The sequence below is a fragment of the Mangifera indica genome, chromosome 8 (assembly GCF_011075055.1).
Source record: "Mangifera indica cultivar Alphonso chromosome 8, CATAS_Mindica_2.1, whole genome shotgun sequence".
Classification (NCBI taxonomy): Eukaryota; Viridiplantae; Streptophyta; class Magnoliopsida; order Sapindales; family Anacardiaceae; genus Mangifera; species Mangifera indica.
The window spans coordinates 15,181,792-15,253,880 of NC_058144.1; the positions used below are offsets into that span (position 1 = coordinate 15,181,792).

Here is a 72,089-nt window from a genome sequence, read left to right on the forward strand (position 1 = left end):
TCAACACTATGATAATATCATCATCATTACAAGTGTCCTTGTTCCTTGTAATGTCAGGATTACTAACGTGTCTAAAATGGCCTCTTAATGTGTACATAAGGTTCCAATATCAGTTGTTTGATCTCCTTATCACTATACTACTATTCTAAGGGCGTGTTATTCATACGATCATATAAATAAATAACATATAAATTGAATAACAATAAATCCTTTATTAATAATTAGTATAAGATTACAACCATAAATGTCAAATGTGATTGGCTTTAGAGCACCTACCCTAACAGTTAGCTTTTAACACAACCTACCATTCCTAGATAAATGGACACACAAAAAAAGTTAATTAGGTGAAGAAGGATATGTTGAAGGTTTGTTGCCTAGATAAGGGAGCAAGTTGTATAAACAAGTTGCCACTAATGGAGTTTGCATACAATGATAGTTACTAGACAACTATCAAGATAACTCTATATAAGGCATTAGATGGTAGAAAGTGTATATCATTATTGCATTGGGATGAGATAGACGAGAAAGATGCCCTAACTTAAGCATTGGGACCAAAGATAACTCAGACGATGATAGAAGATGTAAGACTTATAAGGGAAAGGATGAAGCAAGCTCAAGATTGTCAAAAGAGTTATTTAGACGAGAAGAGATGTAATCTTGAGTTTGAGGTAGACGATAAGGTGTTTATTAGAGTAGCCCCTTACAAGCATGTCATGAGATTTGACAAGAAAGACAAGTAACACCTAGGTTTGTGGGACCATTCAAAGTATTGAAGTGTGTAGGCAAGGTAACCTATTGACTTGCATTGTCAAGGAGCATAGATTGCATTCATAGTGTATTCTATGCGTCGTTGTTACACAAGTACATTGGTAACTTGATCTATGTACCTAAAGTTGAGGATGCCAAGCTTGAGGGTAATTTGACATATGAGAAGTGTCGAATTCAAATTTTAGATAGACGAGTTAATGAGCTTTGATGTAGACAAATTCTCTTAGTCAAGGTTTTATAGAGGATTCACAAGATTAAGGAGGCCATAAGGGAGGTCAAGAAGGACATGAGTTAGTAGTTTCCATAACGTTTTGAATGAATTTTGTGGAGACAATTCATGTAGAAGAAGAGGATTGTAACACCCATAGATAAGACCAAGGGTATTTTAGTCTTTTCCCTTATTTTTTATTAAGTTTATCAATGATTTTAAAAGGGATGCATGCCCATGTATGCTGGTATACATGGCCATGCATTGGTAGCAAAGTTTTAATTTGAGATAAGATCAAAATCATGGCAAAATCGAATGTTGCCATAGTTGAGCTACATGACACAAGCCCGGGTACAGTGTCTACACACCAATGTGTCGTGTCTTGCAAGCAAAATAAAAAAAAGTCATTTACCTTAATTGCACCATTCTTTATACACTTTAGTCATATGAACTAAAAGAATGGAAAAAAGTTGAGCCTCAAGATATCGGAAAAGAGTCATTAGTCATCAAAATTTGCAACCATGTGAAGGCTAGAGTAATCTATGGAAGACAAGTAAGTTGGTATCCTTCTCAACTACTCAAGTATATTTTTAGATGAGTTTAGGGCTTATAATTTAAAAAGCTATGTGTTCTGAGCAATTTCATGATGATATGATGATTATTTGGTGCTTGGATATGTTTACATGATATTGAATGAGTTGAAACAGCCATGAATATGTTATTGAATGGTGTTTAGAGGTTAGGGATGATTTTCGTCATGATTCATGATGTTAAGCAACTTGGGCATGTGTTTGATTAAAAAAATACATTTAGGATGTTTAGAAATGCCCTGTGAACCTTGTTATGTGTATATATTGCTAGGAGTAGATCAAAAGTACTTAGAATCAATAGGTTTGTGATCTCCAAATCATGACACATGGTCTTGTAAGGTAACCTACACGCTTGTGTATCTTTGGTACAAAATACGAAATTATGTGGTTTTGGCATGTTCATCTATAGAAAGACATACGATTATGTGTGACTTTCCAAAAATGGATGCTACATTTTGAATAGAGGAACATGGGGGTGTAACTTCAGTACATGCCTATGTAGACACTAAAAACTAAAAAAAGACCATTCTACCCCTAAGCTAAGTGTAAGGATGGGCAAGAAGGAAAAATGAGTATAAAAGACCTTAATGAAGCCAGATATAATAACTAGAGATAGAAGAGGTGCCCAAATAAAAGGAAAACGACACAGACCCTAACTAAGCTAGATCTAGGTCAAAAATCAAGAAAGTTCAAGGGTGTGGTATACACCTAGTTAGCCACCCACTAAGTGTGTAAGTGGTGAGATATGTGAAAGCAATAGGGCTTAAGAAGAAATAAGCCATTAGATGCATCATGCACTTAGTGCAAAGGCACATTAGCCACATAACTTAGATTAGCTTAGGTGTGGATGGTAAGGGATTATTGCCTTTTCGATAGTTTTTTACGTGGTCAGTGGGATGCATCACATACATACCTATGCTAAGAGGTCATCCAATGATGGTTTTCAAATAACAGTTTTGAAGTTAGTATCTGTAGTAAGAAAGGGTTGCAACCAGTTTTTCCATGTGACCAAGGTATCATAGTCAACTAGCCCAATAGGTTGTATGGCAAAGTGTGCAAGGCATGATACTTAATAAACACGTAATGTGTCATATACTTTCACTAGGACATCAAATATACCTTTTCTTTTTTTGTATTGTGTTACATCTGATTTTTGCTCAATGCAATCATCGATCATGATTCAATGGCACAACACAAGGCTGATGGTGGGTCATTTGGCACTTCACCCTTACTTGCTAAGCAAGGGACATCAGGGGTACAAGTTGAGCAAGCAGCTAGTGCATCATCAGGAGAAGATTCAGATGATGACGAGCTTGAAGGAGACACAGAGAATGCAGAGGGTACTGATCCAATGGATGACAAACATGCTAGAAGGTTATAAAATTTTCATACTTGGTCTTCATGTTTTCTTCTGGTCTGAATGGTTAGGAATATTTTCAGTGTTCTTATTGTGCTTTGATTTTATGCACATTTCTTTCTTTTTTTTTCCTTCTTTTACTGGTTTATTTGTTTATCATTTCCCATGCCTATGAGTTAGAACTTCTGAAATGTGGAACTTCAAATTGATAATCTCAAAGGAAATTTTATTGTTGATGCATTGGTGGTGGCTTAGGATGCTATCAAATCAAGGGTTAGCTAGACGCTCTAGGAAAAGAAAACAAGCCCAATTAAGTGAACCGGAAGCTTAGGTTTTGCCCCATATTTTCTTTCATCCTTGATGCACACTTCTTTTTCATTTTGACAAATCTGAAGTGATGTGTAATGTCTCGTAAAGGCTTGTCAATTGATAGTTGACAATTCTTCTTTACTGAAAGGCCTGACTGACTTGTAAGATAAATGCAAAGAAGATATTGTCGACAATAGAATCTTGAAAGCTGATATCAAGACATTGAGAGTAAAGGTAAGTTGTTGTGGTATTATAATCTTGCAAAATTTTTCATTTTATACATGATATGGTAAATTATATATGTGTGTGTGTCCGGTTGATGTTTCGTACTATTTTCTTCATTTACTTAAAACATAAAATCTATGAAAACACAACATTATGAAGCCACAAACTTTATGAAAGGGACGTCCATATCAAAGTTTTAAAGTCATGAAGTTTTGTAGGGGAACTCCATTAGTAGACTGGTGCTTTAAATGTAGCGATATCATCAAATGCTTTTTACATGTTAAAATAAAATTATTTTATGATTTTTTCAATAAATTAATCCTAGACCTACTATGATAGACTTCTTTTGAGTCCACGATGGCAAAATAGGCTCTCTTTGAATGTTCTTTAAACATAACATTGGCTGCATTTCCATAGAATGTTAAAATGTTCCTCCATAATTCGAGTTAGTGTTGTCAGTTAGCTGATTCAGGGTTAACATTAGCAATTTGTGTCATTATAAGTGAAATGTCTAGACCAACATGATGCCAGTTAGTGTTGTCATTTATCTGATTCAGAATAATAAGAGCAATTTGCGTATTTAAGTCAATTGTCAGGACCAACATTTTGGATGTGATTACAGATTAAAGTGTATGTCCTTTGGAAACTAATTTGGTTATCGGAGGCTTGTGAATTATGCTCATCCCTGTATTATGCATGTGCTCGATATTGTTGTATTGCACAATCTCCTAGCTGCATCAAGTATCAAGAAACTAGGTAACGCATAGTGTTTTATTGTGCATTTTAATCATACTTGTCATTCCTCAGCCGTGTAAGTTCACAAAATGGACGCTGGTGTTCTTTTTCTGCTTTAACAATGTATACTGATTCCACTTAGCATTGTGGTTAGCTTGTTGACTATTTTTCTTGACCCAAGAGTTCATATTTGATATAATATGGTTAAAAATGTTACCTAAATGCAAAAACATGTTTGAGTTACCACTTTATGTTGATGAAACTGCTACAAATTGGTTTTCGCAGTGTGATACTCATTTTTGTATTTTGTGCTCCAAGCTGCTGCAAATATTACTCAAGTTTTCTAATTATGTTACTCCTTGCTAGGTTCACTATACTGATGCTATCCTCTTATTGGTACAAATTCTTTTTGGTGAAAATGGCTGAAGAAACAATGAAGAGATTGACAGGGATGAGCCCAATGCCTTTAGCTAAGCATGATCCCATATTTGCATTAGTCGACAGTCTAATGGGTGCATCTACAAATGCAACCTTATCCATGCAACCGAACCCAAACCAGTTCTTTCTCCAACCAGATCCAAGTATTGCTACTAGTACACCAAATCTCCATAATTTGGATCATGGTATCCCGAATAATACCCAGGTTTCTGTTGGAAATCTGCAAATTGGCGGTGGTAGAGACAACAGGGCTGAAGCATCTTTCTCACAACCTTTGGTTAACAGAGAGCATGTGCACCAGCAGATTCATCATATAGTCAATCTTTCTGGTTCTGGGTCTCTGCCTGGCTGGGACTCTGGACTTCCTCATGCAAGTGGTGGTAAGAATATTAAGAAGCAAATTTAGATTCATCCATGACAAACTGGCATTAAAAGTTTATTTTGTGGGATGGTACCAGGCTCATATTTGTCCATGAATCTTTGAATTAGCTTTCATTCAAAAAAATTTCATTGTCCTCATTTACCTTTGTAAAGAGAACATATAGTCTTTGTCTGAGGTCATAATGTCCAACGTATTCAAAGTTTCCAATGAAACGATATAATATCCCGATCTGATACAAAGGCTAACTGGACTATTTCATTTGTTTGTTGAGAGAAGGAAAAAAAAAAAAAAAACCAACTTAAAACGGGCGACCTGTACAATAATACACAAAATATATAAAATTTTCTGAAGTTACTTTATGCGGCAGAAGCCATTTAATCCAACTCTTAGTTATTCCTCCAGCTAATTACTGCTGAATTTTGGTACCAGTTTGCAGGCCTGATTGAACTTTGCTTTGAAAGTGTGCCTCCAGCCTGCATTTTATTTTTTAAAGTTAAAATAGGTGTGGAGCAGATTAATAAACAAAATAAGCACAATATATGATGAAACGATTAATATATATCATGCCTCGTTGCACATTTATAGTAGATGGTATCGGGAGAGTTATAAGTGTGCGCATTAGCAAACATCTTCTTAACATCGGCCACAAACATCTCAAATGTGACATAATATTGTTCAGACTCTACTCTTTTTGCCATCGTCCTTAGATCTGCAGTAGTGTCAATCAAGACATTTAACTTGAGACACAGAGATTAAAAACTTCTGTTAATTGCACGGCCACACATTTCACATGTTGGTGGTGTTTATATATGCAGAGAGAATAGCCACAACTTTCAAGGACTCTACACGGAGAATATGTTTAAGGTGATGTTTTTATAATCAAACTTCTTACCCATGGGATCTTTGATGATGTCATAATAATCGGGTGCATCACGGGCATCAACTGGCTCCTTGAATGGCCAAGCATCAGAATGATCATGCATTGACTGCATAAACCAAAATCTATTTGGTAAAAGTGTAGTAAGGACAAGAGAAATCACATGCACACAGACGTACATATACTAATAAGTAATACTATATGTACAAATAAATTTTACAAACTTATTCATATAATTTAATGTAAAACTACCTGATTAAGTGATGTTGAAGTGAGAAAACTAAACAATCATATCACTCAATCACAAATTGTCATCTCAATTCATATATATAAGTTAATAAGATTTATTTGTATGCATAGTATTATACTAAGCTAATATAAAGGGACAGGTAAAAAACTGAAAAATTGTAATGATGAATCATGACAAAATAATAACTGCCAGATCTGCCAATCTTCAGAGAATCTAAAAGCAGAATAATAGTTTTACATGTAAGCCTATGTTTGCTTCATTATAAGGTTGTAGGATCAGTAATGTGTAAAGACATCATCCAAAACCCCAATAATCCTTTCAAATCAGATGTGACAATCTAATAAAAATAAGCTTTAGTTACTTGTAAGTAGAAACAGACCTGTTAAGAACATATGTATGGGAAATAACTCATGGAAGAAAGCATTTCAACTTTAATCTCATGACAAGTTGCCTAACTAGTGCAATACACCCATAAGCAATTTTTTTCCAGCATGTCAAGACCATGCTTTTCTGATCAAACATTATTATTTAGAGATAACATTGAAAAATAGAAGCTTGCCTTTAGAAGTGAGCGCATGAATGCAGTTAAAAACTTTTGATTTGATGCATTGTCGGTGGAAGCACTTAAAGTTCTAAATCGTGAATGACCCCATTGATCGGGAGTCCACCCAGCTTCTCCTGTTGTCAAAATAGCTACAAATTTCCATTAGTAACCCAATTTTTCATATTACAGAGGTCACAAAGAGAAAAAATAAACTCAAGTAGCAGCATAACTTGTAAAATTATTTAGATATTCCATAATTCTTATCTATGATTTACAACATGCTTACTGCTCTACAACATGTATACACTAAGCCTTAAGTTGGTGAATTACATAGGTAAACCTTAACTAAATTTACAAGGACGTGAATACAATGATGAAAACTATATCCTGCCTATTTGCAGGATATTGAATGACCATAATAAAGCATCCCTTTTCTAAAACTTTACATGGAAACTATAAACAGCCATTTGGATAAGTAATAACAATAAATAAAACAGCCAAATGTGGCACAACCCATAGAATACAGGAGGTTGCTTATGACCATGAGATCCATGTAGATCTCTAAATGCAAAAAGACATACAGCAGATGCAATAAAAGCTAGAGGGAGTTGCTCTTTGGTAATTCTTAAATATTATCAAATGTAGTCACATTTCATAAGTACTATATTGAATATTCTAAGATCAAACATCTGTGGGTTGTCAAAGAACTTACTCAGACCAGGAATATCCTCAACTTTGATAATCTTTTTAGGAATACCTGCTTCTTTCTGAACAAAAAAAAATTCTTAATCAGAACAAGATACTAAATATTCATTGGTACATTTTCGTATAAAACCCAAAAATCCAAAAAGAGGAGCACCAATGAACTTCTAAATAAATGCACTGTCATCCATTAAATAAATTGCAGATTCCCAAAAATGCTACATACCTTCTGAAAATCAATTCCTCGGTAAACATTATGACAATTTGAGAGCTCTCTTATCTTCTCATCAATTGCCTACCATAATAAGATGAAGAAGATAAAAGAAATGCAGATTGTAGTGAATATTCACAAAGATGTTGCCCAAAAATGTAAAGAGATTCTTTTAAATATATTGAAAAACTTCAATATGAAATCTCAACATAGAAGTGCAGCAAATGTATTGTCAAATATTCGAGGCTCATATACTTTTCCAGAAAAAAATTTAAGAATAGAACAAGTTGGAAGATACAGTGCTGTACGAATCCTGACTTCCATTGCAAGTCTTCATTTATGACAGAAAAAGTTCAAATAATTTTAATTATTTAAAAAATACAATTCAAAAATGCTTTCACCTTACCTGCCTCTGCCGGTGAATCATAGTTGATAAATCAGTGTAGGGAAGCTTTGGATCAATTTTACATTCCATGAGGATTCCACCATCATAATCCTTTATATACCTGGAAATGCCAATGAAATTCTAATGTACAGTTAGAGATAACATAAAATAAGAACAAATCACTTCACAAGGTCCATCTATGAAGGGGGAAAAAAAAACTTTGACGGACACTTATGGTAGTCCCACAAAGGGCTATTATAACTCCTGTGAAGGACCATCAGTTTAAAGCTTGAAACCTTATACTTTTAATATGCTACGTAGTGATAAAATTCAACAAGAAAAGATAAAACTATGTATAGTTCATATTGAGCATACCCTTGCCATCGCTCTTTCTCCAAGTAAATCTCTTTGGTAAAACCCTAAAATATTAACGGATCTCATAAGTAATTTAAACCACATTCATTTAGAACAGAATAATATGTGCAAGAGTACGAATGAAATGATTATAAGAATTGATGGAGGAATGACTAATTCCAGTATAACTTCACAATATCCAAACCCAAGCCTCCACCATAGCATGGTAAAATCCAACAATTATGTTCCTCAGTGGTTATATAAAATGGACTGTGCATTTGTTGTGCACATAAAAATTGTTCCTCAGTGGCTACAAAAAATTGACTCTGCATTTGTTGTTGAAATATATTTTGTAAGACATAAATGTTTTACAATGCTAACTCCCATCCAAATACGATGCATGTCAAATTAAAAGATTTTTTTTAAAGATTTGTTTTATTTGATTTAATTTGACATGCCAATTCATTGCCTCATGTTCAACCCTTAATTTATATCTTAACTCATTAGCAACAGCCTTCTACATTAGTGCACCAGAAAAAATAACCAAATGCAATTTAAAATGTTTAATTCTCTCAAAGAACCAAGAAAGATAAAAAGAGTCTATTGAAAACAAGTTTTACTTGATAATTTACACCACTACATAGATAGAACCTTTCAAAGAATAAAAAAGGTATAATTTTACACTTAATATTGGCCACCCACTAGAAATTTTCCTAGCAAAGAAACTATAATGATTTCACTACAGTTGTCTAGTGTATATATATAGAACAAATCATACTACCATCACTTTACGCTAAACCAAACAATTGAAACCCTTAAGCTTACAACTACATCAAAAGTGAATAAACGGACCTGTTTAATAAAATAACCAACAGCATTATTATCAGCATACGTTAGAAAATGTGTTAGCCCATCAACATCACGTGCATGCTGCTTTAAATGGTTCATCAGTCTGGTACCATAACCTTTTACTTGTTCATCAGCTGTGATTGCACAAAAAGCTATCTCCCCAAACCTTTGGCTGCATTTTCCACAAAAAGGTTTAGTCAGAGGGCAAAGAAAGCTCCATATGCATGAAATTGTGACCTCATAGATAAATATTAATCAATTCATACAGATCATCCTGCAGTATGAATTATGGTGAAGCACCATGCCAGAGAATATATTTGGTGCAGAAAGGTAATGGTTCATTTTATGAACCAATTATTTAAAGTTAATTAAAATTAGAAATGACCTCACCAGGACAAAATGTAACCCTACAGAATCTTATTTTGCTGCTCTTGCTAAACCAAGGCCAAATTATGAGTCATCTTAAAATACATACATAGTTCCAGAGCATAAATGATGAGGACAGAACTAGTTTTTCTCTCACTTCCGGCAGTTTGGGAAGACAAATTAATGGCACATCAAACATATTAAGTGGATCAGTTCAACAGGCTTTGAGTGAGAATACATAATGATATAACTGTTCATTCAATGATGGTTTAGAAAAAGTAACCAAAAGGATATCAAAAACATAAACCTGGAATATGGGCGATATGTGATGCCACCAACAACTTGATTATGTCTGATAACCATAACTGACTTGTGGCTTCTGTAAGTAGAATATGACAAAAACCTCTATTTAGGAAACATATAAAAGGAACAATAAAAGACAACAAGAATATTACATTGTTACCAAGACCGTAGAGGTCATATCATTTAGTCAACAATATATTGATCTTAGATTCTGCCATGTGCAAAACAAAAAGAATCTGAATCTCAAACGTAGAATACATTGATGCTTAATATCAACATATAAAGTCCTCTCATATGATGTTATGCAATCAAATTTTCATTAATAATAAGGGATGAAGTCCTCCCATTAAAGAACAAAGACTGCTGGCAGAAATACTCCAAGCTGATATGACTCCGACAAATGTCCTAAACCTCATTCAGTGCATCAGAAAGTCCATTATGACTCATTAGTGGAAATAAGTGGTCATTAGGTGCACTGATGTGGTCCCTTGTATTAACATGTACCATGGTGGGGACATTATTTTTTCTGTACCACATTTAACAATTACAATCAACAAATCATAATTTCTTAGGTAGTGTTGTCTGATAGGGTCAAAAGGTTTCCTTTCCATCTTTGAACCAAGAGCTTTCTTTGAATTTGCCTCTACTAAATAGAGATTTCTTAATTTATCAATTTTTTTATAACTAAACTGGGAACAAATGTCTTTTAAATTAGAAGTTTCCATGATTATTAGGGTCCACAACAATATTACCTATCCATCACAAGACGGACAATGTACTCCTTAGGCATGTTAGGTAATTGCCTCGCAAAGATATTCTTTAATCCTATCAACCTGAGAAATCATAAAACTAAGCCTTTCAATCACATAATCTAACATAAAATGCACAATAACAAAATTCACTTGATCATACATAGAAGAAAAATAGTCCATGAATGTTCAAGTAGAGAGAAAGCGGTACCAAACCATATGATCATTAACACCATTGTTCCCAAAGCACACAAACTTGAGCCTTCCAGCTTCTTCCTGAAAAATTCCCAACACCACAATTTAAAGTATAATCTCCAAAGTCCAGCACAATTCTAACATAATCAATATATATAAAAAAATTATAAAAATAAAATTCCAAAAATTTACCTCCCTCTTTAAGCTTTCTTCTCGAGCACTATAAGCTCCGCTAGCTTGTATATTCTCAGTAAATATCTTCACTGAATCTTCTTTAACAACAATTCCCGGCATCGAGCTACCGGGCCCACCACTGGACCCTAACACAGCACTCCCTATGGGACCAGTTTCCTTCCCATCATCCGGATTCTCAATCTTAATTGTCACGGGCTCCGTCTTCAGCTTCGTGGTCCGTACGGAGCCAGCGGAGTTAGTGTTCTCGAGCCGAGCCATGGTGAATGTTCGCATGGAGGACTCGTTGTCGTTATCGAACTCGTCTTCATCGTCGTCAACCACGGCATCCTCGGAGTCGCCAGCGTCAGAGTCGGCGCCTCGGGCGGAGATGCTCTCGAGGTCATCGTTGGACGTTAAGGCACCGTTGCGAGTGTCGGCGGAGGAGGCAGGGAATGTTGGTGGTCCGTGGTCTTCAGACGAGGCCGCCGCCGCTGTTGCTGCTAGTTTGCGCTTGTGAATCGAGGACGTGGCGGATGCAGACGCCGAGTGGGACGGGGACGGTGTTTGTGAGCTCCTCGAGCGGTTCTGCACAGTAAGGTGAGAGGAGTGTGTGTCCATTTTGACTCGGATTGAGTGGACTCGATCACATTAGGGTTTATTGTAAAAAGGATTGGTAAATTAGGGTTTTGCAGGTAGATTGGGGGTTAGTTTGGGTTCAGAGCAGGGTAGGAGAGATTGAGAACGAGAGAGGGGTGAACACAACGGTCCTTACTTTCAGAGTGAAACGACAACGTACCGGATATCTAAACAGAAAAAACTGAAAGGACACTATGAAGCCCAAACCAATCATGAGCTGGGGATAAAGGTCATTTTGGTTGGACTATAAGAAGAGTTAAAAAGCCCTGGCAAAGTGCCTGATGATTTGGATGACAACGCATTCATTATAAAATGGGAAATTTTAAAAATTAGGCAAAATTAAAGGGGTCTAAGCGAAATTGCCTAACAAATTCAGGTTTAAGCAAAAATACCCAGGTTTTGTGAAATGACGAAAATGCCCCCATATATAAACACAGCAAATTTTCACTGTACAATTCAAAGAAAATTCGAATTTTTAAAGCATTCCACGGCAATCCCACGGCGAACGTCATTTTCGCCGATTTGCTTGTTTTCCGGCAACCGAAAATGGAAAATAATGTCATCACATCTCCCGTAATCTTGTTTGGATCAAGTTATTGCTCATATTATTGAGATTTGATTGAGATTTTTCGATTTGAAATATTAGGGTTTACGTTTGAACAATGCTTAAAATGTTTTGATTCTTGATTGTTTTTGTTGAATTAATTGAGGTGTTTTATGTTATACAACGTGTAGATTCGATTTATGTGAAAATCGGTGGCTAAAACGACCAAAATGTGGCCGAAAATGACTGCTGAAGAGATCGGCAGTCCGACTGGGAACAGTGTTTCCCACGTCAAAATCAATAATCCCACGTTCAGCCTAATTTAGGGGGGTAAATTAGCTTTTTAAAACAATTGGGGTGACGTGGGAAATCCTTAGCCCACGTGGGGTTTTTTTGAAATTTATACCGTCAACGCGGGTTTTGCGCAATTACGAAAATGTCCATATATATAACACAGAAAAAAATTACTATTTCCCACGTTAATATTAGCGAATTTACTGTGCATTTCTCTCAAATTTCAAACCATTTTCACGTCACCACGTTCATCCCACGGGCGAGCTGATTTCCGTCGATTTCCGTCGATTTTCTTGATTTCCGGCACCCACAAATGGCAAAGAAGGTTAGTATATCTCCCTTAATCTTATTTGGATCAAATTATTGCTCATATTATTGAGATTTGATTGAGATTTTTCGGTTTGAAATTTTAGGGTTTACGGTTTGAATAATGCTTAAAATGTTTTGATTCTTGGTTGTTTTTGTTGAATTGATTGAGGGGTTTTGTGTTAGACAACGTGTAGATTTGATTTATGTGAAAATCGGAGGCTGAAACGACCAAAATTTGGCCGAAAATGACTGCCGAAGAGATCGGCAGTCCGACGTGGGAACAGTGTTTCCCACGTCAAAATCGTGCATCCCACGTTCAGCCAAGATTGCCTGTTTTTGGGGGGGAAAAGTAGCTTTTTTAAAATATTGGGAAGCTGGGAAGATTCCTTAGAACACAGTGGACCTTTTAGAATTTCAGTTTTCATTAGGGGGTAAATTGAGATTTTTCTTATCTAGGGTTTTTGATTGTGTACTTTTCGAATTTTATATCCGTTTTTTCTGTTCTAGGGTTTTTCAACTTTTAGAATTCGAATTTCAATTCCGTTTTTCTGAATTTCATCGTTTTACGAGATATGGACCCGTATTTTTCAGATTTCCGAAGGATATTTCAATTGTTCCCATTCTAAGGTTTTTCAACTTTTAGAATTCGAATTTCAATTCCGTTTTTCTGAATTTCATCGTTTTACGAGATATGGACCCGTATTTTTCAGATTTCCGAAGGATATTTCGATTGTTCCCATTCTAGGGTTTTTTAACTTTTAGAATTCGAATTTCAATTCCATTTTTTCGGATTTCATCGTTTTACGAGATATAGACTCGTATTTTTGAGATTTTCGAAGGATTTTTCGATTGTTCCATTCTAGGGTTTTCAACTTTTAGAATTCGAATTTTAATTCCGTTTTTTCGGATTTTATCGTTTTACGAGATATGGACTCGTATTTTTCAGATTTTTGAAGGGTTTTTCGATTGTTCCATTCTAGGGTTTTTCAATTTTTAGAATTCGAATTTTAATTCCGTTTTTTCGGATTTTATCGTTTTACGAGATATGGACTCGTATTTTTCAGATTTTCGAAGGATTTTTCGATTGTTCCCATTCTAGGGTTTTTCAACTTTTAGAATTCGAATTTTAATTCCGTTTTTTCGAATTTTATCGTTTTACGAGATATGAAATCGTATTTTTCAGATTTCTGAAGGATTTTTCGATTGTTCCCATTCTAGGGTTTTTCACTTTTTAGAATTCGAATTTCAATTCCGTTTTTTCGGATTTCATTGTTTTACGAGATATGGACTCGTATTTTTCAGATTTCTGAAGGATTTTTTGATTGTTCCCATTCTAGGGTTTTTCAACTTTTAGAATTCGAATTTCAATTCCGTTTTTTCAGATTTCACCATTTTACGAGATATGGACTCTTATCTTTCAGATTTCTAAAGGATTTTTCGATTGTTCCCATTCTAGGGTTTTTCAACTTTTAGAATTTGAATTTCAATTCCGTTTTTTCAGATTTTATCGTTTTACGAGATATGGACTCTTATCTTTCAGATTTTCGAAGGATTTTTCGATTGTTCTCATTCTAAGGTTTTTCAACTTTTAAAATTTGAATTTCAATTCCGTTTCTTCGGATTACACCGTTTTACGAGATATGGACTCTTATCTTTCAGATTTCTGAAGGATTTTTCGATTGTTGCCATTCTAGGTTATTTCAACTTTTAAAATTGGAATTTCATTTCTATTTTTTCGAATTTAACTGTTTTACGAGATATGGACTCGTATTTTCCAGATTGCTGAAGAATTTTTCGATTGTTTCCATTCTAGAGTTTTTCAACTTTAAAAATTCGAATTTCAATTTCGTTTTTTCGAATTTAACCGTTTTACGAGGTATAGACTCGTATTTTTCAGATTTTCGAAAAATCCTTCGATTGTTTCCATTCTAGGGTTTTTCAACTTTTAAAATTCGAATTTCAATTCCGTTTCTTCGGATTTCACTGTTTTACGAGATATGGACTCTTATCTTTCTGATTTCTGAAAGATTTTTCGATTGTTACCATTCTAGGTTATTTCAACTTTTAAAATTGGAATTTTATTTCTATTTTTTCGAATTTAACCGTTTTACGAGATATGAACTCTTATTTTCAGATTTCCAAAGGATTTTTCGATTGTTGTCATTCTAAGGTATTTCAACTTTTAGAATTCGAATTTCAATTTCGTTTTTTCTAATTTAACCGTTTTACGAGATATGGACTCGTATTTTCTAAATTTTTGAAAGATTTTTCGATTGTTCCCATTCTAGGGTTTTTCAACTTTTAGAATTCGAATTTCAGTTTCATTTTTTCAGATTTCACTGTTTTTAGATATATCGACTCGTATTTTTCAGATTTTCGAAAGATTTTTCGATTGTTCCCATTTTAGGGTTTTTTAATTTTCAGAATTCAAATTTCAATTCTGTTATCAGGCAGTTAAATCTTGTTTTTTAAGTTTTGTCATTTTCTTTTTGATTATTTGGTATTTTTCATCTTTTTATGTTTTTTCCACGTATACATTTGTTTACATATTTATTTTTACTCATGTCTAACGAATTTTTTACATTGTCTCAGGATATTTGTCGCAAAAGAAGACGGGTTGACAGCGAGCTGCGAATCCCCGACGAGACTAGACACTTCCGGGCAGAGGCGATATGTTGTGCACAGCGTGCCGTATTATCTCGGATTATTGCTACATTGACCCCAGATCAGCTACGACTGTTTGAGAGGACATGTTTCGGGTATCTCCTTCGTTTACCCGAAACCAAATTCTCCGGGATGTTGGTTCATGCGTTTCTACTCCGACAGTTACATCGACCCTCTGCCAGAGACGAGTTTTGGTTTAGGGTTAGTGGGGTTGATGTCAGATTTAGTCCGTTCGAGTTTGCACTAGTCACAGGTCTATCGTTTAGTTGACGGACTGATGTCTCTTCATATATGCCTCGCTCTTTCGGACATCGGATCAGAGATACTTACTTTCGAGGTTTTTCGACGGTGCATTATCACGACTTAGAGCGTATTTTCTTGTCGAGGCCATGGGGGGCTGACGATATTGACGCTGTCAAGATGGCCTTGTTGTATATTCTTCACATTGTTTTGTTGGGGAATGATTGACGAAAGAAGGTGTCCACGGATTAATTCCAGTTAGTTGATCATTTGGACGGGTTTAATTCCTATCCGTGGGGCGTTGTTGTGTGGCAGATGACATACGATTCTATGTCACAGGCGAGTGAGAGAGTCTGTTCTGGACGGATGCCAGAAATCTGTAAATACGACCTTTACGGATTTCCGTTCGTATTTCAGGTAAGTTTTATATTATCATTTATATATATTAATTGACAAAAATATAAATTGATTTATTTACATCGTAAATAATTATATTACAGTTTTGGATATACGAGACTCTAGAGACGTTACACGATTGGATTGACCTTGTCGATCTCTATTCGTCCCCCCAGATGTTGAGGTGGCGCACGCGAGACGTCCCTAGTTGGACTCATATAGGGCGTATTTTCAGTGGTGATCCGGTATGTACTAGTTAATTAATAAGTCGATTAATTCATTATATGTTACAATTATTTTGACTTATATATCTTCATCATTAGGAGGATGTTACATTCCCTCTTGAGCCATCATCGATCGAGGAGGGTTTACCGTGGTATGCTGAGATTCGTGAGTACACCGGTTTACCCGATGCTGATTCTTCCTCATCTTCTTCGATTCCGATCGCTACTACAGACGGGGCTTCTCCATCCTCAGGCCCTTCAGATGTACCCGTGGAGACTTCTGAGACACATGAGGAGCCCATTCAGCATCCTGTTATGGATCAACCGATATGTTCCCCTGTTGTGCAGACAGACCATCCTGCAGTGGAGGACCACCCTGGACTACAGGACGATTCCACCCATCATGCCACCGAGCAATGTCCCCCATTCGTATCACCCAGTTTTGCTACATTTTACGTTTTCCCCCGGGAGTCGTCTACCTCTATGCGTCGACGATTAGCGACGCAGTTGTACTTTCATTGTATCGAGTAGCTCACGGATGTATATTTATCGTTATTCCTATGTTTAGATGTATATTTTAGTGTATGTTCATATGTATATGATATACTTTATTTGTGGTTATATGTGGATGTGTATCGTATTTGAGTTCATTTTTTACTTAATCTTGTCATGAAAAAATAATAAAAACGTATAATTACTCAAACAATTACACAATTGAAACAATTAGAGAAAATAAAGTAATACTGAAATAAATTAACACTAAATTTATTACATCAAATGACAATACAATTACACAGTTGAAACATAATAAAAATACATCGGTTACATAAACCTGAAGTACAACAATGAAGAATTATATAAAAAAAAAATTAAGTAGCAGCATGTCAAGATCTCGTTCCTTTGCCTTTTGTATGTGAACGCTGGGGGGCAGAGCTCGGGACCGGTGCTGGGGATTTACATTGGGTTCGTGTATGCCCCGGTTCATGGCAACGACTACAAATCCTCTGTGTAATAATTTCTCCTTGTGATGGACGTCGATTTCTATTGGCTGGACGACCTGGACGACGACTATCGAGGACGGGGGGCAATATAACTCTGTCTTCCGATGAGTGTAACCAATCACATTGATTTCCAAGAGGATTGATTGGTTCCTGGTATATTGCACGATAAATATCGGTGCGGAAGAATGGATGAACCCATGCGTGCACATTCGTCAGTCTCATATGTCGTGCAACGGCAATGGCATGCTTGCACGGAATACGTGAAAGCTGAAACTTTCTACACGTGCATGACATGTCACCAAAATCCACAATATCCATGAATCCATCAAATCCAACAACCTGATACCGAGTAGGTGTAATCGGTCGAACATCCAGACTTGCAGATTTTTCAAGACGATTACTGATTTTATCTTCCGCCCAAGGGGTGAGAAAGTTATGACATTCACCTGTAATTCAGAAAAAATATTAAGAACACATTTGGTAATATGATTAACAAAGTGAAAAAAAGTATATGAGACAACTTTTAATTAATATCGATTTGATACTTACTTGCATGGGTTCTCCTCTCGTAAAACCATCGTTGCATTGTACCACGAATAAACTCCAAGAGCATGGTTATAGGTAGGCCCCGTGCATGCCTGACAAGGGCATTAAATGACTCAGCAATATTTGTGGTCATGATATTGTATCGATGCCTGGAAAGTACGCTCTGCTCCAACGGTGAAAGCCGACATCCCGTAGATAAGCTCCAGCTTGGGGATTCATTGAGTCAATGGATTGCATCATCTGCCCAAATTCAGACTCTGTGTATGATTTAGCGGCTTTCCAATATGCACCCGCGACCTATAAGAGGGAAAAAAATATGAAAACTCATTGTAAGCAAAATATTTGAAAATGATAAACTGTTATAAATTTAATAACTTGTTTACAATATACCTTTGAGTCCCGTTTATACTTTGCCCGCATGTTACACAGAAGGTGATGACAACAACATCCATGGTGGACATCTGGAAAGACTTCAGCCATTGCCGAGTAGATAGCATGATGTCGATCGGAGATTATTGCAAGCTCAGAGAGGTCAGGGATGCATTCTTTAATTCTCATAAGAAACCAACACCACGTGTCGTGATCTTCTTTTTTGCCGACACCGAAACCAATAGGGTATATTTGATTATTACCATCAAGAGCCACCGCAATAAATAAATGCCCCAGATATCGACCTTTAAGGAAAGCAGCGTCAATGCAAATAACGGGGCGAAGATATTGACTAAACGCACGAACGGAACATCCTAACGCCATGAAAAAATTTGTAAATCGATGCTCATCGTCTGTTTCAATAGCAGTAATGGTGCCCGGATTAGTACGTTGTAAATTGTAGCAATAATCTGGTAACAGCATAAAAGATTCCTCCGGTGAACCCCTCAATGAATTGATAGCCCAATTTCTTGCCCGCCAAGCCTGTGAGTAGGAAATATCAATTTTATATCGGTTGGCGATGTCTACAATTATTTCTTTAGGTCGATAAATTCGATCAATCATCACAAACTTTGATCTCATTAATTGACCTAAAGCTCGGGCCCCAACTTGTCTGTGATGTGGCATGATTTGATCAACTAAACATGTGTGGGTAGGATTCATAGAGTTGATCCCCCACACATCACCGACAGTGGACTTGGTTGCATGTATATACCACTTACAATTTTCAGCCTTGCATTTAATTTCCTACCGTTTCTTGTCAGACTTTTTGACACCAAATTGAAATCCTTTGAGTAAGGCGAATTGTGTCATGGCGTCAATCAATTGGACTTTACTGTGAAAAATATCACCAATCTTGACCCCATTCTCCTCTCGGATTGATCTGGAACCACTTGATGATGCGGATGGTTGTGGAGGAAAATCAGGAAGCCACCTAAATGGATCAGTGGGGACATTGTCAAAAAACGACCCAGAATAATTTCCACCACCTGAAGTAGGATCTTCAAGCCGTAAACTATCTATACCCTCGGTTACTGATGCCATATACTCAGGCTCTACATCGTCTGAAGGAATATCGGGCATATCATTTCCATCGAAGTCACCCCAATAGGGAACTATATCTTTTTCTCCATGAGCCCATGAGTTTGCAATATATAATGGGTCATTACTGAAATCAATCAACTTTTCCAAATCGTATTCTTTTTTGACCCAACTGCTTTCTTTTTCATCTTCATCCTCATCTTCATCTTCATCTTCATCTTCTTCATTCTGCCCTTCAATTGGGGTACATGTAACAAAAACAGGAATACATTCCTGAAAGTACTGAGACATCTCAAGAAGACCTTGCACATCTTCATCATTTTGGATCTGGATGGGACAGTCGAGCTCAATTTTTCTTGGCTTCATTGATACTTGAATGTAGTTTTTCATTGGATCAATACTGCAATACTCCGTCAAAAGCTCAATAAATCCCTCGAATGTTGTTCCATAAGGGATTTTAATCAATTGTTTGGCTCCTCCAATATATTTCATTGTGTTGTTGCGACCTTGAATCCATTCTCCCTCGTAACGAACCGATGCATAACCCTCCATTTTAAATATCAATCCTGCAATGACAAGTTTTTGAAGATAATTATTCAGGTATAAAAAAAAATCAATAATAACTATGTAAATCAGCCGTACAATTATTAATAATTAAAAAAAACTCCTCATATTTTTCTAATATGTTATTTATCCCCCTATAATTATTTAACAATTTATATAACGCTTTCGTATGTTATCTTATATCAAAATGCATCTATCTGTTTGTAACGTTCTATTTAAAACGTTTTTATAATATCTATACTTTGAAATAGATATTCAAATTCTATACTTTGAATTACTTTAAAATGTCAATAATAAATAATTTTTGCAGAAATCTGAAAAATACTAGTGGATATATCCTAAAACGATAAATTAAAAAAAAAAACTGAGCTTAAATTCGAATTCTAAAAATTGAAATACCCTAGAATAGTAATAATCGAACAATTTTAAAAAAATCTGAAAAATACGAGTTGATATATGCTAAAACGGTGAAATTCAAAAAAACAAAACTGAAATTTGAATCCTAAAAGTTGAAATACCATAGAATGACAACAATCGAAAAATTCTTCAGAAATAAGAAAAATGTGCATTGATATATCCTAAAGCGGTGAAACTCGAAAAAACCTATAATTTTAATTATAATGCGCCTACAATGTTTAATATGAAAATACGCCCTAATTTTAATAACATTTCATTTGACACCCTTGTATGTCGTCTTGTATCAAAGCAATCCCTATATATTTTTAACATGTTATATAAATCCTGTATATATTGTAAAATATCTAAAACCCCCATAACAATGTAAAATATCTAAAAACCTCCTATAGTTATCCTAAATTATTTTAACCCCCCATACTTGTCAAATATTACATTTAACCCCCTAATTACGACATAAAAACTTTACTTAACAAATAAAATGAAGTTTTAGGGTAAGATTGACATAAATACCTTTTTTTGATGAATAGTATTTTTCGAATCGAATTCAGAAATACGAACTTTCTTCGTCCGAACGAATCCCTACTAATTGATGTTAACAAAAAAAATGAAAGTGAGAGTGAGTGTTTGAGTGATATGAGAAGTGTGTGGAAATAAAATGAGTGAGGAGGGTTTATATAGATGAGGGGAAGGGTAATTTTGACATTTTAGAAAAAGTAATGAAATATATAAATAAATATGAAAATGTCTTTACAATATAAAATATCCAAAAACCCCACATATTTATCCTAAATTACATTTAACCCTCAATACTTGTCAAATATTCATTTAACCCCCATATTACGACATAAAACTATACTTAACAAATAAAATGAAGTTTTAGGATAAGATTGACATAAATACCTTTTTTTGATAAATAGTATTTTTTCGAATCGAATTCAAAAATACGAACTTCCTTGGTCCGAACGAATCCCTACTAATTGATGTTAACAAAAAAAATGAAAGTGAGAGTAAGTGTTTGAGTGATATGAGAAGTGTATGAAAATAAAATGAGTGAGAAGGGTTTATATAGATGAAGGGAAGGGTATTTTTGACATTTTAGAAAAAGTAATGAAATATATAAATAAATATGAAAATGCCTTTACAATGTAAAATATCTAAAAACCCCCCATATTTATCCTAAATTATATTTAACCCCCAATACTTGTCAAATATTGCATTACCCCCCATATTACGACATAAAAACTATACTTAACAAATAAAATGAAGTTTTAGGATAAGATTGACATAAATACCTTTTTTTGATGAATAGTATTTTTTCGAGTCGAATTCAAAAATACGAACTTCCTTCGTCCGAACGAATCCCTACTAATTGATGTTGAAAAAAAATGAAAATGAGAGTGAATGTTTGAGTGATATGAGAAGTGTGTGAAAATAAAATGAGTGAGGATGGTTTATATAGATGAGGGAAGGGTATTTTTGACATTTTAGAAAAAGTAATAAAATATATTAATAAATATGAAAATGCCTTTACAATGTAAAATATTCAAAAACCCCCCATATTTATCCTAAATTACATTTAACCCCCAATACTTGTCAAATATTACATTTAACCCCTATATTACGACATAAAAACTATATTTAACAAATAAAATGAAGTTTTAGGATAAGATTGACATAAATACCTTTTTTTGATGAATAGTATTTTTTCGAGTCGAATTCAAAAATACGAACTTCCTTCATCCGAACGAATCCCTACTAATTGATGTTAACAAAAAAAATGAAAGTGAGAGTGAGTGTTTGAGTGATATGAGAAGTGTGTGGAAATAAAATGAGTGAGGAGGGTTTATATAGATGAGGGGAAGGGTATTTTTGACATTTTAGAAAAAGTAATAAAATATATTAATAAATATGAAAATGCCTTTACAATGTAAAATATCCAAAAACCCCCCATATTTATCCTAAATTACATTTAACCCTATAGTGAGTGAGAAGAGTTATATAAATGAAGGGAGGGGTAATTTTGTCATTTTAAAAAAAGTTTTAAATAAATATCAAAATCTTTTATAGTGTAAAATATCTAAAAACCCCTCATATTTATCTAAAATTTCATTAAAACCCCTATAGTGAGTGGGAGAGTTATATAAATATGAGGGAAAGGGTAATTTCGGTATTTAAAAAAAGTCATAGGCATTTTTTTTTTGGAACAGTGATTTTGGGCATTTTGGCTTGAAAATAGTGATTTTGGGCATTTTGGCTTAATGGGAGGGCATTTTGGCTATATTTTAAAATTTCCCTTATAAAATTAATAAAAACTATTTATTGTAATAATATGTATTTATTTATATTTCGTATTATAACCATAACATAATTGAATAATTTTTCAGTAAAAATAAAATAACACATAATTAATTACAATTAATTTAAGTTGATAATATTTTTATCTTACAAAATCATGTTTTAATGTTTTATTTATCAACCATACATCCAAATGCTGAATTCAGAAACCCTTGAGACCTTCTTCAGGTACATTTTACATGACTTTGTTGGTTATATCCGTAATCATGTCTACAAACACGGCGAAGAGTTCTTCAAACTGAAATGCCGCTCTGTTAAGCTGAAAGATCTGCAACAGCACTTTAAACGTGCTGCTCTCAGATTTTATGAGATCACTGCACAGGACAATCCAAATGTCAAACAGACATATCTCAACTCCATGACAGAGCCACTTGGAAGAGAGGTTCTCAGGCTCCACAAGCAGAATAACCTCTAACCATGAAATGTCACTTTTGAACTCCTCAATCAATATATCCAGAAAACTCTCCAGAAGCTTTGCAGCAACTGGAAGTTCATGAAATGCTTCCACAAGACTGGCTAACAGATTGAGAAATCCTGTTACGGTATTACCGACCAGATCTCTTGATTAAATGTTCACACAGAGACAGTAATTGCAGCTGCTCAAAGAAACGACACTTCTGGTGATTCAGGCCCACTGAGTTAGTTTAAGTTAAAACTTTTTCCTCATAAAATTATGTTTTAATTTTTTATTTATCAACTACGTTTGTTATCTTGATTTACACCTAAACATTTCTTTCATCTAATATTATTTCACATTTTTGCAAAAATCTTCTTCTTGATCCAATCAAAACTAGTTTGTGTTAATCTATCTGATCGAATATAACAAAATTAAAATTTTAAAAAGAGATTTAACTTTTTTATTTCAATATGATGATCAAATAGGTATAACCTAACAGTTGAACTGCAGTTTTATACTATTTACCTGATGATGACCCTTACTGCAGTTTCCCTTATCATTTTTGTTTTTCCTCAGCAAGTAGGCATGATACTACAATGACTTTCTATTGTGTACAGAGAAATTGATCCTGTGACATTATTGAGAGGCCATTACATTGAATAATAATACAAATCTTGTAGATTCTATGGTTACAGAAACTATAAGAACCGCCATGCCAATCATAAAATCATCCTTTGCCCCACTTCAAAATTCCAGATAGATTGACATATTGAGAGAATGAAAAACATAAAAGATTTAAAAAAAAAAAAAAAAGAATCGATTGGCGGGCTTCATACCTAAAATGAGAAAAGCTCGCCTACACTGTGCCTCCCAGTCAAATTCTGTTTCCCTTTAATCTGATCTTGGCCGATTTGAGACACCTTTACTAGTGTTGTAGAGAGGCAAAAGTCCACATGAACCATGTTTCCGTTTCCCATAACACCGCCAATAAAGTAGAAGTATGGCTAACATAAAACAGATCGGAACTGCCCATCTGTTTCAAGCATATAGGAAAATAAATGAAAAAGGATAGATTTGGGAGAAATATAATGCATCTATCAGAAAATAAAATTTCTTGATGTGTTGTCATAGAAAAATACACCAATTCCAAATTATTTTGCAGTAAATAAGTGCCTGAGGCAGAATGAGCGCACTCATGTTTTAGCTGAAAACTTGATAGTAATAATAGCATGCAAGCCTCTAGCATCCTAAGATTTTAGAGAATATTGACCATTCTCACAACTTTGAAAAGAAAATGATTTGTTTTCTTTTTCATTCCAGTCAACGCAGAACTACTACACCAATAAAAATAATTGCACCCAGCCTTGCTTTTTTAGATGTCAAATTACGAGAAATGCCAACCTATCATATCATTCAAATACCAGTTAACATAAATTCAAATTTGTCAATGAGGCGTAAAAGAAGTTATTATACCTGTCCAAATCAATTAATGGGCTGTAGACAAGCGTTTCCCAAGTGGCAACGATGAAGTGCCAAACTGGGTTGTAATAAAGAGACTCCGCTGACCAAAACAACCTTGTGTATGTCTCTAAGAAGATAAATAGTATCCATGCTCCCATTTCGATCAAAATAAACTTAATAATAAACCGTCCCACCACAACCATGACAAGGGAGAAGGCCACCAGCCAGTTGAAAAGCCTCTGATTGTATTCCTTGATAAACAGAGATCGTGACTTCCCCAACATCTGCAGATATACATAGAATAATTATTAAATGTCTAGTTCAGCATAGGAGGTAAGCACAACTAAACAAATAATTATACACAGAAATAGCAAAAGAAATGAGTTTTCTATTTGGATGGTCACTTCCAAAGAATCAGGCATCGCAATATATTATAAATTTCTATTCTCAATTTAAATTATCAATCACATTAACAATGTCTGCAGATTAACTACTGATTTGATTTGATATAATTTCACCTAAAGGTCAGAGAAGTGTAAAAGTCTGTCTAAAAGCCTCAAAAAACAAACTCCAAACTCAATAACATCAAACCTTCGTCATGCGTTGCTCGTATATTGCTTTAGAAGGTCCAACACACTCTCGATCAAAACTTTGGTTGCATTGCAGGAAACCCGCATTAAATTTGGCCATGGATGGAAGTTTGAGAACTTGAAGCTGGTCCATCTTGTCCTCACATCTGGAATATAGTGCCTCGCAAAGCTTTGAGGATTGATATTCATTTGACAAAATGAAATTCTTATATGCCTGCATGTAGTTTCCAGAGAAAAGTGAGATTTTAAATGTAGTGAAATGTATGGCCCTATACATTAAAGTTCCTAGATTTTATGACAGGGATTTCTAGCTGCAAGTACAAATTAATGCATGACATATTGCATGCCACATGTTGTCCAACAGCATTATAATTAGTTAACTCCATAACACTTTGCAAGCAATTCCCAAGATGATAGACAAGATGGTCCCGGACCTGATTACCAGGTGAAACATGTATCCAATGAAAGTAACTAGAACTGAAAGTATCTACAATTCAATAGACTTGCTTAGAAGGAACCAGTCTTATAGATACAAAGGTAAAGTTCAATTTCATAACTTGTTCATCCTGAGTTCCCTATCAATTTGACAGCTTTGCAAAGCCTTTTAATCAACCGCATAAATTATAAAATTATCTATGCCTTAATCTAGATAGATAGAAGTACAGAAACCATCTTCCTCAAAACAGTTATTGTCATTAATAATGCTCAACCAATACCTCTCGTATCTCTTCATCCAATTGCATTACAGATTTCTTTGCATGATGATGACCGAAATGCTGTTCATTGAAAACTTTCATTACTTCTGTTTTAGAATTTTCATGTGCATCTTGCAAAGTTTGAGCTGATAGAGGTAAGTTTAATTTTGCCATCCTTTCATTATATAGCTTCAAACATCGCTCAAGAACACCCTTGTTGAAAACCTCCAAAAGAGAGCCTGTTGATGGAATCTCCCCTTTATTCAAGGCTTCAAGTATCTGAAGGTTGAAAATGGATATGAATATTATCTAAAAGATTGTAGAAGAACAAGGCAAAACAATGAAAGTAACTACAGATTGTTATCAACTAGAAAAACATATCAACTTACAGTATAAGATATTAACAGCAAAGCCATTAAGTCCATGATTCATTCAATTGCTATCAGAGGACAATTCATACTACAAACAAGGTTATCTGAGTAATTCACTTCTATCATCATGTTTCTTCTTTTGGCCTCAAAAAGAGTGTGAATCCGATGCTAATCTATGATAGTTTAAAACAAACTCATTTTCAAATGCTCCAACTTAGATTATCACTGAGTTTCATGTGGTGATGACAATGTCAAGAAGCTCAACAAATTAAAGATGTTTTGAAGCTACAAGCTACCTGTTCCAGGAATGCTACAAACTCCTTGCCATTCAGAAACTTGCCCTGAACAATTTTTGGACGAATAACACTAGCAACGAGCTTTTTCAATTGATCTCTCTTTCTAACATATGCTGGGTCAAGCTCATCATCATTCATATCACAGAGCTTTGTTCGCATCAGATGAGGCTGCAAGTTCAAATTCATGGGTTTATAAGATCATACAAGCCATTGAGAGCCCTTTCATAAGTGAACAAAAAACTGGATCTGCAGAAAAGCAATACACAAACAAGAAATATATGCATCCCATGAACCCAAATCCCTGTGTGTGTTCACACAACCCCATCACATCAGAAATCACAACTTTTAGGACAATTAGAACAAATTAGATAGTTTAAATTCAATTGTCCTTCGATCATCTGTTGCATGAAGTTCTCACTACAAAGACAAAGATGACTCCACCCACTTCCAAATAATCATTTAAGACAAAAGAATGTCAAGAATGCAATCTAGAAACGCAGAGCAAGCTATTTAACATTCTTCCCACCCTCTGTCAGCTGCAACTATTCCAGCTTAAATGGCATTATGCAGTTGCACAAGTCTAGAAATGTTAAGCAAGCTATTTAACGTTCTTCTCATGCTCTGTCAGCTGCAACTATTCTAGTTTAGATGGTTTTATGTAGTTGCACAAGTCATATACTAAAAGGTCCCATACATACGTTACATCAGCTAGATTACTTAATACATATCAAGTGGCTAAATTATGTCACTTGACATATACAATAAAATATTTCCGGTAGTTGAACAGAAATTTTTTAAGAGACAGGAAACAAGAAAAAAAAATTGGGAGCTGTTTAAGATGTATATTAAATTCATACTTGTGGTAAGCTAAAGGCTGTGCTGTCATCACCCATCACAGCCAAGGAGTCCCGGATCTGGTTAACCTGATACAGTAATAGAAAGAGAGAATTTGTGATCCTGGAAAGTTAAGTAACTCATGAAGAAAACAGAAAGTAGTTAGAAAAGGTACCTGATCAATATTTTTGTCCCCTGCAATTAGAAGAACTTTCCATCAAAGTTTTGCTCTAAAATGCAGAGAGGAGAATGTAATAAGGTATATATTTCATGCTTACAGGGAAAAGAAAAACTAACCATTATCATTAGGAACATGTTGAAGAGCTTCATGCACCATTTCTTGCACAGATTTCCCTTCTGTATAAGACCACAAACAATGTCAGTTAATTCAATCTGATTGCAGAAAATGCAGCACATGTACCACAACAAGATTCATGCTCAGATGAGAATAGTTCCTGAATCTGAAAAGTATAATCCTCTATTTTACATCACTCTGTGCAAGCTTGGAGAGAGGGCGAAGAGCTCAATAGGAAAGCCTAGGAGGGCATATGAATCAACAGAACATCTGGATACAGTTACTTTTTAGCAGATCTGACATAATGTTTTAAAACAGTCCTCCCCAAAATATTACCCCACAAAATACGCAGCTAGCATGCAAGTCACATTGCAACTGAGTTTAAGACAGAAATCTTAAACTGAAGTCCAAAAACTCATAGCCTTAGAAGATATCTGTACTTACGCAAAAAATCACGCTGGATAAGCCACAAAAGCTTTGCTGGCTCAAAAGCAACATCTTGTCCCTATAAAAGCATTCAGCCAGCCAAACAATTGCACATATCAATGGAAAACCAATTCAAGTAAGAGAAAATAAATAAGAAGTTTCAGACTAGTGGCTAGTATATTACCTTCACTCTACTTCCCGTAAAATATCAGTAAGGTAAACCATTAAACAAGTTAGTATGGCAATATAAGTAGGGATTTCAAAGTATATTATTGCATAACTAGATTTGAATAACATGTTATGTTCAGAAAAAATCAGAGCAGACCTTCCATAGAATTCTTCAGCAAGCTCAACAGCAAATGACAGCCTAGATATATCAGCTTCCCGGATCTAATGTATAATCAGGAAAAAAAAAAAAAAAAGAAAAAGGCCATATATTACCAGAAAATCAACTAAATTTAGAGAATCGCCAAGAAGTCTCAACAACAAACCACTCGAATAGGAGTTTAAATGCAACAAACTCTGAGGTAATGATCATATCACCAGCAGAACAGCATAGAGAACTCCACCATACATTAAGTTCAACTAAATATAAACAAATAAATATTCTCATATACAATTACTCTCCCTGGTTTACCTCCAACAAGGATTAGTCAGAATTTCAAGCATTTCTCTTTTCTTTGAGACAGAATTCCAAGTCTTCCCCCGAGTTATTAAGTAGGTTTGACATAGAGTTTGGATGTTCAAAGAATGCTTTGTTAGGTGAACACAAAGAACAAAGATGTAGAATGGCAGTTTGGAACAAAAATTACTCTGAAATTTGTGACTTTTAACGAAAACTCAGACACACAAAGTGATCTACCATCCCATTTAGCAAAAAAGGAAAAGTGTTCCATGATTTTTCCAATATTCTGATATGAGTAAAAACATACAAAATTTCTTTTTTATATTAAGCCTTTCATAGTTCATTCCAACTTACGTCAGGAATTGGTGAATAAAAGAAGAGAGAACAAATTGCAACATATATACAAAGATACGAAAAATGAAAATAAAGTTGGACCTATATTGGCCAAAGGCCTTTCAGGAGTAAATATATAAATAATTAAACATGAGCAGTTCTTAATAGTTTCAACTTGAATCCAACCTATTTATACAGAAAATTAATCCCACAATCTCTTGCACTCTATAGTGGCTCATGTAATTGAGACAAAACATCTAGTGTCCATGATTATGCAACTCATTCCATCTTTAAAAAATTTGATCAGTACAGAAAGTGCCGACCCACCCTGCACCACACTGTACATACTCCTAGAAAGGTCTAATATATACAAAAATCAATTTACATGTCTAAAAATCTAATTTTCATACCAAAGGAGCCCTGAATTCCAGCATATAGTATTCATGCTTGCCTCAGAGATATAATTTAACACTTAATACTAATGTCCTGAATTCAGCCTCAATGATTTTTTATTCTTTTAGATTTATGAAAAGAATTTATCTGTTAGGCTGCATAACATAACGATGTATCAATGAGTTAGCACTAAGAAACCAACTAAAGTTCCTGAGTTACTAACCGTCTCAGGCAGGTTATAAATTAGAACAGAACTCATTATGGTAGCCAGAGCAAAAATCCTGCAACAGTCAGCAAAATGCAAAACTATTTACAACCACTGGAGGCAAGTTCAAGATTACACAAGGACTCAGAAACTTACCGGTCATCATACACATTTGACTTCCCAATACTTTCGAATCCTTCAGTATCAAGGTAAAATACAGAAGTTTTCATGCCATCAATATCCATCTCCAGTGGAGTGCCCCAAACCCAAATTCCTATAACAAATAATGAAATATTTCACATATTAATTATGCATACAGTGACTACTATTGTGATGCCATGTCTAATCAAATCACCTTTTGTTTTTGTGTCACGCATGTGCCCAACACCAAATCCTGTGGAGAACAAGTACATTTGACTCAGAGAACATCAATTTTGGAGCTAGTTCAATCCACATGAATATTGATCAAAATACGCTCCATAAAAAATTAAAAAAAAACTTAAAAATAAAAAAACTAAAGAGTATATTCTAGTAAAGACACCTGCATTACAAGAAAGGGAAAGAAGCTGATTAAGCAGAAAAGATTTGCCAGAGCGGTACGGACCAATTACCTGGATATACATTATACAACCATCAAGACAGAGTAAGAAGGGAGAAACAGGAGAAAAAAATTTCTTCATAGCATGTTCTAATCATAAGTACTAATTTACTGACAGGATTAGAGATGATCAATAGCACCCATGGTAGCTGAGCATTTCTAGCAACAAATTACACACAAGAGCATCATACAAATTAGTAAATATTGTCTACTTATCCCAAAAAAAAATATATTGTCATCCAATGATAATATCCCTTATAAAGAAATCATTTTCATAAATTTGTGAAGGATATATTTTTCCAAATTCAATTACTAAAAAATTCCAAAACTGCATCTGCAGAAATTTCAGCCCCTACACTAGGCTCGCTTTGGAAGCAACATTAAAGCATAGGATTCAGCTACATCTAGAATCCAATCACCCTGTCCAATTGTAACTCATCTTAAATCTTTTAACAATAACATTCAGGTGCTAAAAACGAGTTTAACTCCGCAAGGAAATATCATAGTTGGTTAGAGCTCTTCTGAAGGAGCAAGAGGTCTATAAATCACATCTCCAAATAACAACCTTGAAGGGGAACAATTAACGTGTATTTTCTATGCAAGGGAGGGAGGGATGAATGGTAAGAAAAATAAATAAATAAATAAATCAAAAATAATAAGAGTAGTCTAAATATATTAAATCCTGGTTCCATTTATAATTGTACTGGCAAAAACTAACACGCTAATTAATAAAATAAGAAGCATCATAAAACAAATATTGCAAAACTGATGAATAACAAGGTCAAATCTAACCATGCATGACAAGTATCCAGTACATGGGTAAACAATTAGTGTGTTCTTATTAGCCAATAACTTCTTCAAAAAAAAAAGATAAAAGTGATCCTGGGATATTTTATTAATGAAGATTTTAATTATTATTTTATAACAAAAAATGCAAATTCTAATGATATCTTTTGATTAAAAAAAGAAAAATAAATTACTACTACTAGACACTCAAGAAGATGCATCTTTGGCTTACAGCAACGGCTGCAATCGGCGTTGTTATTCTTCTGATGGCTTCCAAGCCTTCACTTGAAAGACGAAGTTTTGTGTGACCAGGATCAGGTTCCACAATGGGAAACCTAAATGCAATAAAAAGTAAAGACAAGCCTTGGTGAGATAAACTGCAATCATAAACTTACTAAAAACATTCAAACAAAAAAAAAAAAAAACAGTCAATAATTCCCTTGAAGATGCATATTTCATTGTTTTGGTATTTATTGTCTACAATTAGAGGGAAGAGTAAAATAACATCTAAATCAAAAAGTATGCTTTAAGTTGTACACACAACCATTACATCTTTTGATTTCTTCTGTAGTCTATACTCGAAACAGTTCCAGCAAGTTTATAATGTTTAACCCCCAGATAAAAAAAACATAGAATTCTCGATACTATGACGCAACTACCAAACTTGATAAGCTAAGCCGATGGGCCAGACATTGAGCTACTTAATTTGTAATCTTTATCCAAGCACTGAAAAGGATTATAAAAATTATAATCACTGCCGCTCTCAAATAAAACCACATAGCAGGAAACCTAGAGCCGCACCATTGCCCTCCAGATTACTAAAAAAAATTAGTCCACCAAAACCACAATGTAAAACATCCTAAATATGTTGCTGGATATTTTTTAGGTCTTGAGCTAACTTTCAAATAAATTAAAAAAAAATTACTTCCAAAACAAATTAGCTCAGCTGCTTTGTAAAACAAAAAGCAACCAACTTTATGAGGAAAAAAAAACACAATGTACCAATATTATCATTGAAATATATTAAACCGGATCAAAACTTTTCACTTTAAAAATCCAAATCCATATAATCTTTACACGGATTAATAATTAACTTCAAACTACATAAAATGAATCACTATTACTCTAAATTAGGATCACAGAACTAAAATCAAACTTACGCTTGGTGAAAATCCTCGATTGAGAGCGATCCAGATGCGAAAACGCAAAGAAGAAGCGAGAAAACCCAAACGCATCTTAAATTCGCCATACTCAAAAAAGCGAAGGGAGCCCAATTGTTACCTTCCGAATGCGGTAAACCCAGGAGGTCGTATTAGAAACTGTACGGACAATAACGCAATCATGAGAAAAGAAACAAAGTGGGATTTGAAGAGAGAAGGGTAATGAAAAAGAATGAGAACTCAACAAGTGATGAAGATTGGAGATCGTTAAGAATCATGCACCCGCAAGGTTTTGATTTTTAAATCTAAAGAGAAGGAAACAGAGAATGGCCCCGAGAGGGTGCAGAGATAGCAAATTGTATGATACGGTGAGCAGCGGTGAGAACGTGGATCTGGGGTGTTACATGAATTTGTGTCCGAAGCTTGACCTTTTAAGGAGTTGAATTTTTGCAACAAAATGGAGCTCACATGGGCTGGGCTTGGTCAGAGAGATTTAAATAATGTTGGAGCCAGATTGGGGGAGAATGGGCGCCCATGATGTGCTTCCAATATGTATGGTGTTTCACAACGCCGCTACCGCTAGGGGTGGATTCGGGTCAGACTGAGTCCAAACACCCCTTGGCTTGGGTTCAAGTCGGACAAAAAATGATCCTACTCGAATTCAACTTGAGTTTGTCAAGTCAAAATTAGATTTGGCTCGAGTTTGGTTCAAATAAAAAATGGCTCAACTCAGTTTGGTTCGAGTTTGACTCGATTTCATAGCTCGAATTAATTGTTTGAATTTGTAGCTTGATTCAGCTCAAATTAATGTTCTAATTGATGATTTGAATGTATGGCTCGGATTCGTAGCTCAAATTCATAGTTTATTAACGAAATAACGTCGTTTTACCTAAATAATATTCAAAATTTTTTATTCGAGCCACGGAATAGAGTCGAACTGAGCCGTGTTTTTGAACTATCAATTCAAACTACTTGATTCAAGATAAATTGAGCCACGAATTCGAACTATTGATTTGAGCCACAAATTCAAGCTGGATTCGAGCCAAGGGGTGTTTGGCTCGAGTTCGGCTAGAATTAAAAAACGAGTCAAATCTTTCGATTTGAGTTTGGTTCTAATTTTAATTAAACGAATTTGAGCCGAATTAAATCGAATTAAATTAACTTTCGAGATCAAACCGGTTTGGATCATATCTAAGCCTACCTACGACACATGAAATGTCACAAAAATATAAGCAAGCCATTTGGTCCTTAAATAAATTGAAAACCTAAATTGTCAGTGTAGCACCCACAAGTATGTTTAAAGGTAAAATAGACTCTAATCATCAGACTCTCTATGTCATGGTAAATCCCAATCAATCAATGGAATAAATTTATCTATAGGTTTACCTAGATCATGGTACTCCCTTAATTGACTATAATCTTATTATCTATGTCTGATAGGTATCATCTTATCTCATATCTCATCGAAATACTTGAATCCCTATCAATACCTAATCACTGGAAACTCTCTTGAACTTCACTCTAGTCAAATCTTTCTCTAATTGGGTTTTCTCAGTCATATCTAAATGTCTACTTAGGTATCTATCTCTTAGACAGTTCTCAAGACCTCCACGAATCATAGATCATAATCAAAATTCATCAATATCTCTTCTATGTATGACTTGTACATAGCCAAGTCATGACCATACTTTTTCTCTTATGTACAAGTGAAACTTGGCCATGCACGAGTGTACATATGTATGAGCATATGTGGTGTTTTATGTATCATGGGTATACATCCTTAATTTCATTAGGTATAGGTGGGACTCCCTCACGTGCATAGGCATACATCTTCGTTATTCAACATGTACAACCATGCCCAATTCCACAGGCATACATGCATAAAAATGTGACGTATGGGTGTGCATGTATTGGTGCATGAGCATACATCTCCCAAGCATTACTCATTGACTTTAACCTAGAAACTCTATGATTTAATCTAATTTTCTAGCCATGCGTGATCGCACTTGTTTAGGGTTTAGGTATATATGACATTGAAAAGTTTTACTAAGCGACAGACTATCGTGCATGCTTCACCATACGTCCATTCACTGATAAAATCAAATTTTAGGGGAGGGATGCATGAGTGTGCATGTTACAATTCATGGTCATACATCCTTGCTTTTTCACTAATAATCCCGTATAATGTTGATTATATAAAACTACTAAAGTAATCATGACACGTTAATGGTTAGAAATCCTAAGTTACCCTAAATCCCCTTGCAAGGTTAACTAAGTGTGTTAATATCAAACAAGCTCTTACTTTTATGGCTACTTGGATAATATCTATCCTTTATACTCTATGACTCCAATTACTCCACAAGGTTTGACATATCTTGATCCAATTTGGATTCTGATTTGAGGGTTTTGAGTCCTCGATTGGTTTTTAGACCTGAAAATATATTCTATGATATTTAGGGACTAAAGTAAAATAATCCTAAGTGATTAAGGTTTTATATAAGAAGGTATAGGGTTGGATTGGATTTATCTAATTGGATAAATCGAAGCCCAATGCATAATTCAATATAGGCCATAACAATAACTAAAAGTTAAATAAAATAAATATAATAATATTTTTACTTAGATGAGTATGTATGTGTGTGTGTGTGTGTGTGTATATATTTATATATTTATATATGTTTGAAAATTGCTCATGGGAAATATATAAACAAAAGTGGTGCACTTCATATATTTCTCAAGCAAGTTATAAAATATAACTCACATGGTTTCCTTAGCTACCAAGGAGGAAAGAGGGTTGGCACTTTTTTCTCACAGCTTCAGGAGAGGTGTATAGTACACATATACTTCTCATGCAAGTCACAAATTGTGTGACAAAACAAAACCCTTGCCACTGCATCTTTTTATGTGATTATGGATTATTGTTGTCATGGCTTTTATAAAAAGTCACATACCATCCTCATGATTCTAGCACATCTTTAAGCTTGATTTCAACCTCTAATCATGTTTGTGGTTCGTGTGAATACCAAGGTTCAGATATACTCTTAGTTTTGAGAGCGACTTCATAATCCGTCTCAATTAACGTAAGTCAAAGAACTATCTCTATACAAATATATTCTATAAGCAACCTATGAGTGTTAATAACATGTTTGTGAATTAATTTTCCTACAAAGACGATCTAAAAAGGGTTTTTAAGGTATGTTTGTTTTTTAATTAAAATATTTTAATTGGTATTCCGCCACCAAAAGGTTGCAAATTTCCTACATCATTAAATCAAAACATCATGATACTATAAAATATAATTGATGTACTACAAAATTATGGGAATTGTCAAATTCCTTTTAGTTTATAGAATAGCAAGGTTTAGCCACTCATACTAAGAACAAACACAAGATAGCAAATATATGTAAATATTGTACTCAAAAGCAAAAAGTAAATGATTATATTTGTGCTACATATGCGTGTTTCGAGTCTTTGGCTATCACCTTCATCTGCTAATGTGCACTTGCACTTGTATTCCTAATGGCTTACGGAATGTAAACAGTAAATTACAGTATCACTAAAGCTTCTTGTGAATTGCGTCTTTGAAAGAACTCACTCTCGCTAATTTCTTTTGTGGCTTTATATAGTTTATGTCTCCATGGGGTGATGAGAATGCTAGATTCTTTCTTGTTCCCCTTTAGCACCAAATCCATTTCTTTTTAGATTTGTTCTTGACGTTGACAGTGTTAAGACAAGTGCCCTAGAGCTAAACAAATTTGACATTTATGGATGTAATTTTATATTAATAATTAATAAAAAGGTTTATTATTATTCAATTCATATGTTGACTATTTATATGATTGTACGAAAAACATGCTTTTAGAATGGTAGAACTATGATAATGATATCAGACAACTAATTATGAGAACCTTATGTATGCATTGAGTGACGATTTTAGAAACGTCCATAATCTCGATATTACAATGAATGAAGGCACAAGTAATGATAATAAGATTATCATAGTGTCAAGTGATCCCACCAAAAGTGGCGACAATTCTTATGCATTGACGTTATTATAGATAGTTTGGTGCAATACAAGGGTGCATGTTATAGATGTATTCATCGAATTGACCTGACCAAAGAATATCTATATGGATCATTGCTCTAATGTTTATGGAATAAATCCTCTAAATACCGCAGGTGCATGTGATCCTTTGACTTAAGGTCGTCTTACTGTCTCAAGTAAAGATTAGTATGGTTTGATGCTATCTAACATGTCATTGTAATTGGGGTAACTATAAAGGTAGTAATCGGTCATATCATAAGATACATGAAGGCTATTAGGGCTAGACTCGAGTCGAGTCAGCTCGAGCTCGAGCTGGCTCGATAGATTTTTTTTAAAAATTTTTTTATACAAAACGACGTCGTTTTGATCAATATATATTAAAAACGATGTCATTTTGATAAGAAAAAATGAGTCGAGCCGAGCCGAGCTGAACTCGAGCTGAATTCGAACCGAACTCAAGTCGCTCATATATGAACCGAGCCGAGCTCGGCTAGGCTCAAATCCAGCCCTAGAGGCTATGGTAGATCGATAAATGATTCATCACTCTTGAGCAGATGAAAAGATATCTCACATGAGAATATTAAATGACATCTATGACCACTTAAATCTATAGCCACAGTGGGATAAGATTATAGCCTAATCCGTGTTGATCATTTATGTGTGTCAATTTATATCGAGGAACTACTAAGATACACATATTTCTATGTCTCAACCTTAAGAGATTTTGGTTGACAAAAGATTGAATTGCATGTAACTGTGATGTTGTAAAAACTTAAGAGATGTCTGCTAACACTATCGTCTGGGTGGTCATGATGTTTTGCTAGAAGTCAATCTTAGTTTTTGCCTAAATTCAACCTGAATTTAGACACTACTAGTTCGATAAAGAGCTTATAGGTCACATACATATAAAGGTTTATTTAAACCCAAAGGTGAGGATTATTTGGTGATAACCCTAGTGTTTAGGGAAATAAAGAATCTTGTTGACAATGTTTTAACCAAGGTACACTTGGTGTGCATGGTGATGGGTGACACTATGCAAAATTATAAAAAGCATGGCATGGTTGGACAAAAGATTGTCCAATCGTGCAAGACTTAAAGCCATGTCAGGCAATACATTTATGGTGCCATCATGCATGGCTTGATGCATGTCTGGCGACACATTTGTGTGCCACTCATACAAGCCATGAGACATATCGGTTGTACATGTTTACATACTAGTCATATATGTGTGTTGAAAGTGTTAGGTTTGGATGAAATCTTTGTTATACTTGAACACCTGCACATATTTAAAAACATGTGTTAAAATTGAAAATAGATACAAAACACATACAAATCAGATACTCTAGCCACAAATTTTCTATTTTTCTCTCATTTTCTAAGGAACACCCATAATCCAGTAAAGAAGTACTAACATCCTTCTCCTTGGATTGCCTCTTATGTGTTCATGCTTAGCCTAAATACTAAGGCACTATCTCTTTAGGATTGGATAACATTCAATCTCATGTCACGTGAAGATTTGGAAGAGCCTATGAGTGTTTTTGCATTATTCATGAATTTATGTTCTAAAATGGGTATCCTAGTTAGGGATTTTAGGATTTGTTGATTTTGGAATTTTTTTCGTTGTGCTACCTGTTATTACTGCCTTGAATACCTTATAGTTATATCAGAGCCACCGTTTAGTATATTTTCATGAAAATATTTACCTGCTATTTGTTTTGATTATTTTATATATTTATTTCATGTGATCATATTAATCATACTTAAATTGGTAAAGATTATTGGCAATTGTGTTGTTGCATGATTTGTTGAGTATTATGTACAATGTAAATTGTGTTAAATTATTAAGTAATGGTATATGAATTTTTGTTTGAGTTTTTGTTGATATTTGTAAGTTAAATTTTGGTTGAAAGTCATAGGTTTCGTGTTGTTATACGAAATCGCTTTCAAATCTTAGTGACTGCATTATTTAAGGGTTACCATTAGTATAAGTACGATTTACGTCGTATTCCTCACTCCAGTGATTGGCTTGCTGAGAACAAGAGTTTTCTAGATTTTTCGTCACTAGAGAACCTAAAAAACTAGGTATAGAAACCCTCTATGCATGTTTTGTTCCAATTGTGCAAAGAGGGTATTAGGTGGAATAGCCTTTGCACTATGAGAACTGCACGGTTGGACCTTTTTTCGGTCCAATTGACCAAGATACGGCATGACTAGGCCATAATTTGGTCCAACCATGCATTCTTTTGTGCACATAGTACATGATTATACCAATTTTGGCCCAATCATGCTTCTTTGTGTACACCCCACCCTGGTTGTATTCCAGTCGTGCCCAAATTATGACTTCAGTTATGCAGTATTCTAGAATTTTGTTGAATTCCAAATGCATGGTTGGACTACACACCTACATGTCTAACAAAGTTGAAAATTCTAGTTTAGTCATATTTCGTTGAATTTAGACAAAATTGAGATTTTTTCGAGCTTAAGGGTTGGATAAATTTTATAAAACTTTAGAGACCAAAATGTAATTTGACACTTAGGATAAAAATAATTAAAAATTTAATTTTTAATTGATATGTATACATATGGATGTGTGTATGCATAGTGCCAAGTACACAACCAAAGAACCTTCATAAATGATTTTCTATTTTATTTCATTTTTTAGTTGTCATTCCTAAATAGGGTCTATGTACTCTATCTTTATCCATTTTCTTCTTCTAGAATAAGGTGCTTTTATTTTCTTAGAATTTTGTAATTATGAAACAAAGTCATGTAATAATTGAAGATTGGACACAATAGGACAAGGTAGTGATTGGCCATATCGAGATTTGTATAGAAGCTATAGTGGATCAATCTAGGATTCATCACTCAATGAACACCAAGGGTGATATCTTGCTTGAGAAGACTGAAAGACATTAGAACCACTCGAATCTGTGACTATAGTGGGATTAGGTCGAAGCCTGATCCAATTCATTCAATTGATGTGTATCAGTTCATTTCGAGAAGATATTAAGATAAGCACGCATCTGTTCTCAACCTCGAGAGATTTCAATTGATGAAGGGATTGAATTGTACATAACCATTAAGTTCACAAAGCTAAGAGTTACTCACTGACATTCTGTCAATCCAGTGGCTATTATGGCTCACTAAAGGTTAATCTTGGTCTATGTCTAGATTTGATATGAATCTAAACATTACTAATTTGAGAGAGAGCTTATGGGTCACATGCACATAAGAGTTGATTCGGACTTCAAGGCATTAGGTTATTTGGTGATAATCTTAATGTGTTTAAGTTGGGATGAAATTATGAATGGACTAAGCTTGTCCAATAGGATTGAATTATCCCAATTTCACTTTTTCCTTGACTATGAACACCAATCATCGTTAGTTGGATATTGATAAAGTTTTATCCAAATATGTGTTCAAGAATCCAAGTGAATTTCGGATCTTACAGATAAAGATAAAAGATGAATAACTGTTCATATTACATGAATGATCGTTCATTGTTTTCTTGAAATAAAGAATGCATTTTTTTTTATTTTAGTAACTTTTTGCAACCTTAACCGCATGAAATTCCATCCATACACACAGATAACCCGTTCACAAAGCCCTATCAGCCTCTAATAAACGGATTTATCCCCTAATGAATGAATTTAACCTCTTTCTATCCGTGCTTCATATGGATACCAAGGTGTCACCTCATTGTGGTTTGAAAAGCAATCACAAAGCCACGTAAAGACTGAGGAAGCCTTCAAATATAGGTATAAGTTCTAAACACCTTGTCGATATTTATTGCCATGTTCACAAAATTGAAAACCTAAAATGTGATCCCTAATGGGAGCTTTGAGTTTATCTCTAATTTTTAAATACTTCTTCCATTGTATTGTCGATTCCCAGGGACCTAAAAAACCCAATAGTTTTACCCTATGTACGGTCGTTCCTAAAACATGAATAGACAAACTTTGTGCCTTAGTTGATGGCTTATTAGTCAACAACGTCCAATAGTCTCTGGAAAACTTAGTGTAATTTCTAGTGTTAACATGAATGGGCATTTGTCGTATACCAATTGTTCGTTCATGATTTATAATTTTACATGTTCCAAGTATAAATGTTTGTCTCTTCACTATAGAATAAGTAAAATGACTTGTTTTTTGTACCCTAATGGTGTCTAACGATCTTAAAATAGTCAACAATCATCTAGCATGTATTTAACAAATAAGAATCAATGTAAACTCATACTTTAATCCAAATATGACATAATATGAACATATCATTCCTTCCAAACCTATTTACTAACTATTTCCACATAAAACGTTGACTACTTATCATATATTTTTAACAACACATTGTTATTATAAAAATATGACTAAAATCAAGTAATAAAGTGGCAAACAATACTACCATAAACAATAATCAACTTAAAAAATTATTTTATCATAAACACTCCTATAATCATATTTCATACAACAAACTTCCTTTTACAACAATCATTAACAAATCAGTTTGGCAGAGATAAAAACCATAGTTTTCCATGTATTCCATATATAAAGAAAGGGAAGAAAGACTCTTATTTACCATTTTCTTCAAATGCAATGAATTAAACTTGATTAGTAGCCTTCATTCTCTCTTCTTTTTCGATGTGTCGCTTTACCAAAATACCTCATTGAAGCTCCTATGATAAATGTCTATAATTGACTTGTAAACTCTCTTTTCTCTCTCTAGGTTTGCATATGTTTGGACGGGGATAAAAATCTCTAAAATTTAGCTTAATTGCCATTCTAAAACTGTTTCCATTTAACACCACAAAGAGGCATTCATGCCTCATATGGACAATCATTCCTTTTTAAAAATTTTCCTACATGGCACTTTTCCACTTCAGTTAATGTGGTGTAACACCCCTCTTTAGATATATACCTTTACTTGGAATAGGTATCCAAAGAAACGTGTTAACTTAAGATTTTTTCACTTAAATTTGTAACAGAGATAACAAATATGCATGATAAATAAATCACTCCCACAATCCCTAAAAGTGTAATAAATCATTTTAAATATAATACCAATCCCAATGTTTGACATCCAACATCATAAAATAAACTACATAAATCTCACAAATAAACTCAATTACTAAACATAACCATAATGTAAACTAATCAAAATGCCCCTACCATATGCATTACTTCGAGCTGACCAACTGGTCCCCCGTTGCCACCTTACTACTTCACAATCTACCTACAAAACCACAAAGGAACACAAAGAGTGAAACACACTCAGTAAGTAGGTAACCTCTCATCACCCCACAATACATAGCATAAATAATGTTAATGTCAATGTCATATGGGTCTTTTATTTAATCTTAATGACGGTGTCATCCTAGATGACTAGTTGCAAACAATGTATGTTGACATCCCAGGCATTTGTTGAAAGCAGAAGACATCCCCGATATCAATCATAAGATGTATTTAATACACATATCTACCGAGCTTCAAACTATGGATACTATATCAAAAGGAAAGTAAGACCGCGAGCCTCCCCTAAAATTATACAAACATCTTAAATGCTAAGACGCCTAACGTCAGTGTGCGCACAAATATCATGGATGCTAAGGTGTCCAACGCTGATGCATAGTCATCTAAAGGTATTAAGGTCATATAGACTAGCCATGATGCTTTCATAATCGTATTGCACACAACTCAATGGCTCAAACTATCATATTACATCATTTCTAGTTTTTGACTTGGAACCAATCTAATCAAGATCTGTGTCATCGTCCACACAATCAAGTACACCCAAATTACCTTTTATGCCATTTTCCACATAGTCCAACACTTTCAAAATAATTTTTGTCATTATGTCGTTATACACACTTTTAGGCACTAGCACAATCTTCACATTTCTTATCGCCTCTATTACAACCAATAATTTTGCAATACCCTTTCTTAAGCCTTATTACTTATATTTGCCTTCGTTAGAACCTTATTTGTGATTCCCTTAGGCAAATCCCATATCGACAAAGTACGAGAGAGATGATGGGTCTGTCTATATTTTATCTATGTATCCCATATTAGTTAGAGGTAAAAGGATTTGATTGGTTAAATAACTTGTGAGCTCTTTAAATTGTCAAAATGTGTTTTAGGTTGCAAAGCTTAGAAACAAAACTATGTTGAATTATGTGCCTAGAATAAACAATATCTTGATAGTGGGTTGGACTATTAGACTAGGGATGTTACAAATGGTATTAGAGCAACTTTGTGTGTCCTTTTGAATGATGGTAGGACAAACCTTAGTGAGAACACTTAGTCTTATAAGAAGGATGTATGTGATACCCTTAGACAAATCTCATAATGGCAAAGCACGAAAAAGATATTAGGTTTGTCTATACTTTATCTATACATCTTACATCATTTAGATGTGAGAGAATTTGACTGGTTAAATAGTCTGTAAGCTCCTTAAACTGTTAAAATGCATTTTGGGTTGTAAAGCCTAAAAACAAAACCATAATGGATTGTGTGTCCAGAGTAAACAATATCTTAACAGTGGGTCAAATAATTGGACCAGGGATATTACATTATTACTTAAATTTCTTATAACTATCCTTCATAGTGGTAAAATAGTCATTTCTTTACCCATTTAGGAGTTTAGAAACTTCATATTATCATTGCAATTCTTTTACACGTTAACATTCAAATTTCCCCAATTATACACAAGGGTGTATATGTCTTTCCAAATACGTACATTTGGGCATGCATCCAACACACACAGACATGCAATCTAGGGCAAGAAACACGACTGTGTGTCTCATACCACACGGGCATGTATCTGATCCTAAATTTACATGTTAGTGTTTTTTTTCCATACAGGAATGTTCATCCCTAAAGATACATACGCATGTTCCCTTTCCCACACGGTCATGTATCGTATTTTAGTAACTTGTGATTTTTGTTTAAACAATTATTCCCAGATAACATAATCCAACTCTAGGTTTTTTAACAGATACCTTTCAATAAAGTATTAAATCCATATGTATTCCAACACATTATCACACAAGTTGTGTAAAAACTATGGCCATTAAATCATTTCAAGTCAGAAGCTAAACCCATCATACATTGTCATAACCGAATATATGGATGTATTTATGGAGGTTCAAATCCCAAAATAATCACACATGAAACTCCTCTAACAAATTTGCAAATCAATGGAATATCATAACAACAGAACTATTAATGTTTATACTTCAACAAACCATTAAAAAATACAAACATAACTTTATATCAAAATAGTTTTAACCATAGTTAGATCACTAATGTCAAACATCAATGATGCCATTATAATACTATACAAAAAATTCTCCAATTACATATAATCACAATAACATCAATTCATCCAAAGGAATCCATACAATACAAGGGCTATTGTATTTACCTTTCCTTCACTAATATGCTAATCTTTATGTGGTTTTGGTGATTCCTGGCAATCTTTCATGCTTTAATGCTCTAAGAGCACTCAAACCTTCTTATTTTTCTTTATGAAAATGATGACTAACCCCCAACCAAATGCGTTTGCAATTCTTTTTATTTTTATTGCAAACAACAATACATGGGGATGCATTATTCATACTCAGCATGTATGTCGTTACTCAATATTGGCAATTTCTAAAATCATTGCAAAACTGCTCCTTATCCAAAATTCTAACGTGCTAACTATACACGAGTGTGTATACCAATATAAACGAGTGTGTATGCTAATATATACGGGTGTGCACGTCAACCATCCTTAGCCAATTTGTATGCATCTCATAGGAAAAGACTATTTTGCCATTGCCATCACACACAGAGGTATGTGATTTGCCCACATGGTTATGCTACCCCAAAATCACATATAATATTATTCAAGCATAATAAATCACACATGTGAGCCAAAAGACAAATGAATTTATAAGTATTACATGTGATATGCCATTAATAGGTATTTTTTCCCCCAACAACATTTGTTCAACCCTTCAATCATACAATATTCAATTTATTTCAACTTAGCTTAACCAAACTTATACTAAAGCATACAAATATATATGAAATTACTATTTTTCCTTTAAGACATACCCTATGGGATTACTGCACGTGCTCTTGACTGTGGTGCATTCTAGTTACGAATTTGGATAGTATTTTTGGCTAAAAATTAGGCCACAAGTTGCCAAAGAATCAGCTTGTAAAAAATAAATTAGTATACTATGTAATGATGTTAGATGGATAACAAGTCATATTTTATTAAAAAAATTCACTTATTAGGGATACCTATGAGCTTTCAAAAGGTATCTTGTGGGACTATCACATTCACTCTTAAACATGATGCATTCGAGTTACAAGTTCGAAAGAATTTTTGGTTGAAAATTAGGTCATAAGTTACTCGAGAATCAACTTGTTAAAGAGAAATTAATATACTATGTGATGATGTTGGCTAGACGATAGGTCATGTTTAGGTTAGAGAATCTGCTTAATGGGGATGTTAATAAGCTTTCGATGTTACCTCGTGGTACTACCACACATGTCTTAAACGTGTGTGTTAGAATTGTGAGTCTAGATTAGATTTCTAGCAAAAAAATTAGACTATAAGTTACCCGAGAATTAGCCTGTAAATTCCTTTTATGGTGGCTGATTTTAATTTTTAAGAAATTCTTTTTCTGTTGTTGCAAATGGGTTTTGAAAAAAGTATATAAGTAAGATAAAAGAAAATTTTCATTGTAGATAATCATAGTCTGCCTATCAATTTATACATCTAAATACGATTGAAGATTTTTCATATTTCAAAGGAAAAGAAATGTATGGACATAAACTGATTATGCATAGGCTGAATATGATTTTGAATTTAATAAAAAATTATGATTAGTGTGATTTAGATTTAAGGTGAGAGTTGTTGAGAAATACTAAAGGAAAAGAATAAGACTGATATGAGAAAGATACCCAAAAGGTTAGATACCTGAGGGAAGAGAGAAAATATGATCAAAGAGAGAGAAAATCCCAGGTAAGTAATAACTTAGACTTGAGATAAGTTTAAGAGTATTACAAGAGATTAGCTATTGATAGGGATTGGATATCCAACAAAGATTTAAGATTATTCGATACCTATAGGGGACATCTAGATTGAGATTATTAGGTTGGTAAGGGAGTACACATAACTTAGGTAAGCTTAAACATAGGGTAAAGTCTTTTTATTAGAGTCATTAGATTAAGAGATACATAAATGTTAAGATTGTGGGTTTGTCGATTGGCTAAAAGTTTACAAGACATAGATAATTCATTAACTGTGGGAGGTCCAAAACTTACCAAAACATAGATAGTCCATTGAGTGGAGGTCTATCAATTGATTTAGCTAGAATTGTGAGTCTAACAAACGATGACAACTAATTAGATAGCTCAAACTAGAAAGAGCTTGCCCAGAGAGTGGTCACTAGAGTATGTACATTGATTTCTTAGGATTCAAGTTAGATATCAACAACCTAAGATCAAGATCAAGATCAAGATAACCTAGGTAGTAGAGGAAAATGATAAATTGATATTTTGACATTGCATAATAGATCATCCCTACTTACCGAGTTTTATACTCACTTTCTTCCCTTGTATTTTGCAAGTGACAAGGTTATAGGTGACAGTGGCATTAAAATGGTGACTCAGTGATAAAACAACATGCGAGAGATGAAAGATGTAGATAACATGACTAATGAACTTTGATAATATTATGATTATAGATTTTATTTTATTTTTTAGTATAAAGATTATTTATTGAGTTGAGGCATGTTAATATGCCTAGGTATGCTTTTGAATAATAGTTTTAATTTTTACAATAAAGACTTTTATGAATTTTTCAGATATGAGATTTTTATATGCTGATATAGGTTTATGGATTAATTTTAATTATCTTACTCATTCATAGTAGATTTTGGTAGCACTTTATCATGAAAGGTAGCATATTCGAGGTGGGGTGTTACATGTTATCAATATGATGTCTAAGCATTTCCAATTTCAAATGAGCTCAATTTATAGGCAAGCGTTACGAAAAGAAATAAAATAGTCATTGGTTTAAGAAAAGTATCCATTGACTGTAAAAAATGACAGTTTTCTCTTAAAATGAATAGGTAAACAAGCATCGCCCTTTCTATGAACAGGCATTCCTAACATCAAAATCTTATTTTTGATGTAGGTCACCCTCGATCAGACCATCAAACATTTAACTTCTTTTCTAGCGCCATATGACTAAACAATCCAAATCTCATATGTCCTTCACTATTAAGTCCACGACCAACTCTTAACCACCCAGAGTAATTGTCTCTCCTATCAACATATGAATGTTACAAATCTTGTCTTTATCAGGCATCTCTATATTGTTATGTGAGGCAAATGTGGGCTCTAGTCTTATCCTCTTAACTATGCCACTTGTAACAAAAGAATGAATAACATCATAGTCAATTAAAGCATATAAAAGACAAGAATGGAAAATCAATTGCCTATCACTACTGATAGGCTGGCCTTTGCCTGAGTCTGAGTAATTGCACATATTCTAGTCTATCCTTCCTCTACTGTTTAGTTTGTAAGGGTTGTGTTATTGCTGATGTGCACTTTATAGCAAAGTGGTTAGACTACTTGTATTTGTAGCATACTCTTTGACTGGCTAAGTACTCACCGATATGTCTTCGCCTACATTTAAAGTAAGTAGGGGAATCATCACACCTCGATTGATCTTCTCTCTTTAGTTTCTTACCCCTTTAGTTCTTATTATTACTTTTGGATTAGAATGCCTTCTTGCCTATGAAATCCCTGTTACCACCCTATTGATTGGCTCCTAACACTACGTAATCTGATCTTTGGGTTAAGGCTACTAGATTAGATTGATTTAAAATACCCCAGTCTCAAGCCTTCCATAGCCTTATGGCCTCTAATCTATCTGCCTTACTTAAGGCCTTTGAATAGGAACTAATGGCATACTTTTCTATCATAACATCTTTAGCAATATCTGATAAAAGCCTATTGATGAAAATCTCCATCTTACCCTTATTTGTGTTAGCCACCCTTGAGACATATTTAGCTAGGGCATTCAACTTGGTGGATAACTTTTTCATTGACATACTTTCATGCTTTAAATTTATGAACTTATGGGCTTTCATGTACAAGATGTTTATTAATAAATTTTCTTTCTTAAAAGCCTACTTGTAATCAACCCATCTCATTTACGAAGCTTTACAACTATCATATAACATCTACCACTATATTTTGGCATCACTTTTCAAAAGGAAATTGACACATTGGATTTTTTCGTGGTTTTTCATCTAAAAAAGCCCTGTAACATTCTCTACTACCTTCAACCACTCATCCACTAGAATCGAACCTATAATTGAATTGCCTCTAAACTTGAGAGGCTAGTGTTTTCCTACCATACTATAAATAGGGTGAAAATTTCCTCTGTTAGCATTAACTATTGGAACTCTAGGTACCTATTTACCTATTTGTCTTACTAGGGCAATAGTTAAACACTTGGGGGTTCCTCTACTATTGGTAAGGCTTGAATTGGATGCCTAATACTTTTTGATGCCTTTCAATTCTTTTTGAGAATCTCCTACACAATCTATCTGATCACTAAATTATTAACAAGGGGTACAACTATTACACCAGAGGCTTATCCTTAAGCCTTTACTTCGCTACTCTTATAGGTAAAGACATCTAAAGTATCTCTAATAAGCCTCTTGAATCTTCTCATCCTAAAACAAACACAACTTACCTAGATGTACTACTTATCTTAATGCAAGTTAAAGCATACTTATAGTGGTAGGTGTGTGGGAGTGGTCAACGTTACACGAGGGGTTACTTTCATTACTTAACTCACTTGTGCACCGTTTAGACATATTAATACTAAATATCTTTTTGGGTTCCAAAATCATGCTTCGATAGCATAAATGTAATACCTTTCTCCAGATACACACCCCTATACAAAATATGACCTAAAAAGATGTTAATAACTTACTTACAATGGAATAAAAGAGTATGTTATTAATTACTTAAATCAAATGCATGCAAAAAAGTGCAATTAAAAAAATATCTGAATAATCATAAATCAATAGATATTGAAAACCGTTATGTCTGTATTAACAAACCAAATATAAATATGTAGAATTACTCATAATCTTAAATTATCATGAATACATAGAAAACTCAACATAATAAAATAATGACAAAACTGCCCCTTAACCTTATGCAATATCCTGAGCTTGGACTATTGGCTCTCATGGATGCCTCACTACTTACCTTTACCTACAAAACCATAAAAAGGAATTTGTGAGTAAAAAACACTCAATAAGTTGGTAACATCTTAGGACCATACACACAACATAACTCAAATCCTTGTGTTCCTTTACTAACTCTTTATGTGGTTAAAGTGAACAATTTCTAACACTCTTCTTTGCCTATACGTCTACTTTCGACACCCTCATGCCCTAAATACATAGGCCATCTCACACAAACTACTAAGATCTAAGTTGATCTTGACATATTAGATGTTCTAGTGAAAGCAATTAACATCTTACATGTCTACTAACTATTATGTCTCTTGCACATATTGGTCAGTCTATCAGGCTAAATAATTATGATACCTTAGTCACATGAAGAAACTGGTTATAGTCTCTACTTATCTTATACACATAACCATGGGATTACTAACTAAAACACTATCCTTTGATAACTCCTACCATGGGCACGCATGTGATGCATCTTGTTGACCATATGAGAAACTAACTAAGGTGTTATAATCCTTTACCATGCACACCTAAACTTAAATAAACTGTGTTGTTAATGCACTGAATGCATGATACATCTTATGGGTATTTATCTCTCATATAATTTTATTGCTTTTCATATATCTTGCCACTTACATACATAGTTGGTGGCTATCTGGATGCATACCACTTTGTTTAACTTTCTTTATTTTTTTTACTCAAATTTGACTCAGATGGGTTTGTGTCATCTTCCACAATATTGAACACCTTTTCTATAGCTTGTTATCTTATGTCTATCCTTTATAGGCTTTTCTAGCTCAATCCCTATAAAAACACATAACATAAGGTAAAATGGTCATTTTGTACCATTTGAACGAGCGTCTATTGAGTGCATAATTTACACATATTTAGTGTCTAGTTATTAGGTTTTTGGGTGTATTTTAGTTATATTTTGTTATTTTTATTTAATTTAAGTACATTGTGTAATATTTCTTTACTTTGTAGTTATTTTTCTATTTTAGGAGATTTTGAGAACATTTGGAGTTAATCAGAATGAATTTGAATGAATCTTGAAAAGATTTGATTGTTGCACATAATCAAGCAAGATTTCCTAGTGTAGACAAGATTTCCTAATGCAGGTAAGAGTTTCTTGATACAGGGAGCTGAAATAAGAAACTAATATAAGCAGAAACAAGAAACTAATACGAACCATAATAGGAAATTAATATGAGCGTATTTGATAGAATTTGTAGAGTCTTAGTATATCCAACACTCCTAGACACACGCAGGTTGTCAACGCTAGCCTATTTCATGCAAAAATATTAGTTCTTTTGTGCCTCTTCAACCTTCCAGCCACCGAATACTCATTGTAGATCAAGGATTTAATGCAAAAACTCAACATCAAAGAGCAAGAATCACGAATTACTTCAAGAATTCAATAAGATCAAGATTTCAATTTCTTCCCAAGATTCTGACTTTTTAATTCTTTATTACATTATAGACCACTCTTGTTATTTGATTTGTGTTATTGTTATTACTATAAGTGGCTAAAATATTTTCTAGGGACTAAAAAGGATCTTTCAATCCTCGTGACTATGTAGTTATTTTTACTATCTATTTAATAAATTTATGATATTGCTTTTGATTTAATGATTGGGAATTGAAGCCTTGTGTGATATTAATGGCAAATTATCATACATGTTTGTAGGTTGATGTATGTTATCGAAAGATAGGTAGATAACTAGTTATGGAATCATTAAAACTGGAAGTCTAAGTCTAGAGATAGATTAGAATCATTATGGAGCCATTGATTGTCACAAAGCTTAATGAGTTTATATTAACCAAGTATCATGAAAATAGGTATTTATTTGATGTTTGATAGTCACAAAACTTAATTAGTTTATATTAACCAAGTATCATGAAAGTAGGTGTTTATTTGATGTTTACACATTTAATCCACCTCAAAAAAGGAAGTAGGTACGATAGGATAATCATGTTAGAGTATGCCCTTAAAACCAATCATTTTGTCGGTTTCAAGACTTGTATATCTTGCATATACATTATTAATAAAGGAAGAGTTTTGTCATACTTCGCATGTTTTCTGCATCATTTTTATATCTATATTGTAGTTGTATATTACATCCATATTAGCTGCATACATATGACATGTGAGATGTCCCGATGAGTTTTATAAACGTCATCAAATTGTTCCCTACATAGGTAATTTGTTTAGGTAATAGTATTGCATAGTGGGCATGTGCTATATCACTATAGAATATCATTAGATGATTTTAGGTATGGTGGATGTACATATAGGTAAACAATATAACCGTTTGATGGTTGGAAAACTGATCAAAAGTTATTATATTATATTATTTATTGAACATGACTGCTAAACGATGATCACGTGGACATTGATATGCAATCAGTGATACATCATAAAATCATACTAGTGTATAGATCTTTTGACCTAAGATATCATGGTTGTACTTCGTTTTAAGATATATGGTTCATATGGTGTATAACATGGGGCTAACCATGTCCCGTTTAAAAGCCAAGTTGATCATATGTTACTTGAGCGAGAGAACAAGTGATGATCATATAGGGATCTGTCGGCTTGAATGCTCTCAAGTTCTCGTACGAATATCAAGAAACATAAAAAACTAAGACACTGGCTAGTATAAATAAAATACCACATGAAGAGAGTTTTGATGTGGCACGTTATGATACATTACTTGATATTCAAAGAGAGTAAATATTGGATTTTGATATTCCATGAATCCAAGTTTAATTGGGATGTAATGACGGAGGGATTGGACTACATGGTAAGTATGAGTACGAAAGGTTCATTTGATATTATCTGAAGCTTGTACTTCATTGTAATGTAGGGGCCATGGGACATTGCTAGATGACACCACATGATCAGTGGGAGCTTCGTTTCGTAGCGAAAAATGAAGTATATCGGTTAACAATAGTTTTAGGTTATTTAGTGATATAACAAAACGTATCATCTGATATGAGGCCCATAACTACGTCACTATGAACCTTGAAGGTCACACCCATATTTCAAGGAAGAAAATGGTGTTATGAAAATGAAATATTTATCCACGATTGGCTAGCAGTTTCCGAGAATAAAAATAATACTTTTCGAATAAGATTCGAAAAAGGGGGAAAATTGTCATTTTACACTTTTGAAATTGTTTAGAAAGTGGAACACATAATTTTGGGCACAAATTAATTAACATCTGTCAAAATATTAGTTACTCTTAATGATAAGCCAATAGAAATTGGACACATGCTTAACTTGATAAATATCAAGTTTAAGTTTAATAAATGGAAGAGAAATATAGAAAAATAAGAGAATTTTCTTCTTCTTCTTCCTTTTGCCGAGAAAAACTTCTATTTTTCTTCCTTAAAGGGTGTAAGTCAAGAGATCACTTATTTTAGTGACTCAAGCTTCCTAACTTCAAATGAAATTACAAGGTACAAGGTAGTTTACTATTTCTATGTTTTATTTCTTGAAACAATATGTAAATTTTATATTACCGTTGTTACATAAAATATGAACATTATCTAAAAATTTGAAGTTTTTTGCCAAAATCCTACAAATGGTATCAGAGCAAGAGTTTTATCCTTGAATGACAAGAACATGTCATATTTTTAGGTGTTTGGAAGTGTTAGTGATCAAAACCTAAGATATAAGTTTTGTTATGTGTGATTGGTTCAAACCAAGTGTATATATGTTATTAGGAATGTCTTAATAGCATTTAAGAAGCTTTGAATTGTTGAAATTGTGTTGGATAATTTTTGACATAAAAAAAAAACTTAATTTTAGAAATTTGGGTGTTTTTGAAATTAATGGTTTAAGCATGATTGTCATGATATACACATGAATTTTAATCTTGACTTTACATGGGAATGTGTTTTTAAGAAACTTAGTTTGTGTGACTTGGTGTAGGGCATGAACAAGTTGACATGATTTTTATGTGTTTGGTTGATGGAAATAACATTTAATGTTGATTGAATTTTTATTAATTCATTAAACTAGTGTTTGACTTGGTTTGATTGAGAATTGGATTCTTGATAGTTTGGATTGGATAAATTACATTATGTGTAGCCATATTCATGCTTGAATAATCATTACATGGTAAGATGGATTATGTTTGATTGATGAATGATTCATATGTCATGACTTGGTGAAATGCATGCCACTTGTGAATTTGGCTCACATTAGGCATGTGTTATGTATTTAGTTTACAACTTGTCATTATAAAACCTATTCATGTTTAAGTATGAATTGAAACATGTTTAGTGAGATTTTGGTGAACTTGATATGTGTTTTGGAAACATCAAGAGTTAGGGTTTCATGGTTGGTTTCAAGAAAATGTAATATAAAATTTTGGTTTAATTACTTTGTATACATGTTATGGTTTGATCTTGTAGACACCAAACATTGGATGTGTTTGTGTTTTAGCAAACTTAAACAAAGACAAAGAGCATAAAATATGGTAAATCATTTGTTAAGTTTACCAACTTACAAATTTAATTTCTAAGTTTGAATGTTTGACCATGGTGTTATAAATATTAATATGGTGCCCACAATGTCATGTTATTATATGTATATGTGATAGCATTAATGTGTGACATGTGTATGCTATATATGAGACGTTATGACATGCTAAACATCATGCATCTAAATGTTTAACATTATGTATGCTAGATTGAAATGGACATAACATATTGGATATGTTTGTTGTCTTAGATACATAAATAAGAACTCAAGTTTGCTAGTTTAGGATTAAGTTATAAGAGATTGGATCTCTGATATGCAAGATCAACCTAATGTACATTTTAGATATGTGATATGCTAAGTTGTACGAAAATATGACTTCTTTTAATTATTAAATAATATAGTTGATATGTGTTCAATAGCATGCCTAAATTTTATGTTTTATATTATCATGTAATTTATTTATGGCATACAATACATAGTTTTGTGTTTTAGAGAACTAAAACTTTTAGACATGAAATATTCTTACAATACCATTTAGGATATTAGAAAAATTTTCAATGGCATAAATTGTAAGAATATGGTTTAGTAACATGTCTTGGGTGACAAATACGTATCCGAAGATATATAATAGACTACTCAAGATATAAACTGAACCTAATTAATAATAATAAAACCTTCCCAAATTTTCAATATCAAATTCGAGCCTTCCATTATGGATTCATTAGAGTTATGACATAAGGCTGAAAATCCTAAATTTCTATTGTGTGACGAATACTATGTCATATGATGTAAAATTAGTCGATTGGTGTTTAGAGTAATATTCCTATCATTCCCTAGATTCTATTATGTGTGGGAGTGATAGGATACTATGTTTGGAAAGCACGATGGGTTGAATTTCACTAGTTTAGAGTGCTTAGATCTATTATGTGCGGTGCTCAAAGCTAGAGGCTCACATGAATCATAGCTTACATTTGGAATGCAAAAGGAAATCGATTCCTACTTATTGAGCTTGACGGACTTAGATTTATTATGTGCGGTTTGTCAAGTTTGATAAGAACTTGATTCCCCACTAGAAAGTGATCCAATGAACTTTCTGAATCTTCAGCTGGGGAAGTATAAGATTTGAATAAGAATAAAATAGTAGGAGCTAATAAGATTAGGTTTATTGGTAATTACTAATGAATTTGTTATTTCTTGCAACATTCTCTTTTATGATATAAAATCTCAAAATGTCAACGGCAAACAATATATTCTTGAAATTGATGGACTCATATGTGCTTATTGGTCCCAATTTTAAAGACTGGCTGAAAACTCTGACAATTGTTCTCAATCTTGATAAGTCAGCTTATGTCTTAGAGGCACCTTTACCAATAACAGTGGACCCTAATGCCCCTAAGGAAGATCAAAAGGCTTATGCTGAATGGGTAGATGTCGACTTACGAGTTCGTAGTTATATGTTGGCATCAATGAACTTTGAACTTCAAACTCAGTTTGAGAATATGCAGAGTGCGTATGAAATTATCACTACTTTAATAGAATTTTATAGTGAAAATGCTCGAGTGAAGGAATATAATTTGATGACTTCACTATTCAACATGCAACTTAAGAAGGGTGTTTCCCCAGATTATCATGTTATTAAAATGATTAACAAGACTAGGGAGTTATAAATTATAGGTACAAATTTGTCGTATAATGTTCGGGTGAATTTGATTCTCTATTCACTCCCTCCAACTTTTAAGCCATTTATTACAAATTATAATCTCAATAGGATTGAACGTACTCTCCTTGAGTTTCTTAATGATATTCAAGAATTTTACAATAATGAGAAGAAAGGAAAAACACTAGTTGAGTTGCTAGCTACCTTTGCCACGAGAGGCAAAAAGAGGCAAGCTCAAAAGCCTTAGAGGAGAGGTTCATAAATGGGATCTGGTGGACCAAAAGTACAAAGAAAGGGTTTTAAGAAAACCACTACCAGGCCTTATAGGATGAAGGGTTTTGGTATCGGGGTATCACGTTCTTAGCCTCCACGACCTTCTGTTTCACAAAAAGAAAAGAAGCAGAAGAAGAACAATTGCTTTGATTGTAACCAAGAGGGGTATTGGAAGAGGAACTACCCTCTATACCTTGATTATATGAGAAAAAAGCAAAGTAGGTACATATCAATGTCATGTAATTGAATTTGAATTAAATGTTAATTCAAATATTGATTCCTGGATATTGGATTTTGCTGCAACTTCACATGTTTGTGCTTGTTTACAACATCTGCAGAATAGTTCTACATTGAGACGTGATGAGATCACACTGAGACTAACTGATGAGACATGAGTTTCTGCAGAGGCTGTAGGTGTATGTAGTGTACAGTTATCTACTAGGCATGTAATAACTTTGTATAAAACTTTGTATTTTGCTAATGCCACCAAGAATATCATCTCTATTCCAGTTTTGTGTAAGAATGGTTATCAATTTACATTTAACGAAAATGAGTGTGTCTAATTTATTTTGGAAATAAATTAGTAGGAAATGCTATCAATACAAATGGTTTGTATGTGATAGAACTTGATTTACATAACGTCATGTATTCCAAATCATCTAAAAGAACTAGAGAACATATAAATCCAATAGTTCTATGACATCACAAATTTGGTCATATTGGAGAGGATCGGATTTGACAATTAGGAAAAAGTGGACTTTTAGGTTCATTGGGTTTAGAACCCTATCCTACTTGTGAATCTTATCTTCAAGGAAATATGATCAAGCTTCCGTTTAAGAATAAAGGGGAGTGAGCCAAAAATATATTAGAATTGATATACACTGATATGTGTAGCCCTTTTAATGAAATGGTCGAGGAGATTTTTCATACTTCATTACCTTTATCGATGATTATTGTCGACACGGGTATTTATATTTGATGAAATACAAATCTGAAGCTTTTGAAAAGTTCAGAGAGTTTCAAAAAGAAGTAGAAAACTAGACTAGAAAGAGTATTAAAGTTTTGCGTTCAGATCGTAGAGGTGAATATTTGAGTACAAAATTCCAGGAGTTCTTAAAAGACAAAGGAATACTATCTCAGTTGACTCTACTATTCACACCACAACATAATGGTGTGTTTGAATAGAGAAATCGTACTTTATTAGATATGGTATGATCTATGATGAGTTTTACTGACTTGCTAGTTTATTTATGGGGATATGCTCTTCAGACAACACTACATATGCTGAATAAAGCACCATCAAAGTCCATTAAAAAAACATCATACAAATTATGGTATAATAGACTTCCAAGTGTAAACTACCTGAAAATCTGGGGATGTCTAGCATTTGTCAAAATGGTTAGAACAGATGAATTAGAGTCCCGAGCAGAATAAGGTTGGTTCATTGGGTATCCAAAAGAAAGTTTAGGATATTATTTCTACTTTCACTCTGATCAAAGGATTATGGTCAGTAAAAATGCACATTTCTTAAGAAATAGTTCTTGGAGGAAGGTGGCGCAGGAAGGAAAATTGTGCTCGAAGAAGAGTTTGGAGAGCCAGTAACCGAGCCTATTAAGGTAAATCCTCCCAGTATACAATCACCTGTACCAACTACAATGGCTCAAGTAAGAAAGTCTGCTAGAGTGTCTTAACCTCCCGAGAGATATGAATTTCTAATAGAAGAGAATTTTGAATCGTTTCTAATGGGGGAAACCGAGCATCTAAAGGATCCAAAAACTTACCAAAAGGCAATATTAGATATTGACTCTAGCAGATGGCTAGAGGCAATAAATTCAGAAATTAAATCTATGAATACAAATCAAGTATGGACACTCGTTGATCCACCTGAGGGAATTATTCCGATCGGATGTAAATGGATCTTCAAGAGGAAAATTGGCAAGGATGGAAAAGTTGAAACTTATAAAGCCCAATTGATAGCTAAAGGTTATACTAAAAAACAAGGGTTGAATTATGAGAAGACTCTTTTACCAGTCGCGATGCTTAAATCCATTAGAATCCTGCTAGCTATTACAACACACTATGATTATGAGATATGGCAGATGAATGTTACAACTGTTTTTCTCAATAGGTACATTGAGGAAAATATCTACATGGACTAGTCAATCGGTTTTGTATCCATTACCAAAAGGCATAAAGTGTGCAAACTACATCGATCTATATATGGATTGAAACAAGCTTCAAGAAGTTGGAATATCTGGTTTGATGAAACGATCTGAGTATTTAGTTTTATTAAAAATCTGGATGAGTCGTGTGCCTATAAATTGGATAAGGATAGTATTATCGTTTTCCTTATCTTATATATTAAATGACATATTATTAATTGGAAACGATATTGGTACTATGACTGAGGTTAAGCTATAGCTAACTAAATCTTTCTCCATGAAGGATCTAGGAGAAACAACCTATATTCTAGGTATTCGTATATATAGAGATAGAGCAAAAAGATTAATAGGTTTATCTCAAAAGTTGTACATAGAGAAAGTGTTGAAACGCTTTCACATGCAAGACTCTAAAAAAAGACTTCTGTCGTTTCCTTATGGAACACATCTATTGAAAGATATGTGTCTAAAGATTGATGAGAAGCGACAACGAATGTGTAAGGTGCCATATGCTTCAGCAGTAGGTAGTCTCATGTATGCCATGTTATGTACACAACCAGACATTGCTTTTGTAATTAGTGCAGTAAGCAAATATCAGTTAAATCTTGAAGAAAGACACCGGATAACGGTAAAAGCTATCCTGAAGTATTTAAGGAGGACCAAAGAGTTGATACTAGGTAATAGAGGTTGAAAATTAACGCTCAAAGGATACTCAGATTCTTATTTTCAATCAGATGTAGACAATAGAAAGTTTACGTCTGCATTTGTTTTTGTCTATAATAGAGGTGCAGTTAGTTGGAAAAGTGCTAAACAGTCAACTACTGCAGACTCTACAACAGAAGCTGAGTATATTGCCACTTTAGAAGTTGTAAAAGAGGTCGTTTGGATGCATAAATTTGCTATAGAGTTGGGCATGGTTCCTCAGATAAGCCAACCTATAATTATATTTTATGACAATACTGGTGCCATTGCACAGGCAAAAGAACCAAGAGTGCATCAAAGGTTAAAACATATTCAGCAAAAATATCACATCTTGAGAGAATTTGTTGGAGCTGGAGATATAGTCATTCAGAAGATTGCTTCGACAAACAATCTTGCAAACCCACTAACTAAAGTACTAACACAAAGACTGTTGGACCAGTATCTAGAGAGGATAGACATTAGGTACTACAGTGATTGGCTTTAGTGCAAGTGGGAGTTCTTGTTAGAGTATGCCCTAAAAACCAATCATTTTTTCGGTTTCAAGGCTTGTATATCTTGCATATATATTATTAATAAAAAAAGAGTTCTATCATACTTCGCATGTTTTTTGCGTCACTTTTATATATATGTTGTAGTTGTATATTACATTCATATTAGCTACATACATATGACATGTGAAAGGTCCCGATGAGTTTTAATAACGTCATTAAGTTGTTTCCTACATAGGCAATCTGTTTGGGCAATAGTATTGCATAATGACATGTGCTATATCACCATAGAATATCATTAGATGATTTTAGGTATGGTAGATGTACACATGGGTAAACAATATAACCGTTTGATGGTTGGAGAATTGATCAAAGGTTATTATTTATATTGTTTATTTAACGTGATCGCTAAACGATGATCATGTGGACATTGATATGCAATCGGTGATACATCTTAAAATCATACTAGTGTATAGATCCTTTGACCTGAGATATCATGGTTATAATTTATTATAGTATATATAATTCATATGGTGTATAACACGGGGCTAACCATGTCCTATTCAAAAGTCGAGTTGATCATATGTTGCTTGAGCGAGAGGACAAGTGATGATCATACAGGGATCTGTCGGCTCAACTACTCTTGAGTTTTCGTACGAATATCGAGAAACATAAAAATCTAAGACACTGGTCAGTGTAGATCAAAGGTTATTATTTATATTGTTTATTTAACGTGATCGCTAAACGATGATCATGTGGACATTGATATGCAATCGGTGATACATCTTAAAATCATACTAGTGTATAGATCCTTTGACCTGAGATATCATGGTTATAATTTATTATAGTATATATAATTCATATGGTGTATAACACGGGGCTAACCATGTCCTATTCAAAAGTCGAGTTGATCATATGTTGCTTGAGCGAGAGGACAAGTGATGATCATACAGGGATCTGTCGGCTCAACTACTCTTGAGTTTTCGTACGAATATCGAGAAACATAAAAATCTAAGACACTGGTCAGTGTAGATAAAAGACTACATAAAGAGAGTTTCGATATTGCACGTTATGATATATTACTTAATATTCGAAAAGAGTAAATATTGGATTTTGATATTCCATGAATCCAAGTTTAATTGAGATGTAACCATGAAGAGATTGGACTACATGGTAAGTATGTGTACGAAAGGTTCATTTGGCATTATCTAAAGCTTGTACTTCATTGTGATGTAGGGGTCATGGGACATTGTTAGATGACACCACATGATCAGTGGGAGCTTCGTTTCGTAGTGGAAAATGAAGTATATCGGTTAACAGTAGTTTTAGGTTATACAGTGATATAAAGAAATGTATCGTCTGATATAAAGCCCACGACTATGTCACTATGAACTTTGAATGTAGGAAGAAAATGGTGTTATGAAGATGAAAATATTTATCCACGGTTGGCTAGCATTTTCCGAGGATAAAAATAATACTTTTCGAATAAGATTCAGAAAAGGCGCAAAATTATCATTTTACACTTTTGAAATTGTTTAGAAAGTGGAACACATAATTTTGGGCACAAATTAATTAACATATGTCAAAATATTAGTTACTTTTAATTATAAGCCAATAGAAATTGGACACATGTTTAACTTGATAAATATCAAGTTTAAGCTTAATAAATGGGAGAGAAATATAGAAAAATAAGAGAATTTTCTTCTTCTTCTTCCTTTTGCCGAGAAAAACTTTCATTTTTCTTGCTTGAAGGGTGCAAGTCAAGAGATCACTTATTTTAGTGATTAAAACTTTCTAACTTCAAATCAAATTACAAGGTACAAGATAGTTTACATATTTCTATGCTTTATTTCTTGAAACAACATGTAAATTTTATATTACCATTATTATATATGATGTGAACATGATCTGAAAATTTTAATTATTTTGCCAAAATCCTATAAATCAACCATCAAAGTACATCAAAATCATTAGTTAGTTACTTAAAATTGCAAGTACTATTAGTTATATGGGATTGGTAGTGACATCTTAACCCTTAGATTCGTTGAATAGATAAGAAAGATCATTAGATAGATTATTTAATATTTAGCATTAGATTAATTTAATTAATTAGGTTTATTTAATATTTAATTCAACATTAAATTTGGTTACCCTAGTTAATAAAAATTGCAAAATGAACTACGTTATAGCTCTCAGTCCTTGTGGGATTAATATCTATTATATTACTTGAGGATTTGTGCACTTGCAAGAGAGATGTAACAAGTTTTTGGCACTGTTGTCAAGGATTGGCATTAGTTAATATTAGTATAGTTTGTGACTTTGCTAGACTAAGGTTTTATTTTTCAGTTATTTCAATTCAACAATTTTTCTTATTTTTTAATTTTTTCAATTTACTCATCCTTGTTTTCTTGCAGGCATTCAAGTATCGTATTGCAAGATATGTAAACTCTGAAATACTAGAATTTGATCCCAAAATTAAGAGAACTATCTAACATCTATGAAGGAGCAAGAAAAAGAAGAAAAAAAAAAACAACATGGTCTCGAATATGGAAAATCACCAGTTCAACATTAACAATCACATAACACTTAAAGATTATGTGATACCTATAACTCACAATTGATTTTCAAATGTTGCCAAACCTATTGTGGTAGTAAACAAATTTGAGATCAAGTCGTGAATCATCCAAATGATCTTGCAAAATTAGCTTGGGGGAGCAGCAACTGAAGTTCCACATTCACACTTATCAAGACTTTCACAAATATATGATACTTTCAAAATAAATGGAGTGACAGATGATGCCATTAAGCTGAGGTTATTTCCATTCTCTATTTGAGATAAAGCAATAACATGGTTAGACTCATGAGCTCTAGGATTATTTACCATATGACATGTATTGTCTCAAGCAATTTTAAACAAGTATTTTCCATTGAGAAAAACGGTAAAGTTAAGGAATGACATTACCACCTTTGCTCAATAAGAAAATGAATCCCTATATAAAGCCTGTGACAAGTTTAAGGATCTTAAGAGATTATGTCCACATCATAGCTTGCTGGATTGGTTCCTTGTTCAAACTTTTTACAACACACTTTCGGGGTATATTAAAAGTAATTTGGATTTGCCATTAAGGTTCTCTCATGGGGTTAACCACAAAAGATGTTTTACAATTGATAGAGAAAATGGCTACAAGTAGCCTTCAATGGTTTAATGAAGGAGTAACACCAAAGAAGCACTTTGAAATTCATGAGGTAGATGGGATTATAATGGTAAATGCAATATTGGATTTCTTGACCAAAAAAATAGACAAATTAAATATAAAGGTTGTGAATATGTCAAGTTATGAGATGTGTGGGTTAAGACATACTGTAGGGTTTTAGGGTGTCGATAAAAAGTATTACAGCAAAATTAAAAATTTAAAAAAAAAATCCTAAAACCATGACCAGGATGCCCGTTTTAATGCATATTTAACATGAACAATCATAAGATGTTTTTAGGGTCTATACCTGGGTTGGTGGCTCTTTCAAGTCTTCACGTGGCAAAAAAATGAATATTATCCAACCCTCGTGAGGTGACGTATTGGTATCCATACAGAGCACAAACACGAGAGACTGTATAGGAAGAAGGCTGCTAGTGCTTCTATGTGTTGGACAAGAATATGTTCACTAGGGAGAAGAATTCAGAAAACCCAGTGGCTACGGTTTCTTATTTTTTGTATGTGAATTCTGTATCTGAAATTATTATTATGTTCAACAAACTCATACGTTGTTTTATAATTATATGAAGGTGTCCAAGTCCAACAAGAGTTTAACTCATATTGGACACCATTAACATGTGTGCACAGGTGATTCACTTGTATGTCATTCGACATGCCTTAAACCATGCATAGGTGGACACTAAAATGTACCATTTAGCATGAAACATGCATTGCATGGTTGGACAAGACTTGTCCAGTCGTGCGATGCATATTAATTTTCCACAATGCCAAATGACACTATACACACCAAGTCAAACTTGGTCAAAGTGTGGTTAACAGAGTTCTCTCTCTCCCTAAACACTAGGATTGTCATTAAACAATCCTTACATGTAGGTTCATATTAACCCCTATATGTGTATGACCCATAAGCTCTTTATCAAATTGATAGTATTTGAATTTAGATCAAATTCTAATACAGACCAAGATCACCTATAACAAAACGCCATAGCCACCTAGACGACAAAGTGTCAACGGATATCTCTTAAGCTTTTACAACATCACAGTTATATGCAATTAAATCCTTTCATCAACCAATATCTTTCTAGTCTAAGACATAGAAATGTGTCTATCTTAGTAGCTCCTTGATATGAACTAATGCACATCAATGACTTATATGAATTAGGTTACAACCTTATCCTAGTGTGGCCATAGATTCAAGTAATCATGAATGTCATTCAATATTCTTTTTTTGTGCTCAGAAGTGACAAATCCTTTATTGATTAACTGTAGCCTTTATGTATCTCACAATATGGTTATTCACTTCCTTTATGATATTTCAGTTACTACAATATGTTAGATAGAGTCAAACTATACCGATCTTTACATGAAACGTTCTAACAATCTCATGTCATAAGATCACATATACCTATGGTGTTCAAAGGATTTGTTCCATAAATATTAGAGAAATCATCCATATGGATATCCTCTAGCGGGGTTAGTTCGATGAACACGTCTACAACGTGCATCTATGTGTTATACCAAATTGTCTATGAACAACTTCAATACATGAGAACTGTGGCCACATTTTAGTAGGGTCACTCAACACTATAATAATCCTATCATCATTGCATGTGCCCTTGTTTATTATAATATCAAGATTATAAAAATTTCTGAAATGGCCACTTAACGTGTGCATAAGGTTCTCATGATCAGTCGTCTGATACACTTGTTATAGTTATATCATTCTAAAAGCATGTTATTTGCACATTTATATAAAAGGACACATATGAATTAAATAACAATTAGATCTTTTATTAATTAATGAAATATAAAATGACAGTTACAAATGCTACATCAATTAGCTCTAGGACACCTACCCTAACACGTACAAGCTTTGAAAGTCATTTATTTAGTTAGTACCCTCCAAACCCCTTAGTTGGGAAAGTCAAGTTTCTAAATTACAACCAACATAAGAAACAAAATCCATACTAAAATACTTATAGTTATGGTAGGAAAAATAACTTAATCATTTCATGGAATAACCAAGAACTCACCTCCAATCCAAGCCAAAATTTTAAGTCAACACCTTTCAAGTTTCAAATAGTAAATCCAACCTATAGCCACTTCATCCACCACTACAAGAACAAAAATCTAGTTTCGAACTAATTGTGGACAACTTTACCTTGGCATAAAAATAGAAAACCAAGCACAAGATAAGGCAATCAGCTAAATAATGGCTAAAATGGATTAACTAGCTATTTATAACCAAATACTAGAGGTACAACTGAGTCAAATAGTCATTGCTTTGAGTTTAAAAGATAAACGAAAGTTGACAAGTCAACCACAAAATCCAAAGGAGCAATGCATGGTAACCGCCACAAAATTGGGACACAATATAGGGAACCTATAGAAGACAAGAAACATAATATAGGTATATTTAATCCTAGTAGGCAGATTATATTACATGTGTAGAAAAAGGAAAAAATGAGAGAAGTAGAAGAGAAAAAAGCCTAATACAAGTGTGTTAAACTTTGAAGAGCAAATTGTAATACTTGACCAGGAAAAAGAAAAATGAAAAAATAAAACAAGTGTATTAGACCCCAGTGCATAACTTGTATTATAGAAGAAGAAAAAAGGGATGGAAGAATTAAGTTTAGGGGAGGACCACATTGAGGAAAATGTCTAGAAAATTTCACAAAAATCATTCCCACATAATAAATATTGTACTCCATTGCCTTTTCCACATTGATATCAAAGAGTTCAATTGGATCAATAATTTGTAAAATTTCTAGAAGAGTTTTAACGAATTCACTTAATTATGCCCACCATGGAAGTAATCACACAAATGTTAGCCTACATTTCCTTAAAAACATTCTTTCTAAAAGAAAGAAGTTAGAAGAGTTCGAGATAGTAACGTTTCTCAAGAATATAAGTCATCTTGCAAAATAAAGTACTATCGAAGCTAAAAGATCCAATGAGTTTTTCTATCCCTTGTACTATTGGTAAAAAGAAATTTGATAAAACTTTATATGATTTAGATGCTAGTGTTAAGGTTGTTGCCTTAGAGTCAATCCTTATGATGATATAAGTTCATTAATAAAGGTTATATTCGTAATCCATTATAGCATTCTTTGTCTATCAAACATACTAATATATTTTAGACAAATATCTTAAGAATAGTTGAAACGTGATGAGGGGATTAGTGCTTGACATGTAATCGTGAGAACCCTATGTGCATATTAGATGGTTATTCTTAAAAGCATATGTAACTCTTATATTACCATAAACAAAGACATGGGTAATAGTGATAAAGTTATCATAGTGTTGAACAACCTCATAAAAAGATAATAATAGTTCTCACATGTCAAAGTTATTTACTAAAAATATGGTGCAAAATATGGGTGCATATTATAGACATGTTCACCAGACTTGCCCACCAAAAGGATTCCATATGGATAGTTACTCTAGTGTTTATGAAATATATCCCCTAGTGAAATGACATATATGTGATCTTTAGACTTAAGTTTACTAGACCATTTTATGCAAGGATCAATATGGTTTGACATTAGCCCAACATAATCTAGTCAGAGGATTACTAGAAAGGTTATGATTGGTCATATTGAGATATGTATAAAAGCTATGGTGGATCAATAGATAATTCATCACTTCTGTGCATGGGAGTTGATATCTCAATTAGAACCTCTTAATGAATAGCAACAACCAATTAAATCTATGACTATAATGGGATTGAGTTGATGCTCGATCTAATATTTCTTTGATCGTTGACAAAAGTCAGTTTAAGTAACTCAGGATCCCTAAGAGAGACACTTTATTTATACCTTAGCCTTGAAGAGATATCAAATGATGAAATGATCAAATTGCATAAGTAATCACATCACTGACAAGTTAAGAAGTCATATGTTAACACTCCACTAATCAAGTGGCTATGATATCTTACTAGAGGCTGTTCTTAGTCTATGTTTAGATAGATGTTAAGTTGGTAGCTTGACACAAATTCGATCACTACCAACTTAGTGGAGAGCTTATAAGTCACCAATAAAAATGAGTTGATCAAACTTTGGTGGCATAAGATTTTCTGAGATAAATTTATTGTAGAATTAGTCACTGTACTTTACTTAGAGCTGTTCCAACTAACTACATTACCATTCAAACAAAACACAAACCCTGATTACGATTTGTAATCATCTTGATCAGTTTGGAAATTAGTGTCTTTATAGCCTCTTACAATGAGTTCAAATTCCTCTTTATAAACGAAGAATATATTCATAGTCTTTCTCAATTTCTTTAGGATGTTCTTGACAAACATCTAGAGTTTTTCACCCAGATCAAATTAATATCTACTACAAATGCTCAAGGCATATGAGACATTAATCTTTGTACATAGCATGATGTACATGATTGATCTTATGGCCAAGGCATATAAGATTTTCCTTATCTTATCTCTTTAAGATTGTGTGCTAGGACACATATCTTTTCCAAGATATACACCATGAGACATGGGTAGAAATATTTTCTTGGATTCTTCCATATTGAATCTAATGTACGTGCTTTGATTTAGGCTTAACAATCTACTCTCTTGATCTTAGTAAATTTTAATCCCAAGATTGTAGATTGTTTCTCCTAAGTCTTTCATGGAGAAACATTTAGATAACCAAACCTTTATCAATTGCAAGTTCAGTATATCATTTCCAATAATCAAGATGTCATCAACATACAATAATAGAAATGCAATCACACTCCGAATGACCTTTTTGTACACACATAGTTCATCTTCTTTTTTGATGAATCTGAACTTATGAGTAGTTTCATCAAAACGAATATTCTAGTTTCTCAAAGCATGCTTAAGACCATAAATGGACTATTCTAGCTTGCATACTTTATCTGCCTATCTAGCAAGAATGAAACTATCAGGTTGTGTCATATAGACATCCTCTACAAGTTTACCATTTAGGAAAGTAGTCTTAACATCCATCTGAAACATTTTATAGTCATAGTATGCAGCTATAGCAAGCATAAACCTAATAAACTTAAACATAACAACTGATGAAAAGGTTTCATTATAGTTGATCCCATATTTTTGATTGAAACCTTTGACAACTAGTTATGTTTTATAGGTATGCACGTTACTTTCCATGTCAATTTTCTTTTTAAAAACTTATTTGCACCATATAGGTTTTAACTTTTTAGGTGTGTCTACTAGAGTCCATACTTGGTTTAGAGACATGAAGTTTAAACATATTTATCATGAACATACAAAACACTAATAGGGTATTTTAGGATTTATACCTACATTGGTGGCTCTTCTAAGTCTTCATGTGGTGAAGAAAAGAACGTTATCCAACCCTCGTGAGGCAACACCCTAGTATCCATGCAAAGCACAAAAATAAGAGGTTGTCCAAGAAGAAGGCTACTATGGCTTTTGTGTACTAAATAGGAATGTGTTCATAGGAAAAGAGAATTTTCTAAGAACCCAGTGGTTAGGGTTTTTGAAAAATGCATATGTGAATTCTATGTGATAAATTACACTTCTGATGCAAATAAAACACACGCACACACACACACACACACACACACACACACACACACACACACATATATATATATATGCACACATGAATCCTAATTTAATTAAGATTTCAACTAACCATGCTAAAGTGATATGCATGGGTGGCACACTTAGTGCTGCCTATGCATATCTATTGAGGCTAAGTGTCAATGGACATCTCTTAAGCTTTTACAATATCATAGTTACGTGCAATTTAATCATTTAGTCAACCAATGTCTCTAGAGGCTAAGACATAGCATTATGTTTATCTCTTTAGTTCCTCGGTATGAAATGATACACATTAACAACTTACACATATTAGGTTACAACTTTATCCCATTGTAGTCACAGATTCAAGGAGTCATTAATGTCATTTAGCATTCTTATGTGAGATATTTTCTCTCATACTCAGGAGTGACGAATCCTTCATTGATAAACCATATTCTCCATGTATTTCATGATATAGGTGTTCATTATCTTTATGATACCCTAATTATAGTAATACGTTGGATAGTGTCAAACTATACCAATCCTTACACGAGATGATCTAGTGACCTTAAGTCATTTGATCACATGCACCCCTAGTGTTCAGAAGATTTATTCTATAGACACTATAGTAACTATCCATATGGATATCCTCTAATGGGATTAGTTTGATGAACACATCTACAACATGCACCCATTTGTATCACCAAACTATTTATAAACAGCTTTGACACATGAAAATTATTAATATTTTTCAAATTTATTTAGGTTTTTGTTATGCATATTAAAGTGTTTAATATATGATATTTGTGACATTTGAAATAGAGGGTTAATTTTATTTCTACTCAGTTTTATTTTTTAATATATTTATGTTGTATTTAGAGGGTGTGAGGAGGGGATTTTTCCCTGCAAGGATAAGAAGAAAATTTTTCTTTGTGAGGAGGGAACAAAGAATCCTTGTCATTCCTGTAAAAGAGACGGGCCAAAGATAGGGATTGATATTTTTTAGACGGGGACGGGGATAGGGATAGCGATTGAGATCCTTTCCCTGTTGCCATCCCTAGGCCAAAGGACTTATTCCCACCCAAAGTTCATTGAATTCCCAAAGTAGTATCAATTACTTATTAAAAACTCAAACACCTATCTATAAGTAGTTAAAATTAACAAAATTGGTTAAGTTCCAGAGGTAAAATCATCATTTAATTAACAATATATTAAAAATAATAAAACATTATCTATTTTCCCTTCAAGTTTAGAAAACTAACAATTTCCCCAAAAGTTAAACTTTGAAATGTTACATTTTGCCCCTAGGGTTTCCTTCTTTTTCACCCTCATTTTTCTAGAATTGCCACAGACTAATTTATCTTTTTCTCCCATTTTCTGGCACTGAATAAAGATAATTCGTCTGGTTATTAATGCTAGAAAATGAGAAGGAGAGAGAAGTTAGCTGATGATGGAGTCGAAAGAGGAAAGGAGAAAAGGAAGGAAACCAGAAGAGAAAAAATATAACATTTCAAAGTTTAATCTTGAAGGATTAATTGTTAATTAGTCCTATTAATTTTAACAATCCACAAGTAGATGTTTAAGTTTTTAATAGTTAACGAATACTAATTATAGACATCCAATCACATCACATGTTTGAATGTACATTAATCAAGACTAACCTAGTTAAACGTATTACACAAATATGCATACATTCACCTGACTAAAAATTTTTCACATTTAAATGATCAAGTTTCTGTCTGTCTAATCACATCACAAACATAGGTTACACATGTTTTATGTATACAATTAACTAATTATATTACAGTATAAGTCATGTATTCTTTAGATTCATTATTTGGATCGGCCTCATTTAAAATAAATGTTTCATTTGAATCTTCAATTATTAATCTTAAATCAACTTTTTTTATATTCAAACTCATATTGTATTGAGTTTATTTAAACTTAATTTAGATTAAATCTAATTTAATGTACATTAACTTGGTCTAACTTATTTTTCTCCATAGACTTTAATAATAATAATAACAGGAGGTAAAAATATTTCAATTAATACCAAATTTCACTACATAAAATAAAATAAAATTTTATAAAGCCACGACAATAAATCGGATAAATAAGGGGATATTAATTAAATTACCCATATTTTATGGGTCATAAAAAATTATTCATAATTTTGTGACTTAAAAGAAAATACCTAGATTTTAAATGAGTTAAATGAAATTGTCCTAAACATCTAAAACAAAAAAAAAAAAAATCAAAACTATCATTCCTTTATTTTATATAAATCATAACCCTTCCTTTATCCCTTAACATATACAATTTTATTCATTATCTGAGAGAAATTTTAAGAGAGAGAAAAAAGTTCATGATCGTGATTTCAAGCGAGAGGAAAAAAATTCGTGATATCAACTTATTTATACGTACTTGAACTCTAATCGTTATTATCATTTATTGATAATACAATTATATGTGGTATCATATATAATAATTTAGACTTGTGTTTAAAATTTAAAATAGTAGAAAAAATATATGAAGTATTTTGTGATTATAATAGTAAGGGGTGAAATGATATTTTACAATGAAGAACGTTAAAGATATTAGATAATATTTGAAAGTAAAATGATATCTAATGATATAAGGATAAAGTGATATTTTATAAAATTAGTATTAAATTATTCAGAGTATACTAACGTTACAATATATACTATCAAATTATGGAATAGGTGTAATCGTGCAATAAAAATAAAATCATGAAAGTCGAACTTATTAAAATAATGTAACTCAAATATTTAAATAGTATTTTTGGTCATATTATTTATATTGACTATATTTGTACACTTTCATATTTAATTTTCAAATAAAATTGGTTATCAATATTGGTATTATAGGATTGATCTAAATGGTGAGATATACTTCAATTAGATACTGAGAGGGAGGGGGGAGGGAGGGGGGGGGGGGGGGAGGGGAATGAATAGAAAAATGTGACAACGTAATAAAATATGTTAGTAGTAATAAAAAATTGATTAAAATTCCAAAACACAACATGAGCAAAAAATGTAACATAAATTAAAGGGTAAATAACATTTGGATAAGTATGAGACCAAGATATCTTGACAACGACATCATTGTTGAAATTTCAAATGATAAAGATATTGAGGTTCTTAACAGTCTGTTTAACCTCTTTAAAGAATGTGTTCTAGTTTTTGTAAAAACTATACTTAATGATGATAGTTATGAGATTCAACATATAGATGAGAGTTTACAAGGTGGTCAGCCGAGTAATTATCTATAAGATCATGAGATTGGTTTAAGAGCGGTTTAAAATATCGAGATCAATCTAAACAAGAATTTTCTGAGGAAGACTTCGCATATTTAAATGATGTTCAAGTTGATGCATTATATAATGTAAACAAATTTGTTCATGGCAACGAAGAGAAATTTCCATATTGGAGTGAATTTAATGGATAGGTTATACATGATATTCCTATCAAGAAATCGGAGTTCGAGAAGAAGACAAAAGTTAATTACAATAATAGAGGTACAAGTAGTTTCCTACATGCAAATCCTGATATTGGGAATGTTTATATTGATGTATCTCATTGGTTATCCAAATTTCCTGACTAGCCATCCACATCCACGTCTACAAGCCAAAGAGTGCAAAGATATAGTGATTTTCCAAAAATTGATACATTATTCTGAAGTAAACAACATGCTATTGATACGATAACTCGAAATGCTCTTGAGAAGGGATATCAATTTAAAGTGCACAAGTCAAACATAATTAGATGGAAGGTGAAATGTCATAATCAATAATGTAATTAACATGCATAAGTAAACAAGGTGAGAAAAGGTGACTGTTTTGAACTATATCATTTTCATAGTCAACACATTTGTCCTAGAGATCAGATAATGTCTCATCATAGGCAAGCTAAGGCCTAAGCTTTAGGGCAAATTTTGAGAACAAGATTTATATTGGTAAATTGTATGTATCGACCTTAAAAGATCATTGTGGACATTATCGACTGATATAAAATTGATATGTCATATGCACAAGCATAGCAGACGAGAAATTGGGCATTTCAATTATTGAAGGGCACACCAGAAGAGTCATTTATGTTGCTATCAGAGTATTGTTACAATTTAATACATTGTAATCCAAAGATTGTGACACATATACTAACAGATGAGTAGGAACGATTTAAATACTTCTACAAGACATTAGGTTGTAGTATCCATGCATTCTAACAACATATTTGCCCGATAATTTGTATTGACGCTACCTTTTTAAACGGTAGATATCTGAGCCAATTACTTATCATTGTTGCATTGGATGGTAATAATCAAATATATCCATTGGCTTTTGACATTGGCGTCAAGGAAGATCATGACACTTGGTGTTTGTTTTTAACAAAGTTGAAGGATTGTTTGGGTTAAGTACCTCATTTAATAATAATTTCATATCGACATGTCAATATCTTCTCTGAAATGGTTGAAGTCTTCTCAAGTGTGCACTATGGTTGTTATTGTCATCACCTTCACTATAACATGTGATCTAAGTACAAGAAGAATGCAAAAGTCGTATGGATGTATTTGAAAACAACTAAGACATATACAGAGTATGAATTTCGAGGGATAATGAAGTCATTGTCCCATATGCACCTTGATGTAACAGCATACCTGTGTGAGGTAGGTTATGATCGATGGGCAAGGACATTTAGGTATAATATAATGACTACCATTATCGTCGAGTCATTCAATGCACTTGTCAGACATACTCGGGGTTTGCCCATTACTATGCTTGCTGAGTCCATTGGAGGTACATTAGCGATGGTTTTATAAAAGGGGAAATCATGTAAGTAAGTACATATTCAATAATATAGCATGTTATCAATGTGTTTATATATACTTATACTTGATTATTACTTACCATATGTGTTGATATTTATATGAATTGTATATACTTACACTAACCTGTTAACATCTTGGGCAGAGGAGAAAATTACCAAATGTGTGTGAAAGTCTTCAAAGTTAAAGGTGTGTCCTATTACATCTCAATAATATGAGGTTTTGGGAAGTGGCCAATATGATGACATGGTTGACCTTGCGGAGCAGACATGTACATGTTAAAAATTGTAACTATCACAAATTCCTTACATGTATG

At 33.4% G+C, this 72,089-nt stretch overlaps 3 protein-coding genes, 1 non-coding gene and 1 pseudogene across 14 annotated transcripts; 2 read left to right on the forward strand and 3 right to left on the reverse strand.

Moving 5' to 3' along the window:
- Positions 1 to 2,749: 2,749 nt before the first annotated feature.
- Positions 2,750 to 5,083, forward strand: LOC123224006 (annotated as a pseudogene).
- A 37-nt stretch (positions 5,084 to 5,120) lies between these two features.
- LOC123224287 (histone acetyltransferase GCN5-like) lies at positions 5,121 to 11,833 on the reverse strand. Of its 6 annotated transcripts, XM_044647905.1 has the most exons (14): positions 11,659 to 11,831; positions 10,990 to 11,628; positions 10,814 to 10,878; positions 10,606 to 10,686; positions 9,858 to 9,929; positions 9,188 to 9,356; positions 8,357 to 8,400; positions 8,003 to 8,102; positions 7,612 to 7,680; positions 7,396 to 7,450; positions 6,699 to 6,832; positions 5,905 to 5,998; positions 5,580 to 5,721; positions 5,121 to 5,485 (listed from the first exon to the last, which is right to left on the reverse strand). In XM_044647905.1, the coding sequence occupies exons 2-14, from the start codon at positions 11,587 to 11,589 to the stop codon at positions 5,419 to 5,421; spliced, it is 1,692 nt and encodes a 563-aa protein (XP_044503840.1). In that variant the 5' UTR covers positions 11,590 to 11,628; positions 11,659 to 11,831; the 3' UTR covers positions 5,121 to 5,418. The 6 variants fall into 6 exon arrangements, with proteins under 6 accessions (XP_044503840.1, XP_044503839.1, XP_044503841.1 ...); XM_044647904.1 differs by having other exon boundaries at positions 10,990 to 11,831; XM_044647906.1 differs by having other exon boundaries at positions 6,699 to 6,817; positions 10,990 to 11,829.
- Positions 11,834 to 22,681: 10,848 nt separating this feature from the next.
- On the reverse strand, positions 22,682 to 32,517 carry LOC123223804 (guanylate-binding protein 4-like). 6 transcript variants are annotated; one of them, XR_006503866.1, is made up of 19 exons: positions 32,097 to 32,514; positions 31,169 to 31,271; positions 30,094 to 30,163; positions 29,908 to 29,946; positions 29,709 to 29,826; positions 29,571 to 29,628; positions 28,322 to 28,386; positions 28,181 to 28,190; positions 28,015 to 28,075; positions 27,573 to 27,632; positions 27,451 to 27,470; positions 27,299 to 27,364; positions 26,442 to 26,609; positions 25,796 to 26,053; positions 25,081 to 25,293; positions 24,502 to 24,773; positions 23,865 to 24,061; positions 23,554 to 23,656; positions 22,682 to 22,945 (listed from the first exon to the last, which is right to left on the reverse strand). XR_006503866.1 is itself a non-coding variant. In XM_044647183.1 (18 exons), exons 2-18 carry the CDS (start codon positions 32,183 to 32,185, stop codon positions 23,920 to 23,922), a joined length of 1,812 nt encoding a protein of 603 aa, XP_044503118.1. In that variant the 5' UTR covers positions 32,186 to 32,255; positions 32,342 to 32,513; the 3' UTR covers positions 23,658 to 23,919. The 6 variants fall into 6 exon arrangements, 3 of the variants coding, with proteins under 3 accessions (XP_044503118.1, XP_044503117.1, XP_044503119.1); XR_006503867.1 differs by lacking the exon at positions 23,554 to 23,656; XM_044647183.1 differs by lacking the exons at positions 22,682 to 22,945; positions 23,554 to 23,656 and having other exon boundaries at positions 23,658 to 24,061; positions 32,097 to 32,255; positions 32,342 to 32,513.
- Positions 32,518 to 54,166: 21,649 nt separating this feature from the next.
- Positions 54,167 to 54,808, forward strand: LOC123224007. The gene is made up of 2 exons (XM_044647490.1): positions 54,167 to 54,414; positions 54,673 to 54,808. The coding sequence occupies exons 1-2, from the start codon at positions 54,167 to 54,169 to the stop codon at positions 54,806 to 54,808; spliced, it is 384 nt and encodes a 127-aa protein (XP_044503425.1).
- A 6,317-nt stretch (positions 54,809 to 61,125) lies between these two features.
- LOC123224592 lies at positions 61,126 to 61,232 on the reverse strand. Its single transcript, XR_006504001.1, has one exon. It is a non-coding gene; the product is annotated as a small nucleolar RNA R71 (small nucleolar RNA).
- Between the last annotated feature and the right edge of the window lie 10,857 nt (positions 61,233 to 72,089).

Excerpts from the sequence above, each read along its gene's own strand:
- LOC123224007 (XM_044647490.1), top strand. The coding sequence starts at position 54,167 with ATGGACTCATATGTGCTTATTGGTCCCAATTTTAAAGACTGGCTGAAA. Across the intron at positions 54,415-54,672 it reads TTTGAGAATATGCAGAGTGC|GATTGAACGTACTCTCCTTG; the intron begins GTATGAAATTAT and ends TAATCTCAATAG.
- LOC123223804 (XM_044647182.1), bottom strand. The coding sequence starts at position 32,185 with ATGGCGAATTTAAGATGCGTTTGGGTTTTCTCGCTTCTTCTTTGCGTT. Across the intron at positions 27,471-27,572 it reads ACATGTTCCTAATGATAATG|GGGACAAAAATATTGATCAG; the intron begins GTTAGTTTTTCT and ends TTCTAATTGCAG. Across the intron at positions 24,774-25,080 it reads ACGAGCAACGCATGACGAAG|ATGTTGGGGAAGTCACGATC; the intron begins GTTTGATGTTAT and ends GTATATCTGCAG.
- LOC123224287 (XM_044647905.1), bottom strand. The coding sequence starts at position 11,589 with ATGGACACACACTCCTCTCACCTTACTGTGCAGAACCGCTCGAGGAGC. Across the intron at positions 9,930-10,605 it reads GTCCGTCTTGTGATGGATAG|AAGCCACAAGTCAGTTATGG; the intron begins GTAATATTGTTG and ends TTCTACTTACAG. Across the intron at positions 7,681-8,002 it reads TGATTCACCGGCAGAGGCAG|GCAATTGATGAGAAGATAAG; the intron begins GTAAGGTGAAAG and ends TTATTATGGTAG.